Consider the following 72,089-nt stretch of genomic DNA (forward strand, 5'->3'; position numbering starts at 1 on the left):
ACTAATTAAATCCTTATTAAAACTGTCCACATAAAGTACCATTTAAATTAAAAACATTACAAGAGAGGGATCTGACAGTAGCATAGACATGGCATAATGGTTACAGTTTAGAAAACTTACATGTTATCAAATGACAGAATCCATTACAAACTCAAATCTTTACATGAGACTACATGAAGACTTTATGAAAGTGGAAATGTATGGATGCTTTTTCCTGTAGCAGGAATAACTGTTTACTGTTTAGGTGATATTCTGTAACTATAGGAGGTAAGTTTGAAAATAATGACTATTACCAATTCTAACATTAAATGCTGTCCAGATGCATCCATAATAGAACTGCACCTGTGCTACTTGTATAAAGAGCAATGACATTTTTCTCCTTTCTCAGTACTCATGTTTGAACTACTAAAACACTCCTAGCAGAGCACTTGGCATTTTTTCTATTCCCAAGTTTAAAATGGTAGCAGAAGTTACTCTTGTAGATGGCTGTTAGAGCCTCAGTGCATTAGTATGCTGAGACTGCCTCCTGTTCTCCCCCCTCCTGCAATACAGTTAAAGCCAAAACAAAAACCTGTAACATTTCTGGTATTACTGTACCTTCCCTAGCAATGTGCAACAGAATCACGTCATATACATTAGCCTTTAAAAGCAAAGCCCTGATTCAGGTTATAAAAATGTAATCTTTCACACTGCTCCCTCTTTGCAGGATAGCTTCTTCATGGTCTCATTGCCTTTGTGGTATGGACTGAGTTGATCATACTGATTTTAAACTGTTCCTTTTAGCTTTTACCCTCTACCCACAGGTCCTTGGCGTCTCTTCTCATTGGTTATTGCACCCTGGGGCTGCAGAAGAGGTGCCTGCCTGCTTCTGCTTCTTACGGCGTTTGTTCAGGAGGCGGTTGTTGGACGTTTTCAAGTCTTTGATTTTAACCTGATCATAGTCCACCCTCATGGTAGCCAAAGCGCTGGTCATCTCCTCCTGAAACCAAGGAAGCAATTTATTGAAAACCCTGAGGCAGAGAGTGCACAGCCACCCCACACTACTGCCAGGAGATGAATGTACAAAAAGGAACCTGCTGTTACACTACGTCCAGAAATAGCTGAGCCCTTTCTGCTGCACTGAACTATGACCAAAGGCTTCATTCTACTCATAGACTCATTCAGGAGGAACTATTCACACAGTGTTTCATATGTGAGCACGCAGGACCACACTCCGCTGGCATAAATTCCACCATGTCCCTATGCCCAGCGTTTCTTTCTGGCTGGCTCTGGGCCTTCACCAGCTACTGAGCCTGGGCTCCTTATACCAGAATCAGAGTGCTGCTTTCCTTGCTCTGTTACCAAACTAGGTTACCAGGAACTAGAATAAAGAGTCCACACAAAATTGTTTAAAAGTATGTGCTTCAAATTCACACGCTTCCTTAGTTTGAATTGTTGTTTAAGTGCAGGCAAATTTTAAACTTTTTAGTACGGCTTTGAACAAAAATCTGCTTAAGTAAATGAATGTCTATGCATTTAGTTCAGGAAAGGAAAAACAATTAAATATTATGGGAATGCTGGTGGCCCAAGGGAACACCTCTGGGGCCTATACAAAGCACAAGTATAAGAAGTTCTCAGAAACATGGAAATGAAGAAGGCTAAGTGAAACTATCTGTTTGATCTCTTTGACTCAGGAGGCAAAGGTTGCCTAAGTCCTATGAAATTTTACCATTTAACAGCTGAGACTATACATCCATAATTTAAATAAAACCAGTAATCAGTAAAATACACTACAGGAATGTTGCAATCATCAAAATGCCAAGCACTGTAAGTGCAAAAAATTCAGAATTAATTGTAAAAGCATGCCAACCTTATAAAGGCCAGCAGAAAGAGTTAAAGCTTGCGAACAACTTTTAGTCTGCCCTATAGTTTCTCTTTGCAGCAAGCATTCAACTTCCATCAGTACAAAGAGTAGGTGAGGCACCTGGTTAGATTAAGGGAAAGACAGATGTATTTTTATCTCCCCTCGCCAAATGTCACAACAAGACAAGGCTAAGGTTATTTAATGCTGTTTTACAATACAAGAACAGAGTAGAAAACCAGAATGCAGCTCAACCCTCCCACGCCATCCCCCTACATTTTCATCATATTCTTCAATTCACTGTAACAAACTTCAAGCTCCCTCAACTGTCTCTTCTCCTCTGTGGTTACATACAGTGGCTCAGCAGGTAGCATCATTAATAACTTTGATCATAAACATCTTCTTTGTTGGTATTTGGCACAGCTGTAAGGCTGTTGGATGAAGCTCAAATAGCATTCTTCTTTTTTAAACAGTTATCATACACACTACTCTTCTAACCAGGACTGTTTATGCTTCCCTTGTTTAACACGGTTGTATTCAAAATAGCCATAGTCTCCAAGGAAATAAGCATACACAAGGAAGCCAGCCCATCTAATCTCTTATCAGACTTGACTTCAAGAAATCTGAACTATGACTGACTCACTTTAACTTCATCCCAGTGGTCTTTATCCTCTTGCAGGACTCGTGCAGTATGAAGAGGAGTTGGTGGCACTGCCATTGATCTCTGAGAAAAGGGAAAAAAAACAAAAGAAGTGTTCTGCAAAATCACGTTTGGGAAGTGATTGCTTGCTCTTCCATGTGTATGGAGGGCATAAAAGTTTATCTAATGTCCTTCAGTGGTTCTTGTTATTCATGCTTTCAATCACTCCACAAGCTAATTCATGTGTAAGGTAGAAAAGGACTATAGTCCCCACATGAAAGTATCTTTGAAGAACAAAAGGAGAGAGAAATCAGTGCTGAGTTTGTTTCACTCTGCTCCCTTCTAGTCCAAGCAATAACACTGTGTTGGATAAATTTTTACGTACATTTTAGATTTTAACTGTCATTTCACTATCCATTAGTCAATGTTTTAGAATGGTTAATTTGACCTTTATCTTCTAGGATTTGTCATAGAAGTTTTCTTGTGCATATACATTAACTGAGATTACCAGTTTATCAGATCATAAGTGTGCCCCAAAGAGGAAATTATACTATTATTCAGAGTAAGGCACAGTTCAGAAGACAGTGCATCACTTGAGATGCTCTTCCACATAAAACTGAGATCTATGCTCACCTGCCGTGAAAGATCAGTAGATACTTTAAATTAGAATAAGGTACAATTTCTAAAGCACGAAGCACAGTTCTGTAGCTAAATTCAGCAAGAATCATAGTATTTCTTGCTAGTCCATAACCCAAACTATAAATTCATATTCTATCTCCCTTATGCTTTCTACTCAAACTTGCTGTCTACTGCTGTGGTGTCCTACACCAGATGCAGCTGCATGTCAACAAAGTTTAAGGAGATCCCTGTATATGTTGTTGTAAAATAAGTACTATATTGGAAGTAGCACTTATACTCCTACTCAGCACCACTGAGTAGTTACAGAAGTGGAAGCAGAAATCATGACTCCTGTATCCTCTGGAAAGGTACCCCAGCTGGCCAGGGTATAGTTTTATCAAGTACAGCTGGGAGGAGGGAAGTGGAAAACCAGCAGACTGGCATTAGTGGTGTCCCTGAGCAGGTGTTGAAGGTGCTCTCCTATCTGCTGTAAGCTGCTACTTGTTAAATAAATCTCATCTACAAGCTAACTAGAGAATTATGTGCTCCACCTAAACTGACAATTTTTGCATAGTCCACAATAGTAATTGTGCCATCCATCTAATAAGAAAAAAAGGGGGAAAAAAAAAAGGAGAGACAAACACCTTCCTCCACTGCTTGTGCAAGGCATCCCCGCTTACACGTTCCCACTTACGGATTTAGTAAAAGAAAAGGAAGAACGCAGACATTCACTATGTTGGTCTTTCTCTCTCCCTCCCCTCTGCCTCATGGGAACAATAGGTTCAGTGGAAAAAAATGCCAACCTGCAGCTCCTAGACCATTCTTCCAGGAAGGGTATTCTTGCATGGCTCTTTGGTGCAGCAGAGTCTATAGACCTTGTCTCTGATCTCCTCCTTATTAATTGGTTATATGCATATTTCAAGTAACATGTGTCGCTGTAGGTGGTAGCTTCCTTTGCTATTAGGCACCCATTCTGTCAAATTCATTGCCTGCTGACTTTTGGAACACCTCCTTCTTGGGTCTTCAAACACTTAAAGCTGGAGGTATTTATTCTGAACAGTGATTACATCTTTATTTGGTTAAAAAAGACTTAGAAACATTGTCTAGGTTCTGTTCCAGTTCTCCACAGTCTCTGTAACCTTAATTTCTCAGTTTTCACAACTCTAAATGAAGAAATCTATCAGGATCTTATATAGCTACATTTCTATATGATTCTAAGGGCTTTTAGATCTTCAAACAGGCATTATAGGAATGCTGACTATTAGTCATGCCTCTGTTTCTGCCCCTTCCTCTGAGGATCAGCATAGACAGAGAAAGCACTACGGGAGAATAGGGCATTCTACAGCAGAAGTGATTCTGTTCCTGGCCGATGATGTTTTGGGCAGCTAGAAATAAGACTGGTGTCCTTTTAGGCACAAATGTGAGAAGTATGATCTATTATTTTGAGTGACACCTACAGAGCAGAGATGATATCGTGAAACTCAGCCTGCTAACTCCCAGGATTCTTGTCTCTTCTTTGAAATAATTAATATTGTACTATTAAAGTCTTTTCTTCTTTTTCCCCCAAAAGTATTTTTTAAGGAAAAGTAAATTCAACCAAGTCATAGAATGAAACCTGAACTGGGACCATTAATAGCTCTGTGTACCACCCTATCTGGCAATCTCTTAGAGGGCACTAAGCGGAGACCCTTGCTCCTCCCCCGTGCATTTCCAAACTCTGCCAAGGATGAGAATTCCCACTAAGCACAGGACTCTGTTCACACTAACACAGCTATGCACAGTGGTGCCCAAGACCACTAATAATAGCTCTCTTTAAATCCTGCCCCAATGAAGTAAGTGCATACAGTTTATTTTTATATTTTTAAAGAGAGTAACACAAGCATATGCTGCAGAGTCAACAGTGACTGCTTGCTGACAGAAGATAAGAGATACATTCAGCTTTTGCTTCCAAGGACACCACTGTAGGTGTCTCTCTTTGTGTGTCCTCTGGTAACACCAAGAAGAATTGTGGTTCTACAGGCAGATGACCCTCGGTGGAGGGCACAGTAGGTTAATTAAGTTATTAACAGTAATCATCATCCTTCTCTTGCTGTGCTATGCGGAGCTACATGTTAAGTTCTGCATGTAAGAATTCATCTTGTTCCCTTGTAAAAAGAGATATGAAACTCACGTTAATCCAAGGGTGATTCATAAATTGAGAAACTGTCATCCTCTCTGTTGGGTCAGTCTTCAGCAAATGGCGAATCAGTTGTTTGGCTGAAAAACAGGATCAACATGGCATGTTGTAGTCTACTACTGTGTTCCCAAATAATCTCGAGAGCACAAAGACCTGCTGAATGAAGAAAGATTAATTTTGCAGAACTCAGAACACCTACCTATTGCTGTTACCATGTTAAGAAGCCACATACAGTCTGGTAGGTTATTATGCTTAAAGAGGCAGAAAATGAAAACATCCAAAACAAGAGTTAAGAAGGAAAGATGAAGGATTGGGGACTCCATCTATGCTATCTACATCACCAAATAAACTGTTTTGAAAGCGAGAACTTGAGAAAAAGAGAAACATAGGAACAGAAAGCTACCAAACTGCCTGTCTGGAAGATGGCGACAAGCTCGGCATTATGGGCTGAATAAATGCATAAGCTGATGTTTTGAGAAATGGTAGAAGACAAAAACTAGCACAGGCTGTGGGAGAAAAAAAAAAAAGACAATAAACTTTTCTTTGATAACTGAGAGGCGACTAAAAGGACAACAAAGTCAAAGAAATGGATTGTACAAACAGGCTTTGTAGCAGCTTTCTGTGAATATGGTATCTGCCACAGCAAGAGTACTAAGAAACTGAGATATGAGATGATGAGAGTCCGGACAAGAGTTTCATTAATGCAGGTGGACAGGCAGGAAACACTACATCCAAGGGACATTACTGAGAAAGACTTAAGCATAATTTCCTTGGGGGAACCTAGAAAAACTTGTGAATAAGAGTCCTCTTTTAGAAACATTGAATGCAAGATGACTAAATGCATGTAAGAAGCTGCCAGAAGTACAAATTGAGACTTCAGTTTGTCAGAGAGGCTGCAAAGGAGGTTTACAGAGATTACCTGGAGTCTAAAATGTACAAAGAAACAAACGGAGGGGACCACAAACAGAGCCCATTAAGATGATCACAGGAAGCTGGCAGGGAATTTAGAGGAAGCCTCCATAGATGATGCAATGAAGGAATGATTAGATAAAGAAAACCATGACAAGAACAACAGTATAAAGAAGGGCAAAAAGAAGCAGTCTGCTGAAGGTGCCTAGTCAGCCTAAAAATGTGCACATAAACTAGCTCATCTTAATAGGTTCAAAGGTAGAGGGCACCTGTCTTCATTCAGGGAAGCATACAGAAACCCTACAGATTTTCCAAGCGAACGTTCTCTCACCAAGCTCCCCTAGCATTTTAATAAATGCTGTAATATGAACAAGACCCAAGGCAGAAAAAATATTAAGCCAGCAACCCATAGGTAAAACATCTTCCTTTTTAATGTTCAGTAGTCCATGCTGCACACGCAGCCATGAGATCCAATGAGGGGTTAAAGTGCCACAGATGACAGTATTATCCAATGGTAATTTGTTATTGCTAAACAGAAGACAATAATAGGATGCTAGCAACAGCAATATAAAGGGCTTGTTAGAAAAAAAGATGTACCCAGAGGCTGCTAACCTTTCCCTCTAATATGATGGGTAGGTGAGACTTCCAGTTTATCAGAGTGTCAGAATAAGAGGGAATCAAAAACATCCACTTTCAGGACACTTGTTTGAGCCCATCGAGGTCACAGCTGACCAGCAGCAGCTTTTGGTCAATGACTTATACAAAATAAATTGTTGACCTTGATTTAAGTGGTGGCTGGCAAGTTCCCACATCACAAAAAGCTGGCATGAAAACTTGCCATCCTTGCTGGCTGTATCACCAAGAAGGGCAAAGACTGAATGAGTTCTTAAGACAGTTTGCCTTTCTTCCAACTCAGCCTGCATTGCAGCTGTCCTGGCAGTCTCCTTTCTCAGGATTAAAGACTTTTGTTTCTAGAGGGTTTAATCTCTGCATTCACTAGCGCTAGCTGGAATTTGAAAGAAAGTTTTCAGTAGTCATTTACTTTCCGTAGTACTTAGGTTGCTGGCTAGTGTCTGAGTTCCCAGTCGTTCTCTGTATCATGTTACAAAAAAATAATTTAAATTCTAAAAAAAAAGGGAAACAAAAACTGGAACAGGTTCTTAGAAATAGTCTCTTGTAAGCACTCTACCACTGCACACCATGCACATACTGATAGGTAGCAGTGAGCATTGTTACCTTCCTCTGATACTTCAGCCCACTCTGGATTGGGAAACCCATATTGCCCCATCCGAATTCTTCTCTTCATCCCTGGAGAAATGGCTTGACCAGTGTTTGAGTAGAATGGAGGGAACCCACACAGGCTGTAAGAGTGGATAAAAGAACTCTTATAAGTAGGGAAGTCCTTTCATCTCTTAAAAAGTCCCATACAAGCTTATACTCTTCTGCAGGTTATATGATCCTAGTGACTAATTACTTCTAAGTACAAATTTAATAAGATGTGTCCTTTTTCCATTCATCAAGCCTCTTTCCAAATACTTACAGAATATATGTGATGACACCCAATGACCACATGTCACATGATTTGTCATACTTCTCAGGACCAAGGACTTCTGGGGCTGAAGAAGATTAAAAAGAGAAATTAACAGAGTACCAGATACTTCCTTTCATCTCCATCATCTTAGAAGTAACAGCACACTTCAACAACAAATATTGGAGGCATTAAAAAAATGCAACTCACTGCAGGAACTGGGTAGTATTTTCTACTGGCAAGTTCCTAAACACACCTAATGTAGCTTTAAGAAGGACTAATGGAGCTGGCAAAATGCCCTACTCTTCACCTTAGTGTCTCTCTGCTCAAGAGAGTACTAAGATTACAGAAAAGCAGAAGGAGCTATAGCTAAATGTGTACAGGGAGACACTGCACTGAAAGAGGCAGGAGCATATGTTCCAGAAATCAGAACAGAAAGGACCTACTTGAGCTGTGATAAAATTTTGAACAGTACCTACGTGGACTGTGTTTAGCTCCAGCAACTACAGACCAATATATTTTTCTTTGGCCTCCAGACCATTATACTTTTTTTCACTAAGTTACAAAATTATAGAGAGATACATTTAGAAGGGTTTCTTTTTTTTTTTTTTTTCCTGGAGTAGGTGAACAGGCAGGGAGCTTGATTTTGTAAGGAAAATGATTCTCTAAACATACAGCAATCATGACAGTTTATAAAAAGGTGTTGAGAGGGGAAATGTCAGCCTGTTTGTATACAAAGGCATAAAAACATATATTTCTAAGTTCCTTAACATTTTATCACTAATCCCAGGTTAAAAAAATTTAGAAGAAAGCATCAGAAAAAAATATTGCTATCGTAATTCTCTGCTAACAATGAATAACAATACCTTTCAGTACAAAAAACTATAAAAACTTACATCATAGAAGAGAAATAATTCTTCCAAAAAATTAAGCCCTTTTTCCTCCAAAGAAATTCCAAGTGCAGACTGTCTCAGTCATACCATGTGGTAAATGATGATTAACTCAAAGACCAAAAGGGACATACTCTAAAATGAGTGCATAAAGGACAGTCTGCTGGTGGCATTCATCACACAGTGCTCTGTCTTTGGACAAAATGCAGGCAAAAATTCAGCTATGATCAATGCACTTTGGTCTTCTATTACTAATTCCTCCATTTGCCAGCTTTAAGAAGCCTTACAGCTGAGGGAATACTCGCCCTATTCTCTTTTATTGCATTACTTAAGCTAAGGGAAGTTTTGCAAGGAAACACCCAAATAACCATGAAGCTAAATTCAAATTATGGCTTTTATTGCATCATTCAGAAGAAACATCAGGATTGCTTCAAGCGTAATCAGAAGCAACACGTTCTCTCTCTTTGATCCTCATTTGCATCCCCTGTTAAGGCTGTTTCCTCTGCAACCAAGAAAGCAAGCAGGAGCACTGAACTGTGCTGGAACTAGACTAGGTTTGGGTTAGATGCCAGTTTAAATTCTGCAGGCTACCTCTCTGCATTACATCCACAATAGATTTCCCATACGCTCCTACAGTCCACAGGGCCACTATAAGGGGAAGGATGACAGACTGAAACACAAAAGAAATGCATCTCGGATAACTTACCCACATAATAAGGAGTGTAACAGGGGGTCTGCAGTGCATTTTGTACAGTGGTTTCTTTGGCAAAGCCGAAGTCTGTGAGTTTGAGTACAGTATCCTTCTCTTTAGATGTGTAAAGCAAGTTTTCAGGCTGAAAGGCCAGCAAGAGAAAGAATGAACTGGACAATGAAGAGATGTCTCTAATGAGCTGAAAGGTCAAACCATTCCCGCTTGCCTGGATCACCACCAGCATCTAGGTCATCCTACTTTTCTCACATCCCCACCATACCATGCAGAAAGTTCCCTCCCAACATGTAGCATTTTTGCTCAGACTGAGGATCAACATCCATCTCAACATGGTATTTAGGAGAGCAAATCACAAGACTCTCATCAGGTCCAATGGGCATCAGGTCTGGCTTCTTGAGCCTCTCTCTAGCTCACTGCACTTAACTAGGATTGTTCTGTCTGATCAACACCAGTTGATTTGACAGCGCTCTGTACTGCACTCAGGTACCTGAGGTAGAAGACAAGACAAGTCATCAGCCAAACTCTCTATAAGCAACTGATGTAACTCCATCAGAATTAACTGATATAGACACAGTCCCCTGCCTGCTCCTTGCCTCCTGAAACCTGAGTTAATTCCACTCTTGCTCCACACTCCATAAAGGCCCTCCAAAACCAGAAGTGGCAGAGAGGGAAGTACAAGCTCTTATGCACAAGAACATGATTAACAGCACATCTCTAGAATCTGCAATTGTTTGAACTTGTTTTTGAGTTTCTCAGTCATAAGGAAGCTATGTCCTCTCTCATGCTAGTGTTTAGGGACATACAGAAGAAGGAAGGGCTTGCAAGAAAACAGGATTTAGGATCTACTAAGCAATTTGAACCATTTCTATGTTAGTTCACTGAGTGTGTAGGGCATGTTTGGGGCTAAGCACTTCTGTTTCTGTGCTGGTGATAGGCAATGGCACATAGCTCCACAAAAGTGAATAGATTTTTAGTCTCTGAACTGTTCTCCATCCCTAAAGAACCCTCAAACATACCCCTCAGTGACACCAAGCAATAGCAGTTCTCCCTCCAGCTAAACACACAGAAGCATCTGTAGAAAATTCACAAACTCAAAACTGTGGAATCAATCAGATGCCTCAGTCCATCACTGTGACCTGCTCTCCAGCACATTCCACCACACTGCCATATCGCTGCACTAGAAATGCCTTCGTGCAGCTATCTTGTCTTTGCTTATGCTGTGCACTTTACAGAATGAAAACAAAATACAGTACTACAAACCCTGTCAAATCTCTACAACAAGATCTGGGTACAAACTTTAGCTAATAGAACACACTGTTTCACATGGCAGTAACTGAGATCTTCCCATTTTCCCAAATATTTACATATACAATTAAAGTGGGCTGGATGCATGGAATTGGTATTATTCTTCTCATGTATACTGTTTCTCTGGTTTCTGAAGGGTTTTTTGTTTGTTTTGCTGTTTTTTGGGGTTTTTTTAGGCAAGTATGATTCTGAAAACAACTAATAACTGGCCAAGACTGTACATAGCGGTTTAGCATCTAGTGTAAGTTCACTTCAGGCACTGTTATTGTCTTGTTAATTAACTGGATTGCAAGTTGGTAGTACCTCTTTAATTAACCATCTGACTATCACCAGGTTCTTTTGCATTCCGTATACAGCTGGAAGGTATTAGCACACATGAATATTCTGACCTTTGACTAGTAGCAAAGTAGTTGCTAACAGATCCCTTCTCACACTGGCAGAGGAATAGGGACGCTTTGACCGTCTGATTGTACTCCTAGTTCTATTTAAACCACCACTGCCCATTCCTTTTTCTGCCTTACGCTCTTTTCTCCCTGCCCACACACGTTCAGGCCTCACCTTGACGTCTCTATGGGCAATGTTCATTGAATGCAGATACTGGATGGCTGTTCCGATGTCTCTCATTATCTCAGAGGCCTCTATAAATACAATTTTAGAGAAAGGTCACATTAACATTCCCACTGTAACTCAGGGACATGCTTGGGAATACTTATGACTTACGAACAGCTTGCTGGAATACAGGGCTAACGTCAAGACTAGAAAACCTAAAATTAGCCCTAACAGCTGTGTTTTGGTTTTGCAGGCAACCATACCCCCCAATTCTCTGGCTGCTCAGCCCTCCTCCTGAGCAGGCACTGCAACTGAACGGTTGAGACTCCTGCTTTTTATGATTTTGTAAATTTGTGCTTTAATTTGCTCACCAGAAAAGCAGCAAGAGCAGAGCAGGTATGCAAGCAACATGCAAGACTGTGGAGAAAGGGGTCCCAACCAGGACATATCCCTGATTGTCCAGGACAGGTTGTCCTTGGTGTTCCAAGTCAGAAGTTTAACTTTCAGCTTCTAGTTCAGGGGTAATAGGAGGATCTAACAGATTTTCTAAAAATAGAGCAACATAACAATATAGTAATTTTAGGATAGGTCACATCTTCATTCCTCACTGTCTTTAGGAGTTTTTCCTCAGGAGAAACAAAATCAACAGTTCTATTCTGCAAAGCCCAAACCGCCACCTTTGAAATAATATGTTTCTAAAATTTAACATAACCCCAGTGGGAAATTCTAGTGGTTGGTGAGCTGCCTTGCAACAGCAGTACTCTTGAAGTCTGGAAGAGTTCAGTTACACAGGGGGAGGTTTCAGAGCAGGGAGGAGTGACATTCCCATTGTACCAAGTGAGCATTATATTACTTCTCCATTGGCAGGGAAACAGAATCAGCAACTTCAACCTGATGCTCTGTTTTCTGCACAGGTAGAAACCTCAGCTACAGTAGTGAGAGAGAAGGTAGAAATTCTTGTACTGTAACCTGGAATCCTTTTTCACATAGCTTGAGATTGAAATTACACAATCTCAGGCAAGGACAACCAGAAGGCAGAAACACTCATCTTCGGGGGAAAACCTCGCACAACCTCCTGCTTCCTGGCCCAGGCCAAAAACCCTGGCTCCTAATGGGAAGTTGTGGCTGATACATAAACAGCCAGTGAACCTGGGGAATTCAGTGAAACAGGGCTCATTTATCTCAGGAAAGAATGAAGGTGGTTTTTTTGCTTAACACTCCCAGACGATTTCTGAGTAAGTATTCAGAATGTTATACAATGGTATTTAATGTAGAAAAATCATGTTTTTAGCAGAGTGGAGTCACTAATGATCACAGAACCAGTCTCCCCCCCCTGGAATCTTGTATTTTAGGAACAAATAAAGTTCCTGAAAATGCTTGTTTTCCCTACACAAGTCTCATACCACTTAAAGGATTCATCCCAGGCTAGGAAACACAGGATCAAAAAAAGCCTGGCCTCTATACCAGACTTGCAAAGCAGTCACAGTAATTTACAAGCTCAGGTGTAAATTCTTTTTCTTCTAATCATTTTGTCACGATGCTAATTCCAAACACTAACATTTTTACTCCTGAGCAGAAACAAGGTTTTGTCTGTTGTGAAGGGGCAAGGAGAACCAGTCAAGCACACCTGTGGTACTCTGCAAATAATAAATAGCAAAGACAATAAAAATGGCAATACTATTCTATTACAAGCTCTGTCACTGACTCATACCGGGTCTTTAAACTTGCACATAGTCCCTATTACAGATGAGCAGGCTTGTTTACAGTGTGGCTAATAACACTTCCTTTCAAGTAGTACTTTAAAACTCTTGAATAAGAGATGTTTCATCAAATGTGATTTGCTCGTTATATTCATCACCTAACAGTATAGCTGTGCACAGTGATGTTGTTTGAGGGACAGCCAGAAGAGAAATCACAGTAGGAGCTGCACTGATCATGTTAGAGGTGGTCTGGCAGGAGACCAGGAACTAGAGTAACAGGCTGTGGTGGTTCAGAATGAAGAAGCTGAGCAGATTTGTATGAAGAATCTTCCTCTAAACCTTCCACATTGTGCCTGAACTTGGCCAATTCTGGTAATTCCTGATATTCAGGAACTTTTAAAAATAACTGTTTAATACAGACTTGGATAGAAAATTAAAAAAAATAATTATAAATTACAAACAAAAATCAAACCAAAGAAAAATTCCTGTGAGAGAACTAAGCAAGGGGACAGAGAAAGGGAGAAGCCATCTTTCACAAACTTTAAAATTAAACTTGTGATTTTTCACCTCTCTCAGTGAAAGCTTGATCTCCTCTCTCCTGGATCCTGCTAAACAGCTCTCCTCCCTCCATGCTGAAACAAAGAACACAAACGCCCCCCCCCTTTACATGAGCAGAAAACATCAAATTAACACCTGACTGTGCATCCATATAATCACACAGAACTATGGCAGGAACAGATTAGAAGATATTACAGGCCTCCTATGCCAATGCTTCCTAAACATCACACTCATTTGAATCAATGCACAAAGCCATTCTGATATGGAATAAACAGAAAAGAAAACAAAACGAAGGACTTTTGATGTTTTCAATTCAATGTGCCCTGTCACAAGGAACATGACACACACAGTAGGGAAGTCAGATACGCTGGCACTGGGAGGCTGACAGTAATTTTGGTTTACGTGAGGATTGGAGATGAAGAGAAGAGAAAGAAGGAAGCAGAGATACTGAAAAAGATTATTAATTTGTCCCCAATGAAGAAGACAGTAACTGTGGTATTACAGATCAAGGAGAGAATAGGAAAGTTAAGAGTCAAAATAGTAGCAAAAAGGATCATGTCAGATCATAGATTTACATCTGAAGTTGGAAGCCAATCACAATCAAAGTGCATCATATTTGTAGAGACATATCTTTCAAGATTGTATTAATTAGTCAATGCTTTAATGAGAACAATTGTCATGGAGTACAAGGAAAATTTGTTTTCTGGTTAAGGTTCCTCATTCCTCCCTCATACAAGATGGCTGGAGCTGCTACACATTTCCCTACCAGTTCCATAAAGACAACAAAAGGTTTGCTGTGCAAACTAAAATTGTGCTGCTAAGAAAGCTCACCTAACTCTCATCTAACCCAACACACTCTCCCACTCCCTCCACCCCCTCAAAGAGCAATGTTTGGTGGGGGAATGCTGCTGGTCCATACCATTCCATGACAATGAGAAGGCATCTCTTTCCATGATGTATATTCTCATAAACATCCAGAACATGGACAATGTGGGGACACCCTGATGCTCGCCAGTGATATTCTACTTCCTGACGGGCTTTTGGGTTGTCATACAGGAGCTGTAAAGAAATAGGAGAGAGCAATGTCAGTGAGCCAGCATAATTCTGCTTTAAATTGGCACCTACATGCATTTGAGCTCAAAGATGGCGGCAGAGGCTACTCTTAGCACTTTCTCCAGCCAAAGGATGCCAATCCATCACAAGACTTTCACCATCTCTGGGCTGTCCAACTTCCTAGATTGAGGAATACAGAAACAACTGGTCCCTTGGAACTGGAAGGACCTCGAGTGGCAGCCAGGAGAGATTTTTAACCTGAGATGGAGACAGACCCATCTTACTCACCTCTGGATGGAAAACAGCAATTTTTTTCCTACTTGTTTGCAGCACCTGCAAACAGAGGAGAATCCCTCTGCTAAGGACAATAACCCTCTTACCCGCCCCCCAGCTGCTGGGAGAAGAGACTTCTAGGTGCAATGCAAATCCTTAAAGGTCAGTGAGATTTAAAACAAGGACTTTCACACTGACTCTGAATGCGCTTCTTAAATGCTACACAAATTTCTGACCCCATCAGGGTCAGAAAGGGACCTCTGACTTTCTAGATGCTTGAGCTTCTTTCTCTGTCACATGCAAGGCCAGTTTATTTTAAAGGTGCTAATCTCTAGAAGGGAGGTAAGAGCTCATCTTTCCTGATCCTGCAACCTTGTACACAAGAAACGTGTCCCTTCCCATTTGAAGAACTGCTCTCTATCAGATTCTGCAACTGAGCTTTTGTGCAACAGGGACACAGTGCTGAATCATGCCTTCTCTTCTCTGCCTTGTCTGTCTAGACACCACTAACACTTTGTGACAGAGACTCTCTTTACTGCACATTTATATGGTTCCTACACAATACAGCTGTGATCTGAGTTTGATACTTTATGACCTGTAGTAATAATCATTGTAATGATGGAGCAGCAACAAAACTGATGCTATATAAAGCATTGTCAAATGCATTGAAGCAGAATAAAAAACAAGCAAAGAGGAATCACCTCTGATCTATTTGCCTTAGAAAAGGACTACAACAACTGTGGGGGAACTGTTTCCAAACAGGCAAACAAAAACTATCATTGCTGCACTATTAGGCCTTAGCCTGAAGCTCCTCTCACTCATATTTGCTATTAGGTCCCAGTCAAAACACAACTGCATGATAATTGCTGAAAACAAGTATTAGCATGTAACCTGTCATTAGGGACCTATGAATCAGCCCAGGAAAATGAGATTGCTTTTCCATCCAATTGCCAAGCTAAGGCACAAATGGTGTCACAGGCACCTCTCAATATAGGGAAATGCATGATTTAAAGGTCACAGGAAGGAAGTCGCAAATTCTGGTTTCTTTATTGACTCCAATACAAACAATTTGCATCACTGGGAAAAAAAAAAAGCTTATACTTCTTTGCTGCTTCAACGTCCCTTTCAGCAACACAGACACAGTAAACATGGCAGGAAAGGCCTGTAACACTTTATGAAACGCTGGGGAAGTGCTCGGGAACCACTGGACAGAAGGTAAGAGGGTTCTCTTCTTTTCCAGGCTGGGAACAGGAAAAGGGGGACAAGTATTCCTCTGCCAAGTGCACATTTCTGTATTTTTGTGAAGCACAGAGAGGTTGCAGAAGGGGACAAGCGGCCTCAGGAGGGCTGCTAGCTCCTCAGCTGAATGGGCAGCGAGCCTCACCACCACGACCACCCTCCAGGCTCCCTCACAGCTCTGCTCCAAAGGCTCCAGGCAGATTTTCAGTGGTGCAAGGAGCTGAAGAAGCTTTCTTGCTGAGTTCAATGCCCTTGCAATCCAACCTACTTCTTCCACAGCTGTCGTTCTGCACCCAGAGCACACCCTTTTGAGATCACTAACTATCCGCCTCTTCCTTCCTGCTCCAGCCTGGCTATGGCCTGATTTCCAACACAAATAACTTCCTAAAGAAAGCGATGGCTCCAATTTGGACAAAAAGCCCATTAGTGAGTCCAAGTGCAGTTGCTTTACTTCTTTCAGCCATCAGCCCATTCAGCAGCTTTTCCTTCACAGCCACTGTGTTCTAGCTCAGTAGGACTGTCTATCAGCATTTTCCCCTCTGCCCTTCTGAGTTTGGGCTGTTGCCTAGAGGTCTCTTTAAAAGTTCATTAAATTATGTGTGCAACAATAAAGCCCAAACACCCTCAGAACTAACCACGCCATTTAGAAAAGCATTACAGGGTTTACTGCTTGGATATTACTGGATTAATGCCACTTCTGAGCAGAATGCTTCAAAAACCTTCTTGCCTATCCTGTGCTACTAATTACACATAACCATTCTCTTCACTAATGTTAACTGCACTATAATCTGTGTATCTTGTGCTTGCACAGTGTGCAGAGATATTGTTTTTCATGTTTGTACCAAGTGCTTATGAAAATTGTTTCACAGAATTGAATTCTCACTCTCTAAAGACCTTTTACAAGGCATTTTGATGCACACAAGGATGCTGCAGTTTCTTTTCTCCACCCCTACAAGCAAGTTTCATATACTCCTTAGTGCCAAGCTTGAATGTACTCATGTCAAGATGACACCTGGAGAAGCAGAGAAAAGGAAATGCAAAAATAAAGAGCAGATACACATACCAAGCAACATCTGATATATCAACCAACTGTTAACCTTTGGATTTCTCCTTCTGAGCCTTAAAAATAAATTAAATCTTTTCCTTATGACTAAAACTGGAAGACCATAAGTATACCTTTTAAGACATCTTAGAGACGCAGGGATCTGTAAAATGAAAGCCAGGCGAGGTTGAAAGCACCGATTTCTACAAAATTTAGGTGATGGCTTAGAAACACAGACTGAAATTCTAGCTGTATGGTTAAATTTAACAAACTTGCAAAAAACATAAACGGACATTCTGCTACCTTCCTGAGCCTGAAGAGAGATTGTGCTTCTATTGCTGCAATAGGTTCGAGAAGACTATGACCAGGTTCCCCTGACATTCTACAGAAGTGCAGAGGTAGTTGTGAACAAACCCAGAGTTACAGATAAGTTTTCCAGCACTGCTAGTTCACGCTGGTTTGAGGAAAGAGCAGCTTTGTCAAACAGTATCAGCTCAAGGAGCCCCCAGTCATCCCCCCAGAGTTCCCACACAGTTCAGCTGGGTCACAGCTTGTCACGATGGGCAGGATCATGAACCAACCTAACTTCAAAACAAGACAAACCCAAGAAACATGCCCCTTCTCCCAATTTTTCATGAAGCCAGATCAGTGATCCAATGTACAATGCACAGCAGCCTTTTCATAACAGTGAGGGAATGCCTATGTGCATGGTCGTGCAAGACAGTTTGGAACAGGAGCTGCGCAGCAGAAAACTATTTTTCTGGAGCTCAGCGTTACCGAACCATTGCCTAAAAGAAGCAGATGAAGCAAGTATTAACAGTTATTCACAAGGAGATGACCAAAAACACAGGTGATGGAAGGCAAGAAAGTACAAGAGCTCTAGAGCCCTAATCCCTAGTGATTCACACAACTCTTCTTGATATCTGAAAAAGCTGGAGAGGGAAGGGAGCTGCGCCATGGGGTGTGCTCCGCCTGTTTCGGAGGAACAACAGGGCAGATACCAGCAGACACTCCAGGATGCCCTGCTAATTCAGGGCCTGGCGGTAGAGGGAGGCCTGAACTCTAAATTCTGGGGTAATGGCCTAACTCAGGTTAGCAAGCACCTGCAAAACAAATTCTAAACTGCAGCTTGGAAGGCCAGCTCTGTGAAATTTCTCCCTGTGCAGAATTTGTTGATAGAAAAAAAACGGAGACTAAAAAGTGACACAGTATCTTCTAATTGCTTTTCCATTGATTCAGTGTTGTGTAAGCAAGGAAGGACAGCAGGAACCCTCATACCTTAATAGTCTGATCTATACGGGAAATAGCCTTCTAAGGACTCCAGGGAGCAGCAAGTGATTTTCTGGACTGTGAAACTGTAACAGAGAGAGAGGATATTCATGGGCACAGGTACGAAACAGGCTGAGGACAGGAAGCAATGACTTTTTTGTGACTTTCTCTTTAATAGGCACTAGCAGACTACACAGATTACTAATACACCTACGATCTGTTCCCTACATAGGGGATTAAGACCCCCAGCACATATGCTTTTTTATTTATTTTAAACTTCCACAATTCCTCCTAGTTCCAAACAGTGTGGTGCTTGGGTTAGACCTGTTACAGGCTCAGTTCTCATCTATTGCACGTGCCACATTAAAGCAGCATCTGACACTGCAAGCATCTTTTACTTACTTGCACCAATTCCCAAATCTGAACTCTCCTTCCATAGACAATCAGTTTTATAATCTCCACACTATTTTCCCCACAGGAAGGCTTCCCATTATTAAAACAGAAATGGGACCAGCAGAAACTTTCAGTCCTAGGGGTCCTCCACATGCAATACTGGTATATAGGCACTTAAATATAGTTTTATTTCTTTTTCTAGCAGGGGAAAAAAAGTCTCGGCTCAGGCATAAGTAGGTAAATGTCTCACTTCTTTTGCTTTCTTCCCTCTTTGCATGTAGCTGTTACAAAAATGCTGAATCCTACAAATAAGCTTTGGAATCTAAATTCACGCTGATACACAGAAACTAACACCATTTGCTGCAGAGCAGCTCTTCCAGTCGTTCTTTATTCAAGAGGGGTTGATGGCAAAGGCTTGGATAATGTTTCTTTCATCTCCTCCCTCCCCATGCTACAAAAAGAAGAGGTGGAAAAAAGAAAAAAAGAGCTATCACTATGGCTTCGAACATTTTGTCTTTTATTACATCCTGATTATTTGCACTACATCTATTAGTTCAATGTTAACAATCTTTATCTGTTTCCAGATCTCTTCATAAGGGATAAAGCCATCCTTTGTGTTAGAATGCTAAAGGAATTGAAATTATCAACGTTTTCTTCTTCATGCATCAGCACTGCCCGTCAGTCAAGCTGCAGCAAGAAACATGTGTCTTTTTGCAATGGCAGCCAGCAAGTAGGGAAATCCACACACACAAATCTCAAAGAAAGCACTGAATTTTTTCATAGAATAAAAAATAGAACACGTTTCTCCTCAAATCATTTAGTACTGAAGCATCAGTCTATAGACAAGGGATAAAACCAGAGGAGGCACAGGTAGTTGGTCCTCACTAAATCTTTCACTTTTCTGCTTTTATTTCAAATCCAGCTTAGGCTATCAAAAATTAAATCTGCTTGGATGCTTCATTGAAACAAACTGTCATCCCGATTCCTGCAGAGCTGTCCAAGCTGCTACCACAGTTGGCATTAACTGCCATCTCCATCAGTGCTCAGGTAGACAGCCAGTCCCAGAGGTGGGCTTCTCCAAGTTAATAGGAGAGCACAGTCAAGTGGCACGATTTTGCAACACTCCCTGCCTGTGGTATCTAATTCTTTCACTCAGCCTACTGAGTGTCAGGGTTTTCCTGTCTGCACTGAGGGACCCTTCTCTATCCACCTCTTCTCTCCAGTCTTCCAATCTCTACTCGGCTTATCTTTTGAAATGGCAAAAGCTACAACAGATCTTTGGTATCTTGCCAGCGGTAAGCAAAAATGAAGAGGACTCAGAAAGGACTGCTTACATGTGGTGTCGAAGTCACACTCTGAAACCAATTTCCAGCTCACACACAAGGCTTCAAATTTCTTAAGCTCACATTTTAAGGGGAAAATAGGAGGAAAGAGTAGAATGGACAAAAATAAAAAGAACAGCTTAAGAGAGAGATGTGCTCTTTTGAGTTTGCTCACTGGACGTACAGCAAATCTGCTGAAGAATTTAGCTCTCCGAGCACTCCTGCTTCTCCATCCCCAGAGAGTGCACACCACATAAATATTATTTTTGCTCCAAGCCTCTCTCCTGCCGTGCATCAACTAGGTCTCTCAAAAATAACTTTGGTGTGGTTCTGCATTTTATTTATTGTAGCAGTATTCAAATCACCACCAGGCACTCAATATGACTCTACAACCTGAGGTAAATAAATGAGACATACCACTATTAATTCTCTAATTACACATGCATCTAGCCATTCACTCTGCAAAGGTCAACTGTCTTTGTTCATAAATGTTAGTGGAGATGGGGCAAATACAACTGAAACGGCAAAGCAGTAGGCCAGTATATATTTCAAAGGTATCCCCTTGCACACGTGAGGTTAGCATAAAAGGCAGGCACAAAAACGAGCAAAAAAATGCCCATGAAGAAAAGCTATTGTCTTGATAAATACTCTGATAATATTATATGTATCTATTTGAACTGCAGTGCCAAAAGTATGCGACTGTACATTCGCTACTATGGGGTATATATAGATTTAAATAAAAAGCACGCTATGCATTTTGCTACATCCAGAAGATTGCTTTGCATTTTAATACTGTGCTTGCTTTGCTGTGTGGATGGAAAAGTAATTCTTACTGGCACCTTAAGATTCCAGTTATACTCAGTTGTGACAGGATACAAACCAGCTACATGCAGCTTCTATTTTATTCAAAATATTCCAACTGTATTTTGAAAGGAAAATAAATCACCAACAGCTACTAACATGCTGTTACCAGACAAGCACATCCTCAAATGCTTGTTTATACAAGAAGGCCTAGAGATCATCTCCTCTGTCTACCTTCTTAAGACAACTTCTACTACAAAATGCTGCCATTTAGCCAAGCACTGACAACTGCATTCAATACCTCCAGTCAATATTCAGCACCTGGAGAGACCTGCTGCCCTTTCTGAAACCCAGACGCACTACAAAACATCCTTTCTTTCCTTGATTCTTTAATATGCATATTATGACCATCTGAGATGAAACAAAATTGGGAAGTTCTCTAGAGGTCTTTCCACCTTCATTTTAAAACCTCCCTTTCTCCAGGGATAGGCAGAAACACAGGATGAAAAGGCAAGCCACAGGATTTGTGTTCACACTCTTTCCATGTCTGATCTTTGGACTGTAGGACCTTGACATGGCTTTGCTCCCTGCTGAGATGCTCTTCACCACCAAAACCATTGTCTCCTTCCTCGGAGCAGGATTTTGACTATGGTGCCCACATGCACGCAGCACAGGACACGCGGCAGCTGTGGCACCTAAAATGCAGGATGTTCAGCCTGACGTGCCAATGTTGCTCTGCCTATAGTGTACTCAGGTTATCAGCATAATGCCAAATTTTCCAAAATGTCGCATGGCATAAACACCTACAATAAATTGGGATTGTGATTAAAATAAAGTAACCTGTAACTCTACCACTATTTTTACTCTTCCTAAATTTCTGAGTTGAGGAAAAGGAAATCTAAAATCCCAGCTGAAAATTATGACACATTTTACTTTATAGTTTCACTCTAGTGCCTGATATGAGGTTTGCTTTTGAAAGGGAAGAGAAAAAAAGAGGGAAAAAACCTCAACAAAAACTTCACTCCTGCCAGTTATGAGTTCATAAATTCTGATAACAAGGATTCAGGTGACTTGGCTTCAGTAATTCATATATCTCAATCCTTGGCTGGTCAAAAGTAACACAGCCTGCTTGTGAAACTTTGCTGTTTAAGAAAATTCCAGCAGTCCAAAATGCCATGGCACCTCCTCAGATCATGAGCCCATCAAACTTTACCTCTGCTTTGACTTCAGCTACTCACAGAATACTAAAACAAATCCAAGACTATAATCTTGATCTTCTAAGTATCTAACACCTTTATATGCTTGAATCAAAGCATATAAAAGATCACTTAAATCTTTGAGACATACACTGCAGCCAACAGTTTTGCTACTCTGCCATAGTGAAATTTCCCACAATGAGGATACATCTTGCCTGTACAGGAGTCAGAGCTGTCTTGGGGGCCAATCTGAGACTGAGACCACAGATTTCCACAAGAACTATGGCCATCACAAAAACCTCTCCCATTTGCTTTTTTAAGTGCCAGTTCTATTTCTTTACCTTTGCCCTTCCCCTGTGCAGTGACTGTGATGTAGCAATACCTCCAAAAAACATACTAGCACTTTTCATAGTCACAAAATGGGATGGAACGTGTGTCTGCCAGGATGTGACCCTCTCACACACTTCCCAATGTTGACAGCCACAGTTGCTACATTCCCTTTTAACCACCCCTAACTACTCCCCTCTCAATAATACGACTTTTTTGTTTTATATATATGTGTGTGTGTGTGTACATATATGTATATATAAAACAAACACAAAACCCCCCAACAACATACCTAATTACTCTAGTAGTAATAGCCACTCACTCTACACACATCTTCCACGGGAAGAAGGGGAAAGAGCAAACATAACAAATGTTGTTCAGAGTCCTTAATGCTCATTTCAGCGCTAACTGCCATGAAACCTACCTGTACAGACGTGTGGGACAGCAGGACAACGATACCAAGATTAGCGAGGCATGGCACACCTTTATTGGAGCACGATATGGCAGAAGGCACAGACCAGAAAAAAGAAGTACTGAGAAGATCTAACTCTGATGTGCCCTTTCCTACTCTTCGTGCAAATAAGCAGTATCAAAATTAACACAGAAGTGATAATACTGATCAAGGTAGAAGCAAAAATTAGCAACGTGTTTAATCTCATTAACTACAGATAACAGTAGCTCCAAGAGGAAGCCGTGCTGCCCCCCAGCCTTTCTCTATATTTCTTGCATGTGTGACTACAGTCATGAAGATTAAATCACCCAAGAACTCCCAGGAAGGCTTTGACATCCTTCCTCAGTACACAGAGGTTCTTCGGGGTACATGCTAGATTTGTGCTATAGGCACTTCCCATGCATCTGTCTTTTCACTCTGCTCTGCACCCCAGACCCACTTTTTGACAGTTAATACCTTAATGAGCTTCCCCCGGCAACTGCAGCTATGTTCTCCTCTACGGCCCCACCATTTGGCAGCAGAATTCAGAATGAAGATACCGTCCCCTCATACCACTGGCCGCACACCAAAACTGCCTTTTAGCTGACTTCCCCTCCCCTTCCACATGAATTTAAGATTGTCATCCATGCATGCAAAGCTTGGCAATATGCCACCCCAGGCCAGTTCTTTCTCACAGACTGCTGTTCTTCCTCTCCTTTCACATTTCCTTTCTGTACACCCACCTCTGTGCTTTCTGTCACATAACCTGCCAGGCCAAGCAGTGTCTGTCTCCTCTGCTGCACGATCTATTTCAAGTATTGCTAAATCATCCAAACGCAAGAACCCAGAAATAAACAAAGAACTCTCAAATCTTCCTTATCCCATTCCACAGGGCTCATCTACTTCTTTTAAGCATTACCTTAAGGGGAGACTTGCTAAATCCCAGACATCAGTGGCAGTGACAGCATCTGTGCCTCGCATCCCTCACAGAAGAGATACGGAGATTTCACCCAGTTCTCAGGAATCTAACTGGAGTGACTCTGGCCAGTGTAACGTCAAACACTCACCCCTGAAAGCTGTCACCTGTGGCAACTTGACTTGTCTTCAAAAATAAAACAAAGCCCTAAAATCTTCAGCAAGGACATCTGTAAGATTTCTCTAGTGCTTCAAATCACTGCTATATATGTTTTCACACTCACGTTTGTGCAAGCTCTGCTGTTGGCACTTTCAAGCAAAGATCTATATCTATTTCTAAGTCACAACTCAGTAGACAGCTCAGTGGTTGATGGTTTAAAGGTCCATCAGGCATGAAGATCCCTGGAATTGCTTACTGGGTACAGCAAAGATTTGACAGAGAACGGTGTGACTGTGAATGGAAACAAAACCATCCAGCGTTCAGCAGAGGCTAGAAATGCAAAGGAAGCCATTAAGAGAAAGAGGAAAGTAAACTGCTCTCCCAAGACTTCTTATGCTTATTTTGTCTGAATATATATTCTAAAGCCAAGTAAACTACTACATAGGAAAGGAAAGAAATAAACTGGGGGAAGGGGGAATTCAACAGATGGAGTCAACATAAGCAAGTGACAGTGCAGTAAAACTTATTTATGTTGAAATTCTCATTGATTCGTTTTGCTCAGTGCACTAGCTTAGCCACCCAGGGTTACAGCTCTGCTTCGCCAGAACGGCATCAGAATCTAGCAATCAAAACCATTACTTTTCTCCTGAGCCCCACAGCACACTCCTGGAGCAGCTGATGCCTTACAGCACTCACTACTTGATTAAGTGCTCTTTAATATCCAGGACGCTGGAAAACACACACTTCCTAGAACACAATTGGGAGCTGCCAGTTCATACACAGCCTAACAGCCCTTCCCAATTCCTTTCAGAAACCTTCAAGAAACACCATGCAAGCTGCCTTTAAGGAAGATCCCCTCACCACATAAATGCCCCATCCTTCTCAACTAAAACCCTCCTGAGCCACAGCTCCCCTTCTTCGTCCAAACCTGTTCAGTTATTTGCCCAGCCTACCCAGACTCCCACCCAGCCTGGCCGAGCACCAAACCCCTGGAGGCTCTCCTCCAACAGCGGTGAACTTCTGCTAGCCCCCGACAAGTCACTGCTCCCAGCTACTCCATGCAAGCAAACTTTATTTCCCCGAAGCTCCAGAGGGCATGGAACAGCTTCCCATTTTGCTGCCTACTTTATTTCAGTTTTTAGCCACCTAATCTCCCTCTAAAGATTTTCCCTATACCAGGATATGCTGTGGAGTGAGAGGTGGGAGCAGAGGGCTCCCTCCCCAACATCCATGCTCCATTTCTTTGACCAATGTTAGAGAGAACTGATTCACATTCCTTGCAATCAGATGACAGAAAGCAGTCAGACACCACAAAGGTAGAACAGAGCATCTTAAATAGAAGGGTGTTTTTTTGCCAAAATCAAGAGCAGTTCCTTTACATTCCTGAATAGATTTCCTCTCCACTACTGCGCCGTGTTGACTGCCTCATGACTACACATGCAAAAGGAAGAGGAGGAGGATCCCAAGAACATTTGGAAGTCTAATGTTTTGATGTCTCAGCTAAAGTGGCACAATGCTGAGGACTGCACAGGGGTCAGAAAAATGAGATGTAGCAAAAGCACTGCTGAACAAAAATAATTCCAGGAATGTCAATCCTCTTCATCCTTCCAAGCTGAAACATACCTCCATTTCCCTCTCTTAAGACACTGTCCTTTCCCCGCCTCTCCCTGCAGCAGTATCCGCTTGTGGTACACTGCAATGTTGGCTCATTTCCACAAGTCAGCATGTCTGAAAGAGAGAAGTCTGGGCTTGAGGAAGGGGGAGGAGGGAGTGAGAAAGCTGGGGCAATGGAGAAAAGGGACTCAGAAGATCTTTCTGGACTAAAGTCACCTGCCTCATTCCAACTAACATTAGTAGCACGGAAGCAGCTGCCCCACGAAAGTGTTAATGACTTCTGAGCTGATGATTTCACAGAAGCAATGTGCCATCCGGTATCATTCTCCTAGATGTGACACATCGGGGAATCAGGAAAACATACCCGCACTAAAGCCATGTTAACAGAGAAACAGATTGTCTGAGCTGTGCAGCTGCTTGTCTCTCAACAGAGCTGATTCAACACTTCACAGCAGTCAGTGGCAAGGGGAGAATGCTCTCAGCCATGATGCTCTTCCCATCACAGGGGAAGACAGATCCCCAGGTGGAGACAGGAAGGGTAAGGGGAATTTGCAGATTTTGAACACCATGCAGCACTCTATAAGACCTGGATGGTACCTGCTTAATATGCAGGATTTTGTCCAAGACCTGTCAGGTGGTGGTAATTTCAACTTTCTTGGGTTAGCCCTTCTCCTATCACCAAAAATGCTTGTGTATTTATTTATACATGGCCACATAACACTTTTTCAAGCAGTGGCTGCTTCAAAAACCTGTAGAAACCATCTCTTGGTTTGTCTTCACCATTTGATAATCATGTGTCATAAGACGAAGAAGGGGGTTATTTGTCACACTTGCGACCCTCCTGCCTCCCATTAGTTACTAATGGAAGTTATAAGGGCTGCTCACAACCAGCAAGAGACCAGCTCTGAAGAGCACCCAGCATCCATACCACTGCAAGCTTCTTGACTCTCATTGCTCTGTTTTGGGTGAGGGAGGAGAATCCCTGAAGGTCCGGTGAAAGAACATCAAGACAGTGATATATCATTCTCATCATAAAACTATGCAGTACAAGCTCAACCAGGTCAAATGCGATCACTTTCAAAGCATTTCTTAATACTAAATGATGATACCAACTACTGCAGAATCTGGAGACATTTTTCAAACCTTAAAGCATTAAACCTTGAAGCTCTTGAAGTCTTGGTTTCTTCTTAGCAGTTGAGTATTCTAAACTAAGAAGCTGTGATATTTTGAACGTGGGGGGGTGCTCTGCCAGAATTCATAATTATCCATCAGTAGCTGTATCTCCAACTGCAAGATTATAACTATTTTAGTCAAAACTGAAAGTTTCCTCATGAAAATATACCACAGATTGGTAGAAAAGCATTCTTAGGTCCTGGAAAGAACTGCCATTCAAAACGACCAAGCGACCCTGCATTTGCAGATCAGATAACCAACAGCTGATTTGCCAATTAAGTCTGGGTGCAGAAATCCACTTCCAGATCCTTGCTCTGTTTGAATTAGGTCAGGGTCTTCCACTTCCCTATGCGAGTCCTTACAGCTTCTACAAAGAACTCTTTGCTTGTCTACAGTGTGCTATGTCTCCCAGTTTCTACTACTGAAACACAAGTTAGCAAGGTAGGGACATAGCCCTGAATTTCTCAAGTCCCAGCTGAGTGGGAACCACCGTCTACTTTGGGTTGGGTAAGGCTATTCTCATTTCTCATGAGGAGTTTTAAAAGATCCTGGGTGTTTCTAAATGTGGGGAATACAAATTTTTGTGTTTGATAAAGTTTTCATGCAGTCAAAATACCATTTTCTGTTCAGTTTTAAGGGAGGTATTTCTAAAAACAGTTATCACAGAAGAAAGGAAAAGGTAAGACTTAGCAAGAAAACCTCCTCGGGGGTACATGCACTCATTACATGCAGCATGAGGAGGATTCAGAAGAGAGACCGAGAAAACAAGACATCCCCCTAAGACAAGTCTCATGACTGCTGGCAGAACTGGAGAGCTGCACACCAGGACTCTCGGAGGGTCTCTGGGGGATGCCATGCGATAGCTGCACTTAGTTTCTAGAACATACACTGACACAGCAAGCACTACTGGAAAAATACTATTGCTCATTTCCCAAAGGACTGTTACATAAATACCTATGCCTATTTCGCCCATTTATCCCTGTGAGCCTTAGCTGAAAAGACCACAAAAACTTGGGACTTAAAATATGAAAGTGAAGCCTTTTCATAACTCTGCAACATGCCTGCCAAGGCAGTTTCTAATAATGGGTGTCTCAGCCTCTGTGTCAGAAAGAAAAATTCTCTTGCATTTTGAGAAAGATGGAATAAGGCTTGGCTGCAGAAACATGACTGAAGTCTGGATGCTTACTCAAATGACGAAGCGCAGATTTTTTGTGACCCCAATTCTGGCTACACCACAATAGCACCAGAAAAAAAAAGGCAACCAACCTTATTGGTTGGTTCAGTATAGCTAAAGAGAGCCCATGCTCACCCACAAGTCACAAGTCTGATGAAACGTTACAAAGCACACAGCTTCAGATTTGAATAAAGCAATTATTTAGGGAAGCTAAACTAAAGTCAATCCAAGAATGTGCATCAAATGAAGTGAGCAACAGAGTTCACTATCTTGCTTTAGAGACACGTCTGGAAACTTGAAATTGTGACATTTAGCCACAACCTATAATCCCACCGCTTGGTCTGCCCAAAAGCCTGACTGCAACTTTTAAAGCTGCACAGCCTACATGTCTTTGGAAGTTTGTAAATAAATGCTACCCCCTTTGAGCTCTGTTCCCCTTGACAGTCCTGTAGGCCTTGGCCATGAATCCCCTGCTGTTTTGCAATACATGCAATAGCTTTGGTCCCTCCTAGATACAGCCACTCAGTTGCCTTACATACCTTGCAAAAGGTACAAAAACTAACAAATATCTGAAAGAAGCCAAAGAGAGAAAGATACTTAAATCCCAAGATCCAGCAGTGCTCTCTGGCACTTCAGAGGTGAACTTTAAAGGTTTCATTCTGCAAAGACACTACCAAATTTAAAGATTGCTGATTTATAAATAGTCTATAACGTTGCAGATTCTTGCAGTACTCCTCAGTCCAGATTTCATCTAGGCCACATCTGATAACATCACCTCCTTCGACTATGCAAACCTTCCAAAAAACATTTGCTGTTGCCTGTCTCAAAATTCAGGATGCCCAGTCAATAGTCACGTTCCTTTTTCTATCTTTGCCAATCTCCATGCTGTTAGCCTGTAGATAATGTTGCCACAGATTTCCTTATTATCAATAATCTACTGTGTTCAGTAGCTGTTTATTATTTATTGTACCTTTAGCTCAGACATCCTGTCTCCAAGTTTCTATTATTCAGGTAAAGTTAGCACAGAAGTTCACTGTGGTAGTCCTACCATTTAACACATGAAAGAAAGCAGACATCACATGCACAGTCCTGTGTCTTCCCTCCCTCTGTCCTAGCCCCTTGTCCAGCCTCCGTCTCTCCTGCAACACCCTAATATGGACTCTTTTCACTGCTCAGAACACACAGGGCTGGGGGTTTAAAAGCTCCAAGCAATGTTTGGATTTTTCAGATACATTAATATTCTTCTACATAGCTAAACTGTCAAAGCCATGCCAATAAAAATTAAAAGGGAAAACACAGTCTATATAGCTTATTTTCCCCACTGGGACCATTTGCAGTGTTTTTGTAACTGCTATGCACACCTAGAAGCTCCTGTAGAAGAAACTGCATGGCAGTTCAAAAACCTGAAGTTCTGATCCAGTCTAGGCACATGAGGTAATTTCTGTAAAACAAAGTGAAGAAGAAGAAATGAAAGCTGAATCCTCTTCTTTGCATAATCCTGACAAAAAAAAAAAAAAAAAAAGCAGTAAAGCAGGCAAGGCCCAGGTTGCAGTTTTCACTGAAAAAGCTTCAGTGAAAGAGAAGAATAGTGAAGCTTTATTGGAAATGATTGATAGTAGAAGTAAAAATAACCCTACCAGCAGTTGAATTTCTGAGAAGTGTTTATTGAAAGCTGTTGTGCAATAGTCTTTACATGTTGCAAGGACTGCAGGTTTTCTGCAGCTTATGGCCCTGGAATATGCCTGTAAGATTACACCATGGATTTTTCTGACAGAATAATGTACACACACATTGCCTGTATGAACTGCTATGGCATGGTTAAGAGGCTATGCTCTTGCCATTGAGAGACTGGACTCAGGAATCTCAGACCCTTTTCTAGGTCACAGACTTCTTTTGGGTCAAAAACTGTCTCTGGATATCACTCTCTTCACGTTTTACTGCAACGGGGTGCTTTCGGCACAAATTGTTTGAGAATCTCCAACACAGATGACAGAGGCTGTAATAAATCCTGATAACATAAGTTCTGCGCATACAGCGTAACTTAGCAATTTCATCACTCTGTTGTTTCTCTAAATGGTTTTCTCTGAACTATTTAATAACCCCTCAATAGACGCGTAATAAATAACACGTTGCAGATGAAATAAGAACCATTAGTCTATCTTGTTCTTGCTATCAACAGGCCTCTGTGATAATTAACAAAAACAAAATACAGATTTCATAATATGATTAAAACTGCCCTTTTAGACCTTCTAATATTAGTGAATTCCAGGATTAAGGTGCTTGAGTAACCTGAATATTGCTCCCTTTATATGTACGTATTCAACACAGTGTTATTATACACTATTCCTCCCTTTTCAACTTTGTCCTTACCGCAGCCAGGATACAACCTGAACCTGATCAGGATGCAAGTCAGGATGCAGAGTGACAGGACCTGCTATCTGTAGCCTCTCCCACCTCCTCGTCATTTTACATAGAAACTGGAAAGTGTAATATAAGAAAGAAGGGTCTTGTGGTTACCACAGCTGAATGCTACTCTCAAAAATCTGGATTCTACTTGTCCCTTTCTGATGATCTTACAGGTCTTTTCCAACCGTAGTGATTCTGTGATGTCTTACGCAATGCTCAGGAAGTCAACTGAGCCAAACAGGTACACACTAATTGCCTATACCTCATTTCTTAGAAGCCTGAACTGCAGCCTCATTTGCAGAAGTCCTGGGCACTCCCAGCTGTAACACAGCTTGGGTCTAAAAAGCTTGGCTTGACTTAAAAGTGCAATCTGCTACTCAGTACACTGAGGAGGAGTTGGGGGGGAGCGGTCCAAAAAACAAGCCACCGTCATCCAAGATATTTCAAATGGAGCTCCCAAAATTCAGTGGATACTTTTACTCTTAGAAGTCTACCCTATTCCTCTGCTACCCATATGTGAAGTAGGGACAATACAAACTTATCTTAAAGCAATGTTGTGAAAATAACAGTGATCCAGCCATTATAAGGAAAACATCACAAAGCACAACCAGGAGGAAATGAAAAAAAAAATCTGTTTTCAGAGTAGGTCTAAAATAATCTGAACTAAAGAAGCCTCATCCATATGCTGAAAAATGACAATCAAACCAAGTATTGAAAGCAATCATTTAACAATCTAATTATTTTGTCTGTGCACCAAAAAAGGCTGAAGTGTGGTAGAAAATAGAGTACAAGAATGTCGAAGTATATGCATAGCACGGATCCTGACATTTACTACAACTGAATGCTCACTTTCCCAACCCAAAACTGCTACTTTAGGAAGGAGTTTTGTGTATGTGAGAGAGATTGTCTAGTTTTTGTGGTTTGTTTTTTTTTTTAGCAACAGCAAAACAACCCTGAAAATAACAACTCTCCTTACGCATCTTCATACTGATATCCCTCATGACTTACCCGCAGAGCTAAAGCTCACATATCTACTGCACAGACCTCTGCCAGCTAGCTATAACAGTAGCTAATGACAATAACAGAATATAACAACTGTGGATAAACAAGAAGGTGTAAAACATTCTATACCAATGAGTTTACAGCTACTTGATGACTGGAGAGAAACCAGGAAACTACGAGATTCTGGGATGCAGTCCTGCCTGGAGGGGTGAGCACGACACTAGGCAGCTTTCTATTTAACTTCTGCAAAAAAAAAAAAATACACCACTAAATCACCCAACCCTCCTGCTGGTCCCATCTGCACCTCTGACCCCTTACCTTAATTCCACCATCCTCTCCTACCAAGCCTCATTACCCAACGAGCTCTTTTCCCACCCCTTAAATCCAGTACCAGAGGCCTTACTGGGTCAGCTGTTCCTTGGTGCCTGTGGTTTGTTTCTCTGCCTCCAAATCCCAGACTCCAGCTACTTTTCTTCCCCCTCCCCATTCTCCACCCCTTAGGTCCTTGTCTCTGCCTCTCAGGGCTCCTCACCCAAACTCAGCCTCGACCCTCTGCTCTCCATCCACCATCTTATTCCTCGCTCTTGTCTCTGCATCCTGGCTGCTCCTTCAGCAATGCCTCCTCAGCAGATCTCATTCTCTACCACCTCCAGGCCCCAGTTTCTCTGGTCCCCATTCTCTCTGCTGGTAGCCAGCAGATCTCTGTTCCTCTCTGCTTCTGGGGACAGTAGGAGAGTCAAAGGCCAGACTAGAGATTGCTTCTCTTAGTACCTGCATCCAGAGCTGGGATAGATTTCAGGAGCACAGGGATTCAATCTCTGGAAAATACCTGCTGCGCTGTAGTCTGTGGCACGCCCAGCGCAAATGCACCTTTGGAAAAGTCAACTGTTAAAACTGAACACATCTCTACTGACCATTAAAGATTCAGAATTTGGCTGAACTTGGGATGATTTTAAGAGTGACAGGGGCAAGACACTCCTAGAAGAAAATTCACCCCTCAATAAACTTCAAATCCAAGTAACAGACAAATCACTAGAAACTTAATTTCATGCAGGCAAAACATTTTTTTCCTCTAGTCTTATAACTGGTAATGGTTGCAAAATTTCTGTCAAAACAGCTCTTGCAAATCTATTTCTGTTCAGCACAGGAAATACCATCCTTCAAGTCTGTCAGAATATTGAGATGAGAGAGGCCATGTAGATTAAGGCAACCCTACCAGCAAGCTAAGCTATGAGTCCTGCCTACAAGCAAGTGCTTTGTCCAGCCCAATTCCGCATCTTTCCAGAGGCACAATAGAGTTCCCTGGTAAAAGCACTCATAGCACTGACCTCACAATATCATTTTTCCTGACATCTATTTTTTTCTTTTTACACGAGATTTATCACATTAGTCACAGTTCTGATGTATTCACCAAGATAAACCACTCTCTTAACTTAACAGATATTTTGCCTGAGCAAGGACAATGACTTTGGTGGTTATTTTTGCTTCTTTCCACAATGAACTCTGATACTGCCTGAGAAGCTAATTACATCAGAAAAGTCATCTGTATTTTATCTGAGCTGCCTTTTCCTGATGCTGTCTTCAAACCAGATATATTCAGCTTTCATCATTGCTCACGCTTGCAAACACCCATTATCCAGAACGATCTACTCTTGAACAATTCAGATAGTTGATGTTTCCTCGTCTTTCTTGATAGGCGGTATCTGTCACTTGATGCTGAAATGTGCAGGGTGCAGATGGTAGTTCCATCCACACATTAAGTAGGTCCAACACCAGCACCATTGTAGTGAATCAGATGAACCCTGATAGACCAAATATAACCGAGGGTCTCCATGTGCAGCTGCATAGAAAGTTCTTTAACTTTTTAAATGCTGCTGTGCTGTCATTAATTAATCCCCCAAAGGAATAAACTTGTACTCAAGTATCAGTCTGCATCATCCTCAATATTTTACTTCTGCCTATTTCTCCCATCCTCTGGAGAGCTACATGTCTTCCACTTTGTTTTGATTTTGTAACATTGTACTGATTACTTTACTTTGTTATTATTCTGTACCTTTTACTTCTGCTTGAAAATCATTTACAAAAACAGAGGACTCAATAACTTAACACAACCCTCAGCATCTTTTACTGTAACTTCATTTGCTTTGTTCAAATTTAGCCTCATTTTTCTAGGAAGACTAGGTGTAGTAAAGAACCAAAGACTTGAATAAAAGATTTTCCAACTTTATTAATGCCTGCTCAATCCAATAATCAAAACTAGGCATTACGTTTATTTCACCGTTATATTACACAAAATTGTGCCACTACATTGCTTTTAAAAAAATACCCAATTTTCTACCATTCTGATTTTGGTTTATTTTAATTAAAATCATAAAATCAATAATTCTTAGACTAATTTATCCAATTGCTCTCCCCTTTCAGCAATGGTCATTATCTCTATCTCTTTCAATCCCAGTATACTTATTAGTTGCTTTTATTTTCCTCAGTTCTACTGGGCAACACTAGTTCATTTGCATGCCTTATTTCTTTGTTGTACAAAGTCTATGGATAAGTAATTTGCTGCCTCCTATTCTCCCATTTCAAACTAACAGTAAACTGGGTGAAGTTAGAAGATATTTATTTCACGCTTCCTTACTTTTGGGGCAATTAACAACAAATTACATTTTAAGAATAGAAGAGAATTTTAAATAAACGTAGTCAAGCTAAAGAAGTCTGAGAGTATTTGGCCAAAGCCTATGCTAGGCTTTTTATAACACTTACATCTCTTGCTCCAGCAGAGAGACCCCAATTCAACAGCAACAAAAAGAAAGGGGAAGCAGGCTGATGTACAATGCGTAGAAGCAGCTCTTGGAGCAGCCAAGCTTCCTGGAAGGCAGTGCTAACAGTTGGCTCATGTTTTCAATCAGCTAGCTACAGACACTATATAAATTGTTAACTGCTAGCACAGAATGAGATGCTGTAACTTCAGGTTACAAGAGACTACAGTCTTTGATAGCTGTATTCCAATTTCAGGTTACAGCGCTCATGCTAAGAGCTTGAGTTGGGCACATCCTTATCATGTGGGGTCATCATCCCATATCAGCCTTATCAATTTACCTGCTCTCACCCTTGTACCTGGGACACCTCACCAGAGAAGCCATTTGGGAGGTGGTAAGGGAGATGCCATCCTGGAAGACTTATCTGACTATGTATTAAGGAAAACTCAGATTAGTAGAGAGCATGTACATTGGAAGAACAGATACACACATCCCAGAATACTCCCTCGTTCTCGTATAATCAAAGCCTGTCCTTTACAGGGAGTCATTCTGGGGCTTTGCTTGTGCTATTTACCCCAGAAGAGCTCTGTAGGTGGGCAGCCTTGCTGTGCAATGGAACACACACACTCGTAACACAGCCTAGCAGGAAGCGGGCACAGGTGACACTTCCCCAGTGCTCTCCAAGTCTTTTGAAATTGCATGTAAAAGTAACAACTGCAAGTAAAAAGTACTTTGGCCAAACAGAAGCAGCACTGGATAAACATGCCTCATAGCTCCTCCAAGTCTCCCATAGGAGGACTTAAATTGAACAAAATAACTAGGTAAGCTTTGGTATATTCTGCTGAGTAAAATCCTCATCTATGCAAATTTTTCTCCTCACACCTTTGGCAGATTTTAAGATGTAAATTATAATCCTGTGTGGATAGACAGGAAAATGTAAATGTTGAAATTGGAACACAGACCTTATGGGCCTGGTGTTAAATCACAGAAACTTGAGTTACTGTAGGGGCATCAGAAGCACAAATGCAGTACAGTTACGTTGAACTGCAGAAGTAGCATACCATCTATTTTGGGAGTACTTTTTCCTATATCCTTGATTTATATTATGCATGGAAGCCTGAGTATTTCCTGAAAATAGCAATGCTCACTGACTTCTATTTTCACAGTCAGTGAGAAAACAAATATAAGGCCAAAACTGAATTCCTAATTCAAGCCAAACTCCAACAGACTTTTCAGGAAAAAAAGCAGAAAGGAATCTAACATTTTTGATTTAGTTACTCATCCTACAAGTTTGATTTTGTTGTGTATTTGTGGTTGCTAACAAGCCTCTAGTGGGCTACAGTTCCCAGTAATTAATGTTTATTTGTTCCCCTTTTTCTAAATAATATAAATGTTGGCTCTCATGTTCTCACACAAAGATATACACAAACATGCCAAAAGGTCAAAGCAATGTATTTTATTTTGAGCTAACAAGCTCTATGATTTCAGAAAACAGTAAACATGCAAATAATATATCAGAGCTTACATTTTTATATAACTAGTTAAAAAAAAATAAAATTAGGAATCGTTAAAAACTAATGAATTGGGGAGCATATCAACTGTAAAGAAAAAGCAGAGTAGAGAGATAATACCCTTCTACCTGGCCTCAGAAGTTGTTCAAATGAAAATACTTGTTTTAGTTTTTAAGCAATTTTACTTTTTACTCCTTCAATGTATGCCTTATTAAATGAAAAATCAGATACTGAAAACTCCGAATTTAGTAGTTTGGAAAAAGATTAACAGCAACTTTAATCATACTTCAGAAGTACAGTTTCTATTTATTGAATGCTAAATGGATCTGAGAGAAGAAAAAGGGAAAAATTGCAAAGAGTGTTGTCTCACAGATTACTTTCCCCTCACATAATTTTTAATAATAAAATGGAAGTTTTAGGGTGGAAGGAAAAATTGACATTTACTAACATTTAGCAGTTAAAATGTAATCCTTCCAGAGAATGAATAGCAGAAAAAGGTGGGGGTGGAAGAGAAAGGAATCAGCTTCTGCCCTGATTACACAGAAGAAAAACGCTAAAAAACATGGAATAAACTGACTGAAAGCACAAAAGCACGAGTATTTGCAGATGAAGTTCTCCCAAGCATGGAAGAGGATGTCAAAGGTCCCAGGAATACTGATTTTGGGCTCCCTAGAAATATTCCCTACAAAACAAGCAGTCAGCTACAAACCATTAATGGTAATCAGTCATACTGAACTGGGAAAGAGATCATTGCTCCTAATGTCTCAGTGGCAGTAATTAGTGACCAATACACACTAACACACAGCTCAGAATCTGCATAGGATTCTATTTATTTATTTAGGAAAATGCTTTATAAATTTAATTAACCCATTTTTAAAAAACAAATAGAAATGAAGAAAATCCCCATGAGTTTTGTAACTACGTAGATGCAAGCTGAAATACAAAACATCAGCCGAGATTTCTGTATGATCATGCAATAAAACGTACATAGGAATCTAAAGATTGACTACAGTCAGAAGGTATAAGGTATTTAGATGAGTAACTTGCAGATTTAGATTAAATGTGGTATGAAAGTGTACATTATCTTTATTAAAGTAAATCTATTTTTTAAAGTTTAAGTATTATTTGAAGGCTTGAACAGACAGCTTAAGACAACTCAATGCAGCCTGATTTCTCAGTAGGGTCACCACATTAAAAAAAGTCATTCCTCCTTTGACTCGTTTCAAGTGAAGTAGTTGAAATTGAGGGAGCTCTACTCTGGTGAACTCTTATAAAAAACCTTATGTACTAGGGAGCTTTGAAAGATACCATCCTTCAGAGAAAATGAGGAACCCTTGGCTAATAAGAAGCAATCATAAAACAGAACCTTGGTTCATATTAATAATATATTAACAGTGCTAATCTCAACCAAAGAGAATAAGCATTTAATGCTCTTGTGCACAGGAAGTAGGGAGTAATGACATGCAGTTGTCTACCGGTAATACCCTAACACAGCAGGAAACCACGTGAAGATGGAACACATTGGTGTTACTCATTTTTAATATAAAACAGTGCAATGTTCCTCAGTGATGTAGGTGGTGTGCTGTGCACATGAGAGGTTGGTGACTAGCAATGATATTAACAATACCTTCCCCCACCAAATGATCCCTATTTTAACTTGCTCAAATGCAGGTCAGTAGATCAATTTAAAAAGACAGAAATGACCACTTTGGTCTGTCGAGTCAGAGCATCCTCAAGATGACTTGAGTTAGAAAACAGTTGTTCAGCACACAATACAAAGTCATTGCACACTGAATGGGCTGAGATGTTTGAGTTTGGAAGGTTTACATAAACAGAGAACACCAATCTCCTCATGACCTTTGACGCTTGGGATAGGTGGGAAAGATGACATGTGAGAAACACCACATTCAGCAGTGTCATGGATGCTTTCCCATCCTATCCTTAGAGGACTGCCACACACAGCCCTTTCTCACACCGACTCCACCCAGGCGCCAAGCTCAAACCATTCTCCTTCACCAGAACTGCCCTCCTGTGAAACATGCTCCTTTGCTTGTAGGATGCAGGCAAACTCGTGCTTTAGTTTTTAAATTAAAAAGTCCTACACAGTTATTAGCTCATATTGCCAAAAATCAAGACTGTCACAGATACCAAGAACCAGTTTGGGGTATTTTGATTTAATAAAAAATTGTTATTGCTGTGTTGGATGTTTTATTGAACCAACACTTGTGAGAACGTTCTCCGTATTTCCCCCATGAGACTTGGCTTTTGTGCACAAACACACAACATTGCAGTCATTCACCCTCCCTCACACCTCCACAACAGTGATTCAGACAGCAGAGAGGTGGGAAAGACTCAGAATTAATTGCTCTTGTATAAAGTCTTTTATCAATAATGTACACTCCTGTTTTTTCCTCCTCCCTTCTGCTGTAAGAGTTTAGTTTTTGCAGATCGAGTGTCATATCCTATTTTTCAACAGTAACAGGCATACGGCCCCAGCCCAAGTGAAAGCAGCCACACTCACCTGCCAAAATAGAGGTGTGCCTGGCAATCAGCATTTCTGAAATGCAACTGGAAGTAAAAGTCACTCTCACACTCCCTCCACCCTCAGGAGGCCTTTAATCACAACATCTCAGCAACAGAAAAAAGCTATTATACAGAGCTGAGAGACTGGAGGAAAATTCCACTTGATACCAATCCACCAGAACTGAGAATGTTTCTAAATCAATTGACCTTTCCTCATCCACCACTCTCACTTTGTCAGTCTGCTTCCCTGCACTCTGGTGCCGGAAATCCTGTGAGATGCTACTTTGCAGGTTTCCAAACATAAAGCAAATCAGCTGAAAAACCACTCAACTAAATCTGATAAACCTGGCAAAACACCTAATTCCAGTAGACAAGACACAACCTTCCAGAAATTTTGCCCTTTTTAAGAATGACTTGTGTACCATGAACTCCAATGCAGAGCCAGATACTTGTTAAGAAAGTGACAGAAATAAACAGTAAGAATACAACCAGCTATCAAAAAAAGCAGGCTGCAATTCTATTCTAAGTTGCAGATTCAAAGCTTAGTCTTTAAAAGTCATTAATAGGCATTCAAAAATTGAATTAAAACCGTACGTGTATTTGGGTACATGGTTTCCATCATGTATTTGAGTCAGTTTAAAGCATTAATTTCCCATTTCTCTGAAGTTTCATCTTCTGGTTTTAACTGTCTTCAGCCATTGCTTTTTACCATAATTTCTATTAAAGGTGAAACTAAGCAGCAGAAAGTGCCTGAAAAGAAATTTCAACAACATTACACTGTTTGCATTCCATGGGCCAGGTCTGGTAAAAGTGCTTTCCTGCCCTGCCCTTCATAAGAGGAGGAAAAAAAAAAAAAAGATCTAAATATGAATAGCCGTTGTGAAAAATCTATTTCACATTACGTTTACACCCTAGTTTATACAAGAACAACGTACCCAGGAAGACACACCCTTACATGAAACTATTATGCAAGTGATGGACGTCACCCAGAGCTACAGCCATCTGCAAAGCTGAGACCAAAGCTCCACCTTCCTCTCCTCGGACAGGAGGGCATTTTATTTTACACCTACAGCAGTAACACACTTAACAGAAGAGAAGCAATAAGATGTCTTCTGAAGCTCCAAGTTTCATGACTTATCCTGACAGTTTTGTAACTCTAAGTTGTAACAACAGGATCTAGAAGATCACGGCCAAATTTGTACAGTATATTAAAACTATGGGGTTTTTCTTCATATTTGCAACAGAGAAGTGCTGTTTTCTCTCAAGATCTTCACAGCATCACTACCACTCAGGTCCTGAGGCAATTAACTTCACAGGTTAACTATGTCTTAGAAAATACTTTTAAACAATGCAATTTTCCAAGGTCAATAGGAGCAAGGCTTAGTTCCTACCCTAAGGGGATGGGTGTCTCAGAAAACCCATCCAAGCAGGTTAAATCGGAGCAGGTTTCGCACTACTGGGCAAGGTAAAAGGACTGATCATTTTTCATGTTATCATTCATAAGCAGACGTTGAACATGGGTCAAAAAGAATAGTGGCTCTACTCTCCTTTATCACAAACTTACTGCTACAGGTTTTGCGTGTATGCAAGTGCTATTTTGTTCACAGAAAAACTCTTTAAAAAGCAGATGACAGAGCAACACCCTTCAGAACAGAGGGCCTGAAAGAACAGGAAGCTTCTAAGCATCAAGCAACCACCAAGCCCCGTCACCCTCCCAAGTGTCAAATTTTGACTGTTAAATTGATCGGAAAGGGAAGAGTAGAACAAAATGAAAGGCTTTTACTCTTCACAAAGACAATGGAGACGTTGTACTGTAGCGTGGCTGCAGCAAGGGCCTCTACCGTGGCAAGGCAGCTGAGCCAGAAAATGCAGCCCCCTCCCCTCCCTACCTTCGGGCACTGACATCTTTGGTGTTAACAACTCCGTCGCTGTGGAAACCAGACTGCTTTTGACAAAGCCACACTGACTAAAAGCAACATGTGGGAAAATGGAATAAGGCCCTGAGAAAAATTAATCCTTTGCAAGAAAAATAGATAAATACATTTTTGGATAAAAATGAAGCAAGTAAAGGATAGTATTTCTTGTTGTTAGAGCTACAGGCGAGGAGAACACTGGCAGCTACAGCAGTACCAAACAACAGGCCTTGTGGCACTGCAAATGGATTTTAAGGACTCTTCATCCCTGAAATATGCAGTAGATTTGGTGCTAAGGAGTACACAGGAGTCCCACGCAGAACACAGGTGTGCAAGGCAGCTGCTACCTATCCAGTTTTTAACTGCTCTCCTTTGAAAACAAGAACAAAAACCAAATCCACCCCTCAGTATAACAGAAACCAACAACTGCAGTTACAAATCACTACTCAAGTGCTTTCATAAGGGCTTACAGATGATTCACACCTAGGCAAACTCCTCAGCCCAGCCAAAATTTCACCACACAAGAAAGTTCAGGGGATGAAGAGCATGAGTCACTCCACACCCTGCCATTTCCAAACAGTTCATATAATTTAGAAGTGCCATCAAAAAAACAAAACAAAAAAAAGAAGTTTTTCTGAGTTTTCCCCTTACAATGGGCTTAATAAATCTGTCCTCAGCCCTAGCTGACTCAGATCCCAGGAGCTGCTTTAGGGCCTGTTACTTGGAATGCCAGCATACTTAAGAGAGTATTCAAGAAAAAAACCAAAACAAAACAATCCTGGGAAAAAGCCCATGGAGAAGAGCCAGAGTTTGAACTGGCAAGACTTAAGATCTGTGAACAGTGCAACTTTAATAAGATTGGCTCCTTAACAGGAACATCTAAAATTACTTGTAACGATGGCACATTCAGGGTGGTTTGTTTTGATTTTTTTAAGTAAGTTCAACAAGCAAACTTTTCTGGAGGAAAAGTTAATTTTATACAAATTTAGTATTTGCTTTTTCTCTTAAAAAAGGCCATGAAAGCTTCAGTGTAAAATGCCATATATTACAAAGAATCAGTAACTAGAAGGCCACGCATGATTTACATGCTGAACAAGAATTCTCTCCCCATTCATTCCTGAGGTATTAAAATGTTGGAGTGTTATAGCTTAATCTCATTTACAGAGCTTTGAATCATCTTAAGTACTTAGGAAATCTCTGTAAAATACCACAATCCAGGTGGTTTATAGACTCTAATCCCAACAAACCACACCACCAGCTTTCACTGGTGTTGATGGAAAGAAGTTCTCACGGTTTTCCAGTTAAGTAAACAGGTCACCTACTCTCCACCTCCACCACTGGCCACATCTCTGCCACTTTCCTTTTCATGAATGTCGTCACATCTTCCTACAGTGTGAGAGCCACAATGCAAACAGTTAAAACAACTCCACTGTACCCAAAGAAAGGAGGATAGCTATGCAGACAGCTATACTGTTGCTATTAGAGTATTACACACGATCCTCAAGTCTGGTGTTCTAAAGACGTATTTAACATGGAAAAATTCCATAACAACGAAACATATGCACATCGTATGAGAAATGGGAACTTTTTCAGGGTCAAGTAAATAGAAACTGCAAAAACATTTGGGGATGAAAATATTGCATATGATTATGTAAATAAATCAATGATTGTATCTTTTTTTTTAGAAAAAATAATCATTGTATACAGTCAAGAGATTAACAGAAAACAGTCTTTATGTGCAAGAGATTCATCTATTAACTTTCTCAAATTCAAATTGGCTCTTGCTCCCATGACAGTGACATCTTCCTTCTCTATGCTTCCCATAAATTTATCACAGCACGAAGATAATCTCTTCTTTCTGTTGAGACTTAACTGGCAGCAAGCTATCATGAGAAGTCATTTATTCTCAGACCAGGCTGCTCTTACAGAGGGTGCTACCACAAAGAGAGAAAAATATACTAAGGAAAAAAAGATGCATGTGAGCCATGACATTCAGGTGTGGCCTTGATTCTTCCCAAATTATAAAAGATGTTATCAGGTTTTTCCAGTCTGAGCATCTCTCTAGATGGTATTATCATAAGCAAATGAGGCTGAAGTACACTTGCCTTGTAAATGAACTTTAAAATTCTTGCTTATTGTTCCCTTGCACTAAAGCTGATTTGTAAAATCCAGTTAACTGTAATGAGACTCCCAGCTAGCACAAATCAGCAAGGTTTAAATGGAACAGGAGGATTTAGACTCTAAAGGGAGGAGGGAGAGACAAAGAGAAGGGTCTTCTAGTCCAAAGAGAGTGCCAAGTGATTAGTCATGTCTGACCAATACGCACACATGCTCTCCCTTTAAGCACCTTCCTCTCAGTTGAAATAAGACACATGTCTATAACACTTTCTCAGATCTTTGAACCTGGGTGAAGGCAGGGGAACACACCTTGATCTTCCCGAGCTTTGCTGCTACACAAGTCAGGGTATAACTTGTGCCAGCTTGCTAGCAGACTGGAAGAGAACACAGAAGGTGCAAAGTAGCATCAACATAGTTTGTTTTTTCAAGATGACTTAATGGTTTATAGCATTTGCCTTTCTGTTTGCACTTTATAGGCTTAATGAACTGCCATTGAACCTAGTAAGAATTTACTACACATGGTTTTATTATTTCAGACCAAGCCCATCTTTTCTCTTTTTTTTAGATTATTTGCTGTATTTCAAATAAGAAGACCAGTCAAGAATGTCAGAACTTCAAAGTAAATTGATAAAGTCCACCTTTTTTAAATTAACTAGTCCAACTGACACTCTGGAAGGTGCCATTCTGGCCCAAATACGTACAAAGTGCTGAAAGACTCTGTCTTGAATGAGTCACTGGTTTAAAAAACAATTCTTGTAGCAGTAGAAACGACCCACTTTTTAATCGACTGAATGTTATTTTAGGTGTTTTATGCATATTTACGTAATACTTAAGAAGATTGGCACTGAAGGATAAAATTCAAGGACCAGTCTCATGCTATCCATATTTTAGGTACTCCTCCATACACTGGGGGCTGCCATTTAACTAAAACTTTTCTGAACTCATACTCATTCTACACTGTATCTGGCTTTGATCTACAACACATAGCTCCTGGAGTTTATTACTCATACTCGGCTGTGTTACTGACATTGAATTTACTGTAGCATGAGATAAACCAGTATAAATAGGCTGCAGGAAACGTGGTAGGTGAGAGGGAACTATAGAATACTTCACTAGAAAGTGCTAATTTCCTCCTGAAACATGCAATCACCCCAGTAAAGCAAGAGCTCCTTCATCCTGCACAAAACCTAACCAACAATTACACTTGGTTCCCCTGAATTCCCACCACAGTTCTAGCTTAGTACAAAATTATTCTTCCTTATTCTAAAAATGTTGAAATGTTTCATTCCTGATCTGGCATAATGTTCTTCTCTTCTAAAAAAGCAATCTATAGCACCTAAGAAGCTTGTTAACATTTCGTATTCTACAATCAATCATCAGCCTAAAATAACCTTCACTTTCACTGTATGCATTGCCTTCTCCACCGGTGCATTCTTTTCCTTGATCGTCACCTTATTTCAGGCAATAAAAAGGGTATTTTACAAGTACCAGCTATTTAGATAACTTGCAAAACAAATACTTTGGACTGTACAGTTTCCCATTTGTGAGCAATCATGACCTGACTTCAGGGTATACTAACTGAAAACAGACTACCCAGCAATTAGCTTACGTGATGTAGTATTACTTAATGTAATCAGAAACATTAAAATTGGGTGAGAGGCAGAAACGTAGCTCAAGACTAAATGAAATTAAAGTGATGCAGAATGATTATCTTTCTTTACAGCGACCCCACTTTGGATAGCCGAATAATATTCTCTATATAGTCTTATGTGTGGTTTCCAAGAACTATTTTGGGAAAGAAATTTTGGAAGGGAAAAAAAAAAAAATCATTCTCCATTACCTGCTTTCCTTCTTTCTGAGCACAGAGTTATGCTAATACTCTTACGGATAACAGTAGAACCTCCTACTCTATGATTATCATTCACCAAAAGTTCCTTAAATCTAAAAGGCAAGGAGCGTGTTCATTTTCATGTTTGCTTTTTGCTTTATTTAACATTCCGGCTTTACCTCTTTGTCTTCAAATCAGCAAGTCACATACACTGTACTGTTGGCACTTAGCAGCACAGGACACTTTCAACGAGGCAGGGTCATAGCTTAACTCACTATTTATTCTAGAGGCTAAGACCTATGAATATACTCTGCCTTAACCTAGAAGTCTCAGATGATGGGAAGGCAGCCACAGTATACAGCGCATATGCATAGTGCTTAGGGGAGAAGCACTTTACAAGTGCTATACTGTTATTCAGGAGAGTTTTCATATCAGAAGTACCAATACACTCATAACCAATGTACTTTGTTTTCCTGAAGTTTCAACGGTCTTTGTTTTGCTGCTATGCCTGAATTGTCCTTCCTTTTCTTCTCCTGGAAAGAAGCAACATCTGTTTACTGAAGGTGAAGTTTGCCAACGACATGTAACTGTTTTTACATCCTGAATCATCCACCAAAATCCTGAAGCTGCAGATGCAGAGAAGTCCCAATACCCCAGCAGAACACACTCTAGCTCTCTTTTCTTGATCCTAACTCTAGCTGAGCCCTTTCTACCATCTTTCACAAAAATAGATTAGGTCATCAAATCCATCGAAATACTATTTTGACGCCACGTAGCAGGAATTTGTGCCAAAAGAAAAAGAAATGAGGGAAAAAGAAAGAAAAAACAAGGAACTGTACATTGGGGATTTTTTAATAGGAGGCAAGTCCCAGGAGTCCACATTTATCTTCACAGGTAGTCAGCTATTTTGGTCTCCTCCTCTCCCTGGGGAGGAGTGTGAAAAACTGCAGAGAACGCTCAGGCTGATGACAGTGTTAAAGGAGTGGAGGTTAAATTTTAGCCCCAAAAGGTAAAGTGAACAGAAGGGGGCAGGCTGGTGAAGAGATAAAAATAGAAGAGTGACTAGACTTCACTTGACTGCTATTTCTGGGTGAACTATGGGAAGAGATCTGAGAAGGTTTTCTATTTGCAAGGGGAGAGAGAGACTAAAACATAGTTGCCTTCTAGAAGGCCACAGTCCTGCACAGCAGTTTTGTTTATGCTTCTACTTTTCTAAATCCCTGCATTCTCACTATTTGGAAACAGTGCTGTTTAGCCAAAATGTCATTATGCGTCTAAGTGAGTATCCAGACTAGATTTTCTGGAGCAGGACAGCAATGCGTGTGGCATTTCAATCTAACAGAAACAAAGCTGACAGCACATTGTGAAGGCGTGTAGCAAATCACAATGCCAAGTAGAGCAAACTAAGCCACATAATACTTTCGGAAAATAACCAAAGCCCTGCAGTATCTCTGAGAGGATGTCTTGTGTTTTCCCACTCTAAAAATGATTAGTGAAATTCTAACTAGTTCCAATTATGGACACAGACTAAATAAGACAACAGGGACCTCCCAATTACAGTATGGAGTGCTTGACTGACACATGGCACTGGGGATGAATGTTTTTGCCTGTTCGAGCCCTTTCCTCTTGAGTACCTCAGTTAAAATTCCTTCCATTGAGTAATTTCTATCCAGATCCTGGCTGTGCTGGCTTTGTTCCCATATAAAAGAAAACCTGCAGGCAGAAAGCAGTGCCATCTGCCAAGTCAGAAGCTGCTTTAATGGGCAAGTTTGGTGTGAAGGGGAACAGACTATTACGCTTCATCTTCAGCAGCAGGAGTGATGTTTTTCCTTTCCCAGGAGTAGGTTACAGTGAGCACACTCACGCTTGAAGTATCTGTCCACAAATACAAGTAGATCTCAATGGATACTGCACAAGTCACCTCCAGAAAAAAAAAAAAATTCCATCCAGCATCCCTTTTTTCCTACTCAACTTGCAATTCAATCTTTAAATTTCTCTTTACCTGTCAGACCAGTTGTTTTTTTCCTGTGACAGCTTCAGCTGCCTCCATTTTCCATTCCTGTAAGTGAATGATAACCCCACCACCACACCGAGGAAGTATGAGCAGTGGCAAGGCAGAAACACCAAGGCCTTATTGTCCCTACAAAGAATTCTGCACTGAAGCTGTTTCTGAACATTTTTGTTTCAAGTTTCTTGTCCCTTTTCCATAACTGTCTTGACTGGATGGTTTGCTCTGAAGTCCCATCTAGAACAGGTTTGGGACTTGTGTGGCCCAGTTCAGGTTTCACGAGAAACAACGGAAAAAACTTCCTCTGAATATTTTCATCCTTGCAAATACCTTCAGGGCTAGGAAAAGATCTTTCTATTCTTGCCAATTAACCAAGCACAGTTTTATCCTTCCTTGTTGGGTAATCTCCTCATTAGACCATCTTTGGAGAGAATAGCAGATTCTCTCTGGGCTGCTGGCAGTTTTACTTAATTGCATATTTAACTTTTTATTCAGCACTTAAACTCATAACAATGAGAAATGCAAGCAGCAAACTATTATCTGTCATTTAAACTCCCTAGAGAACTCATAAACATCTTAATATTTCTGTCCCTTTCAGAAGAAAAGTGCACACATTCCAAAGCTGGGGGGCGGGGGGATGACAAACACATATGTAACGTCATTTCAGTGATGTATTAGCCATTACTGACAAAACTCCAGTTTGGGAAGGGGGGTGGTGCTTTACTCCTTAATATATTTTAAAAGCTCTGAAAAAAAATCAGCTGACTCAATCACTGCTAAACAGAAACTGGTATTAGAGGATTTACTATAGGTTCCTCCTCCCCATCAGGCAGAGGATGTTCTGTCAGGGCACAGCAACTTTACCTCTCTTCTCCCTTTCCCCAGCTCTGAGCGCTGAATTAAAAAAATATTTTACACATGCTAGTATCCATAGGAATGTATTTCCTATTTGATTCCAGAGCTACAGGATTTGTTCTGGAACACACTTGTTGCCACTGGATTGTGCTCTGGAATGGCAACTTCTGTTTTAAAATGCTTCCAGCCCTTATGACTGCAAAACCTTTGAAGTATGAATGGTATACAATCAGCAACAAAGCTGCTGAACTCTTCAGAAACAGCAGAACAGCTTCAGTATTAACTATTATCCTCCATCACAGTATGCCAAGTATAGAAATAAATGTTGATAGCACTTCAGAAGGATCTGATTAATGGATCACCTCGGAGTTGTAAAAACCTGACACTCCCCTATACAGGCCAGTACTTCCAGTCCGTTTGCCAAAACCTCCAGTTTCCCCACGATAAACTTCTGTGAGTCAGCCACGTGAAGCTAATACAAAAACCAGTGTAATAAAGAAATCAGTGTTGGAAACATGTAAATTAATCAGCATGTTATTGTACTATAAGCTTTTCTAGTTCATCTATTAAAAATCTTTTCAATACACAAAGCTACCAGATATTTCCAGTCTGTTCTATCAAAGTGCAAAGGCTTTGCTGGGGATAGCAGTTCTAGTTTGGCAAGACCATATCCAGACCGTGGTGGCAGACCTTCCGGCTGACCACTAGCAGATTTGTCCTGCTGTCAGCAAACACAGAGCATGAGGTTTAAGAAAAGGAAGGGTACCTGAAAGCCTTCTAGACATCCCAACTAATCAGATTAACACCAGCAAGGGCTCAGTAACTTTATTAAGTAATTCTCATGACACTTACTTCAGACGGTTTTCAGTCTTACCATCCTGGTTCTCATTTGAGCTGCTTTTTTTCTAACAATGTGGTTTAAAAGCATCAGGGAAATCTTCAAGTTCAAAAGGTGCAGAGCAGAAGACAGGTAAGCTTTATGTTCTCTAATGAATGGTTATTGCTCCACTTGTTGAAGTGGTATTTATCACCATAAATATCTACTAAACTTACTTGCTAGTGCTGGTATAATCAGTGCTTTCCCAGGTAATACCCTTCTGTAAATGAATCACAAGAATAAAGAGGAGAAGTAGTGAGTAAACAACTAGAAATGCCCCTTAAGGGAAGTCTTCAAAGGGAAGAAAGCCTGAAGACCAATGAACATTTAAATACTTCCCAGTTTAGGCCTATTTCATTGCACAAGATCCAAAGTAGTTTCCTTCCCAAGGATTGCATAATATATGTTCATTCAAAATCTAGCAAGCTTTCTCACAGAACACACCAAGACACTGCTCTCTCCCCCGCCTTTTTGTCTTTTAAATATGAACATGAGAATTTCACAGCTGATAACATTCTTCTGGAAACTCACGCAGAATATTCTGGAAAAGACTCAAGTTTGGACTACAATGCTGTAAGTAATACCAACATCTCCACATATTCAAATTCTTCGTGTAGCACTCTTTGTGAAATGTAAGCACAGAACAAGTAGCTTTTACAGGGCTTTGGAAGTGAACTCTAGCCTCCAAACCATAAAAAAGGAGAAAAAGAAAAAACCTACATACCTTCAAAGCACATTTCTGGCCTGTCTCCTTGTTGAAACACTCCAGTACTTTGCCATTGATTCCTAACCCTAGCACCCGTTTGGAGAGTTTGTAGTCGTCCGTAACTGCATGTTTTTTTATCTCTAGTTTGATATGGGCTGCTCCCCCAGGCAAGGATTTCACGCTGTTCTTGCTATCCACGTGACTCTCGGGCTGGGATTCCTGTTCACCTTCACTTTGTTCCATATCAGGGAAGAGCCTGAGATGACAGAGATACCCGACAGGGAATCTGTTGGGTATCCTCAGCAGAGTCCCTCCTCTTAGGCAATCAAACCCAGTGCTTCAAACAGTCCATTTGCTCGCCATTTAGTCCTGAGTAAAAATGTAAACGAGTATTAGTAATTCATGTGACCTAACTGTTCTCTCACCTAACCACTTTTCTCTCTTCCTTACCAAGATGACCAGCCACTAGAGAGACCAACAGCAGAGGTTCACCTCAGGAAAGCACACTTTGTTTAGCTTTACCGACCAGTCACCCCAGTTCCAATATACACAGCTATCAGCCTGCGGTTATAGATTACTGCTTCTACTGCAACAAGTGCCTGCGCCAAGTCTTCGACTAAAGTCTTACTCAGCTAAGCTCTGTACAACAGAACAGAGATAGCCTCTGCTTCGAGGAGCTTATAAACCTGCATCAACAACTTGTTGCCTCAATGTTTTACGTAGAGATCTCCACAATGGTCCCCTGCCTCACCCCGACACTTCAAGTTATGCAAGAGAACCACAAATACCTGGATTAAACCCCAGAGGGGCACTGCCTGGGCAAACACAGGACCTGATGCTGGGCCAGGGCTTACCAAATTGCCCCGGTCCACAGAGTGAGGGGCAGGTGCAGCATTACTGAGGGGACCATCAAACCACCCAAAAACTCGGGTATGCGGATATGCAACGGCGTGGCTCCCAAAGCCAAGGCGCTGCCTGACCCCGCTGGGGCCCAGAGGGCCTCTGGCCTCTCAGGAGCGCAGCCCCGGAGGAGGTGCCGGTGCCAGGACCTCCGAGCGGCAGAGCCACGAGCAGGCGAAGCACCGCGGGGAGGCTGAGGGCCGCTCCTCACGGCGGGGGGGTGGGCTGCCGGGCCCGAGAACTGCCCCGCCGGCAGCCGCCCGGGGCGAGGGAGCAGTCCCCTCAGTGAGGGGCAGCGGGGCGGCGCCCTCAGCCCCCCACACTGCGAGGCGGAGGGCGGGAAAGCGCCGAGGCGGGAAAACCCTGAGGTGAAGCGAGGCGAGGCGGGCCCCACGGCGCGCAGGGGTCGACGGCGGCGGGGGGAGACCGCCGCGGTGGTAGCGGAGGGCTCCACCGCCGGGCCCCGCCGGAGGACGGTTACCTGCCTGTGGCGGCGCGGCGCGGCCCCAGCCGAGGCTTCCCGGTGCGGAGTCCCGGAAGGCGGGGTCTGCCTGGGCCCGCCCCGACGCCCTGGGCAGGTGCGCGCCGCCTCCCCCCCCCCCCCGCGCTGAGGGGAGGCCGCCCGCGGCGGGGCCCGAACCGGCCCGACCCCGGGGGAACCTGCCGGTTCCCCCGGGGTCGGGCCGGACCGGGTCCCGCGTGGGCCGAAGGGGGGGCGGGAGGCCCCGGTCGGAGCTGCCTCATCCCCCGCGTGGGGCAGAGCGGGCGGTGCCGGGCGGCAGGTTCCCCGGGGAAGGACGAGCGGGTGGTGGGGAACATCCCCTGCGCAGGGCGGCGTTTTTAAGGCACCGGCCACGTTATTAATTTCTTGGGGCAAACGGCCCTGGTAGGGGGGGAGTGCTGAGGGACGAGGCTGCCGCGGCGGCTCCGGGCTTGTGCCGCAGCGCGCCCGCGCGGTGGCGGGGCGGGGAGGCGCGGCCGGGCCGGGAGCACCGCCGGCCCCTTCCCCCGATCGCTCGTTTTAGGACACGTTCACTCTAAAACCTGTTTTAAACAGTAAGGCTATTGCTACGGGGCACAGCATTGAGGCTGGATACTGGACAGACTGTGACCCTAAAGGATCATTAGGTACTACGGTTACCAAAATAGTCGGCGCTGATATTAAAGGCGACCTTTTCCGCCAAATAAGCAGTCGGTATTTCTTTGCGCTTTCGTATGCACAGTCAGGATATTAAAAGTGATGGTTCCCACAGCAACTGTCGCTCATCGCTGGTTCACAGTGTGTAGTTACAGGGATGCGAAATGCTGAGTTTTTCCTACATGTGAAGATGAGTCATGCATTGGAATGGAGCTGTATTTGTATCACTGGAAAGAGCTTAAAGTTCACATGCTTTACAAGTTAAAAATACATTTGTCATTTTACATAACATAATGGCATCCGGAGTTCTAGCGGTTAGGAAAATAATTAAAAGGGCTAATGAGTCCTTTCTCCAAGGGATAAAAAGTAGTTCAACTTAGCGGGTTGCAGATCTGCAGTATACCGCCATGTGATGTGACGCTACAGTTATTCTGCCTCAGGTTTCCCTTCCAGGCTTTCAGCAGTTCAGCTACTGAAGGGCCTGATCCCCTGATTCACTTCACCTATTCTGGGCTAATCAAATCCCAGAGGAAAACAGCTATTTCCAACCTTTCCTTCTCAGCATTGGCTTCCAGCCGCCTTTGGCTTTGCACCACCTCCCACTGTGGCAATCTCTGGGAAACGTCTACGTAACTGTAAGCTCCCAGGTTGCAAACCTTCAATAACACTGTTCTGTAGTCAGCAGCTTGCTCTTATTTTCCTTCCCACGGCTTCTGCCTGTATTTGCCATTTTATTTGTCCTAGATGGTAATTTCCTTCTCTGCAACAGGTAACTATAGTCTTCTTCCCAGCTCACAGTCACCAGGGGCCAGACCCTTCAGAAAACTTCCAAATCTCTCAGCTCTCTCTTGTATTTTATAATTTGGGAAATATATTCGTTCACACCTATTTGTAGCTCCCATTGCCAGCCCCACTTCTGATCTTTCCATGTAACTCTTACACAAAAGTCTATGGCTGACCAAAGCAAGCAGTGTTACTGCGGCTAGCACATTAAAGCTAGCAGAAGGCAATTTATGGCCCTATTCCGGGAAATATTAAACATTGCAAAAATTCCAAACAGATGTCTACTTAAGGAGTTGCTATTTTTTACAGAGTGTGTCAGAAGCAAGGAATTTCATTAAGAAATTGTGACTCTTTCTAACTATTACAAGGATAAGCTTCTACAAAATAAGCTTTGCATGGAAGGAAAGGAGGAAAGATGAGGGAATAAGACAGGATTCTTCTGTGTGAAGTTAGTTGGTTCTACACATCTCAGTTACAAACAGTCTCCCACCGAGAAGAGTTCAACTGGTAGGGTACAAAACACATTTTTCAAGTTCAGTGCTTGAAATGATACCTCACTGAAAGCTATGCTAGTTTGGTTTCACTACTCGATATTGTCTAGATGCGCTTTTAGCAAAGTTCACTGTTTTACCAGCAACCAGTAGTAAGTTTAAACAGGGCAAAGACCTTAAAAATCCAATGTGAATCATGGTTAATAAGGCCTTACACCAACCCTCTGCTAATTTCACCCACCATAAACTCCAGAAAAGCCTTTCCAGCACCAGCTCAAGTATCAAATAGCCTCACTGTACGCAAGGATGACCACAGCTGCGGAACAAAAAGCAAATATATTCCCTTGCTCTGTGTTCATTTTTTGTCTCAGATAGGCTGTCTGAGCACAAAGCATATCTCTACCCCAGGCAAAACACGAATATCATGTGCAGAAAATCTTTAAAACCAGTGACAAAGACAGTATTTCTCAATATCTGTCTTTGCAACAGTATTTTCACAAGTAACAAGGTGGCAATCCGATACTGTAAATAACAGCCAAAAGTATCCCGTGCTCTTGTACTAAACTTCTAAATCTCTTCCACTGGACATCTCTCCTGATTTTGCTCAGCTGAGGCTTTTTATTTAATGTTATTCTCACCATGCTGGGCAGCCCCAAAGCAGTCTGGTTTGGGTGCTGTACTAGTGAAATGACTCTGCTCTGGTGGCCTGGTGTGGTGTCTTCGGTGACTGTACCTGCAAACCCGTGTTGGGTACCCACTCTGAAGTTCCCACACTTGTAAATCCTGGCCTTTGCAATCCACACGCAGTTTGTACAGGGCCGAGACCATTCATTTGTGCAATAACCTTCTCTTAAGCTGCTTAAGGTTTTATAATTTCTCTGACAAGCTCTGGGGGAAGGATGACCCTGCTGGGTCCAGGCACACATCTTGGAGTTAACAACTGGGTTAACCACTTAACCCCAACACCTCTGACATCCTAAAGGCAAGCAAGCGCAGTGCGGTCACCTTGGCTGGAGCTGTCCTCCTCTCTGGCTCTGGGAGCATTTCTCACAATGTCCGCTTTCAAATACCAGTTTTAGATCTCCCTGGGAATTACATCTCATACGATCAAAAACTTACACTGCGGATCCTACAGCTTCTCTTCATGCTCGTGGCAGGTTGAGCCACATTAGCATCCTTTGGAGATACTGATGGAGGACACACTGACAGGCCCACTGCAGCTCATTGTGCCGGGGGACATTTTTCATTGACAAAGACGTTTTTATTTATTTATTGATGTTTGCTTTTTGAAGTTTAAAAAACCCCATTACTATTACAGGATAAGAGCCCACTACGGCAAAAGTTCTTTCATCCTCACAAAAATCCCTAAAACTGTAAATTAAATATTAATCCTGTTTTTACCAAAAATCCTCAACAGAAACAACACAAAACAACTCATTTCAAGAGAGAATTTAGTAGCTCAGCTATGCCTGCCTTGCCCAAAACCAGAAGAGTAGCTTATAGGATAAAATAACCAAACAATAAGGCCCTGATCTTGCAATAAGCTTTGGGGCAGCAGCCCTGTTTCTCTAAGCTGGTGTGTTACCCCTGTGAAACTTCGTATCTTAGCCAGCACGCGCTTTGGATACGCTGTTCCTGATTTTATCATGTCCTGGATATCACAGATACCTGTGAGCAGAGAGCACTGCTGTTTAAATACAGAAGGTTAATTTTGGCTGTCCCACTGGGTATTTTCACTGCCTTTTTGCCATGCTGTTGCAATTCAGTAACAGTAATATCTGGGATCAAAGACAATTCAGACTTTCAAATTATCTCATTTCTTAACAAAAATGAAACGAAATATCTGAGTTTGCTCTCATCTGGAGAGTTAGGAAAGCTGATGTCATCAAATGCTCTTTGAGGAGCGGCATATTTTGGAGGAGTGATACTTACCTGAATGCTACAGTTACCTGAGTTTATTTATAGACAAAAGTGATTTGCACAGAGGTTAGTCCTTTGATAGCACTGTCTTGGGGAAATCAATATCAGCTACAATAAAGAAAATATCACCATCAGCTGAAAATACAGTGACTTGTTTTTCTGAGCCATTGCTTCCTCTGAGTAACAGCTATGTATTTTTTCTGGTGTTATGAGAAACCGACTTTCTGCGATGCATTATAGAGATGTCACCAAAGAGAAAATCCTCTGTATTGTCAGGTTGAAGTGAGGACACAGCTTTGTCTGATTGGGCGGTTGCAACAACCTTATTAAATCTCTCAGGAAGTTCTTCAGAAACTGCATCTGTGATATTAAAAGAAGAAAGGGCAGCTCTGCAGAACAATGCAGGAGAAGAAAAGAAGCTTCTTGTGGGATCTTTACTCTGTCATGTACACAGTGGTCTGAAACAGACTATATATATGTTTTTCAGTTCTGCTCTGGAGGTGTCTGTCTCAGACTTATCAAAAAGAAAAAAAAAAAGAAAAAAAAAAGAAGAAAGAAAAGCCCAACAACAAGCCAGAAACTTAAATCATTTCTATTACCCATACAACTAGGAAAGCTCATCAGCATAGCTCTTTTCTCTCCACTGCTGAGGTAAAAACAGGTTTATGGAGCTCTTTCATAGGCAATGATGTTTACCAGATGCTTTGTCATCACCAAACTAGAACAACTTCTCCTTTATTCTCAACACCCTCTGCCCTGTCCTGGGATTATAACATGGCTTCTGGGAGGAATTACAAATTCTAGCTATGAACCAGCTGCTAGTGAAGGAAAGGGAAGTCTCAAGAGTACCAGTCTCACAATCTGGAGAGTGTGTCCTAATACCTGACTTAGTTCCTCAAGATTACTTCCTCCCTGTTAGCACATACTCAGCAGGTATTTTTCTACAGAAATACAGAAAAGGGTAGGACAGTTGCTTTTATATTCCTGGACTCAGACAGCTTATTACAGATGCCTTGTCTTGGTCATTGAGAAGGGTTTCAGAGGTTCCATCCCTGCTCCTTCACTAAGGGTTGCTGTCCGGGGATCTTAGAGCAAGAGGAGCTCTGGGACACAGCTTATTTAGAGAGGAAGTCAGAGAGATACCGGTTGGACGTTTCCATTTCAGCAGAGAGAAAAAAAAAGACAGGGTTTTTCATAGAAGTATCATAAATCAAAAGCATCATAAATCTTCCAGTCTGTCTACAGAAGATGGTGCTTCATTTTATGCTGCAGTGGAGCACAAGAAATTAATCTCTCTCTTTCATTGAAAGAGATCCTGCAACTAATGGGTACAGCAACATTGTCTGACAGTCCTGGGGTGGCCCTGCAGGTCACTCAGGAATACAATTTTTGCAGAAACACAGCATTTGATACAAGCAGAAAAGTTCCTAACAGATGCCACACTACAATTGTCTTCTAGGTCACCACATGCCAGGGAGCCTAGGGACAACAAATACTGCGAGTTCCTTACAGTAACACCAAGGTATTTTTTTGTAGCCTGAAATGAAGCCCGTTGCTGTCCTGCATATCCTACTTCTGCATGGAGCCAGTGCGGATGTCCCTGCATCCATGGCACAGCTCACCCACACCCTGGAGACTCCTCCATTGCTCCACACCAGGTTGGGAAATCAAAACCACAACAGTAAGTTCATCGCCTTCTTGTGTGTTGTTGATTACAGAAATTGGTGTGCCCTACTCAAGTAACAAGATGGCCCATCTAAATAAGGAATAGATGCTTATTACTGTTAGTGTTTGTTTCATCGCATGCTATTCCTTATGTTACAACAGAGAGTAAGGGTCAGAGAAGGCCTTACGGCCACACAGCAGCCAGAGGGGTAACTTTCTTTCAGTCTTTCATATACAAGCTTATAGTGAAGGTAAATCTCATCCCCGGACACACAGACCTCTCTCAAGAGTTATGATTTTGGATATCATTTTACATTTGCACCAACTCTACAAGTAGATTACGGAAACGTCCAACTGTACAGCTGAAGCACTGTAACTTACCCTGAGTGCAAAGGGGACTCTGGCCACATGTCTTCTCAAAGACACATTTATCAGTAGATGGTGCTGTTGTGTTGGTGAACCTCCCTAAGGGACTAACTGGCTCGTGATTTCTGCATTTTCTTACCTCCCTGACTTTATTGTGAGCTTTCTTTGGTACCTTCAATAACTAAAGCCTATCACCCCACAATACCGCTCAACAATATTTCTTGTAACTGCCTCTGCAATGTCCTAATTCTTCAACACTGAACCCTGGAGTGCCATTTATATCAGTATAATCTGGGTTTAAACAACTCATTTGTTTGAATGGCAGCAATTTATATTGACTGTGCACAGGTAACTAACTGCAGAAGGCCTGGGGTGTTGGCAAATTGGGCACACTGTTCTCTTCCCTACTTAAGGCATTACCATATGCTTGAGGAATACCAATGAGGGGCAAAACGTTCAGGTAGAGTGAAGTACTACTGAACACTCCTGACTTAAAACCAATCACTAATTTTGTAGATAAAATAGCCCAGGCATTAGCCTGAATATTTTTTGAGATGGGGCCCTAGAAGAGTTTCCAATGAAAATGAAAGCTCCGTTCATTAATACTCATATATGTTAGATACTTCAGTTTAATGGTCATCTTTCATGGTCCTGTAGGACTCATGAAAAGAGTGGCATGGATCTAGTGACTGCAGGTGGAAAACCACTGCATCAGAATGCAATGCATACTGAGTAACACAGTGTCTGCGCTGGTGTGAACACCTATGCTGCTTCCACCAAGCAGAAATACAGATCTGCCAACTGAGACCCGTTTCTGCATGTGATGTTTCCACCATACAGTTCTTAGCATTGCTTTCCTGCTCCGGAGCTACAAATGGCTACTCAAACAACCGCACAGAGCCTGCACACAACGACTTTTCCAGAAGATCACTAGATGGAGCCCAATTCCAAGTAAAAAATACATGTAAAGATAGCTTCTCAATGCCTGTGCTGGGCTGCAGCACTCTTGCCTTACAGCACACTACAGCTATGATCTCAGTGTCCCCTCCAAGGCTGAAGATGAAATAACCTTCTGAACGTGCAGGTTAACTACAGTTTGCAGGAGACAGCAGCCGCTTCCTACCCTCTAGTCCAGCTCTGTTCAAATTCATTGTGCTGCTGCATCACCAACATAGTACGAGGTTTTAAATAATGCTGAATTTAGATCTGAAGGAGCACATGCATGCAGGCGTCCCCCGCAACCCTGTGCCAGAACTGCAAAGGTGAGCCTTCGAATATCTGTTGACTGTTGTGCTTGCCATGCACAGAAAGGGTGAGGATTGGAATTCCTCTCTCCCCTGCTATCCCCTTGCCTCTCCTGTGCATTTACACGTATTCAGATGAAGTGTCAGCTGAAGTCCATCTTAGTATCAGAAGCGAGCTGGTTAAGGGGTGCACGCATGATGACATTCCCATCCCTCTGGATACTTAGAAGGCCCTCAGCACCTCTCCTTGAATAGCTCAGTATTATTAGCAGCCGTCATTACTGCACTGTCCCTGATGCAGTAAAGACAAGGAATGGAAGCATGCAGGCTGCTAAATGAAACAGCTGCTAAATGAAACAGCAGGGAGTTAAAGGCTGAGTCAGCTGTACATAGGCTCCCTGCTCTCAGGCTCATGTCCTGCCCATGAGAACATCCTTCTAACCTTATCATCACCTTCCCCTCCCCTCATGGCCCCATCCACTTTGGTTCTGAACAGCACAATGTTCAGTAAATATTCGATCTACTTCAATGGAGATGACTGACAGCCCCCTCTCATGTTCTCTCTTATCTATGATATGTGAAGAGGTAGCAACTCATGGCAGGAAAAGAATGATCAAGCTTTTGTTATAAAGTGTTTAAAAATAAAAGGTTCAATAATCCTAAAAGTAACTGAAATATTTCCTCCCGGGTCACCCAATTTTGACTTGTCAATGATCTATAAATGCAGGACAAAATGGTGGCGGTGCAACCTTCTCCAGGAGACTTTGCCGAGCCAAAATCCAAACCCACAGGGGCTTCCCAGAAGACCAAGACACGGGGCCACCCTATGCGGCACGACAACCGTACCTTCGCTGTCCAGACTACACGACACTACAGCACACCGCCCTCCCACCAACTGCGTTTCAATGGAAGGCGACCCGTTCCCGGCTCGTGCGGGCAGGCAAGACCCCAGGGGAGCTGGCGGGGGGCGGCGGGGAAGGGGGGGCGGCGGAGGGGGCGGCTGCCGCTGCCTCGGCCTTCTGGCACCCCAGGGAAACGCCGGGCCTCCGGGTGCCCCAACCCCACAGCCTGCCGCCTCCCGCGAGGCAGGCAGACGCCGCCGGCTCGGGGAGAAGGCCGAAACGCGGGAGAGGGCGTTAGAACTAACTTTTAGAAATTACGAACGGAGTAACTACGAAGACATAGAAGTAAATGGAGATGCGTGAAAGTAAATACGAATACGGACAGGAACGCTACAACCGACTTGCAGGGCGACGCAGGGAGTTCCGCCTACGCCCAGGCGGGCGCCGGCGGGAGATCCCCGCCCCGCGGACCGCGCGCTGCCGCCGCTCCCCCACCGCGCTCCGCCCGGGACGGGCGGCCCCGCGCATGCGGCGGGCGGGGGCTGCGGCGGCGCTCATTGGCGGGCGGGCGGCGGCGCCCATTGGCGGGCGGGCGGCGGCGGCGGCGCCCATTGGCGGGCGGGCGGCGGCGGCAGCACCCATTGGCAGCGGCCGCCGCGGCGGCCCCGCGTTCCTGGAAAGTTCTTGGAAATGGATCAAAGGCGTTTCCGCGAACACGCGCGGCGGCGGCTCCGCACGGCCGGCAGCGCTGCGCAGCCTGCCCTGCCCTGCCCTCCCGGGAGGGCTCCGCTCCCCTCCCCTCCCCCGGCGAGCGGTGCTGACATCAAGGCGGCCGTTATGGACACAGCTATTTATACCTTCTCTCTCTCGCTCTCTCTTTTTTTCCCCCCGCGTGGCTGATATCGGAAGAGTGATGTGAACACAATACGATTCCAGGAATCCCTCACTTCCTGGAACAGATTAAAAGGGGCAAACAAAAGATTACTTAGTAGGTCGGGTTTTTTTCTCAGAGCTTCATTACTTCTGGAGTCAGTGAAAAAGCAGGTTGCTGCTCTGCCGGCTCTCTTCCCCCAAGCACTGGGGAGATATTATTTATTGCTACCTATTTATTATTGTTTCAGAGTGCTCTGAACATTTTTTCTAAAATACTGCTCTGAAGGAAGATTACTTCCTCTTTAAATATACATAATTTTCCTTTTCGCTGGTTATTTTAAAAACTTTTTTGTTGTTCTTTTCTGAAAAGCAGAAGAATACCTTATTTTCTAAAGCACTGAGCGCATACACGTTTTCCTGGCCAAAGTTGCTAAACGATCCGCAAAGACTTTCTCGGACAGCCTGATTCGCCTTCTGCTCAGCTTTTTCTGTGTCTGAAACACAACCTACTGCGGAAGGGGTTTGCTGGGACTCTCCAGCCTTCTCTTACCGTGAACCCCTAACTAGAGGCTGGAACTAGCTTGCTCCTTCTGGGAAGCAAAGAAAAAGGAGACAAGAAGAAAAAGGGAAGAGGAGAAAGCATTTTCCATCTTCTTGAGGACTTAATGCTTTTCCCTTGGTCCAGGAGTGACATGATCCTCTGTGTTCAGGGGTAAGATACTTTGCAGCCTTCTTTTAAAAGCTGTGGTTTGATAATTCCAATTAGTAAGATTCCCTGCGACAGTTTTTCAGCTCGTGTGAGTTGCCGTGTGTGATTGTAATGGAACGGGAATGACTTACGCTGGCTGAGTGCTAAGTTGCGCGTGTGTGTCCTACGTGTCTGCTTTTTAGATTCCACGGCCAAAATCACAGGATCCTAAAGTATTCCTGATTTCCCTGTTCTCTATTGCGGAAAAACTACATGGTATTCAAGCCTTTGGGGGAGTAAAAATTAGTGGAAACTTGGAGTGTGTTATTCAGTGGTGTGTGTGCGGCACCAGCGGGGACACAACCTGAGACCGTACGTGTTCTCTAATGTCCCAGTGGAAACAAACTGCTTACAGGGGAAAAACTCCCTAGGAGTTCAGATGTTTTTGTCTATTTCTAAGTAAATATTTATGCTAAACACATGATTTCCTCTTTCTATTGCTTTTATGGGTAAGACGAAATGTATGTACATATATACAGACTTACCCATACACAGCATTCTGTAGAATGAAGGCCATAGGGGGCACGTACATAGTTACACCACCTTTATTCAGTAAAACAGGTAACAGCCAAGTCCCTTTTCCGGTACCAGCGTCTGGTACCGGTGTGTTGGCATTTCAGTGCCTGTATGATCAGCTCAGGACATCAACATGCATGAATACCTGGTCTGCAGGAATCATCCAGCTTTTTTACACGTGCTGCATATTTGGAAAGTGTCAGCATTTGTTTCAGCTGTAGCTGTCATGTCAGTATTACCCATCCCTCCTGCCCTCAGCGGGTTTTCCTCAGAGGCAATGCATTTACCTTGTCTGCTTTAAAAGACTAAACCACGGCGATTTTTCTGTCATTTCCCCCCCCAATCTGTTCCACAGACAAGCAGAGCTCATGCTTACCAATACTTTCCTACTACTCAAGTGGGTTTGTTTTCGCTCTTATTTTCAGTCTACTGCTGACTGTTCCTACAGCCACGGCAAAGGGAATTCATTTTTCAACTTAGGTTCTGTGAAACCCTTATCTGAAGCATTTCTCCAGGGTTAACACACCAGAGCTACTGTTTCCCTTCACCCACTGAAAACTGGTTATGTAGCCAGATGTGTAGATGGTTGTCTCTTAACATCTTTTTTTATGACCATTTATTGCTCAGTTTTCATCCTCCTCTAGGATTTCATATATCCTGGACTCCAGGTTCCATACTCTCTCTCCTATTCAGACCAAGCTCCTACGGGAGTCTCGGGACGTGGCTGATGAGAGCAGCTCGACACACTTTTTCTTGTGCTATTTGTACTGTGTTACAAAGTTTAGCTTATCAGCAAAGTAACTGCAAAGCTAACACTAAATGGTATCAGACGTATCTGATTCTCTTGAACTTTCTTGGCCTTTTGAAATGCTAATTGCCAAAGCACAGGGAAGTTCACTTGCCGTTTCCCTCAAGACTCCACACAGGCTATCAGCTAGATATGCCAAATTTTATATATTTGTTTTCTTCCTCATCGCAGCTGTTGTATTAACAGTTTACTCTGTTCAGTCCTGATCCTCCACATGTCTCTCCTCTACTTTCTTTCTTACAAACACTAATTATTTTTGAATGTTTACTTTGCCCCATTAAAGGGATGATTTTTTTATGTCAGCATACCTTTTTCAACATTTCCTTACCCCAGCAAACTCTTCTTATCCCTCTTGCAAATGTACTTGCATTAACAGTTGTACTCTGCCATTACCCACTGATCCCTCTGCTCTCCCTTTCCTGTGCTTGGAGCTGCTCTGTTCAGTCACAGCAGTAGCTGTTTTTTCTTCAGCCTATGTAGAAAGTTGTTCAGGACAGCAGCACCTCCTGGTCTATGAGAATTTCTAATCCCCCTCCTCTGTTCCACTGTGCTCCTTTGAGACTACAGCTGCACTAGGCCTTTTTGTAGGGGGAGCAAGGGGCATACGGCAGGTACAGAGAAGGAAAATAGGAAGAGTATAAGCATGGCCCTTCTCTGGCTGCGGTGGAACAATCTCCGCAGTGACTGCATGGGGTTTGGGCTCCTTTAGCTTCAGGTGGCAGAAAGTGTAAGGCAGCAGAGAGCAAGCACAGTGGGAAACCTCTTCTCAAGCACATGGGCTCTGCTGCAGAGACAACCACAGTGGCTCTATAAAAGAAACCTACTGACAAATTCACACAGTTGATGCGTCTTTTGGAGGACCGAACTGTGAACTGGTGCTGTCCTTGAAATGAACCACTTTCTGTAATGAAATGGGAGTATATTTCCCTGCGTAGCTTTGCTATCTCTCCCGTCCTTCCCAGTCTCTCAGCCAATTCCTAATTTCCTCTCCAAAGTAGGTATATAAAAAGAAAAAAAATGTAGTTCCATGCTAGGAACAAGAAAAGTTTTCTTCGTGTTCAAAACCTTTCCCAAAGGGTAGGCCAGGAAAATTTTCCAGGAGAAAGTAAGTTCAGAGAGATTTGGAACTTGGACTGCAGCATTCAAGTTCAGGGAAGTGAGTGGGCAGTAAGTGCTGCAGAACTGATTTTACTTAACTGTGGTCACAGTCATTTTCAGCTCAGTGAACAGTTGGTCTAAGAATGCACCTGGGAGAGAATGTTCTGTCAACACTCCTGTATAACACCCTCTTTGCACAGCACAAATTATTGAATTAGGTTCAGTATACGGAAGGATCTGATTTATAGTCCTCCTTGCTCAAGCAGGGGGGGAGATGGAGAATCAGGAATCTCCTTTCCCCAAGAAGGCAGGTAGCTAGACATTTGTGAAGACCATCACATTTAGAGTGAGACATCTAAATGTCTCTGAAAATGCAGCCCTCAGCACCTACAAATGGAGCTCAGGTGGGACTTAAAAGAGAACTCAGAGGTTTACCAACAGCAATCTCCAGGTATAAGAGTATATTCAGATCCGCTGTTCTGTGAAAGCCACTGAAAACGCAGTCCCTGTGATCAAGGGTGCCTGGTGAAGATAAGGGCCAGCAATCACATTTAGTCAGTTTGGCTTCCTACCCATTAATAGAACTTAAGAAACGAGGATCAAATGCTATGAATGCCAAGTAGGTATCCTGCTTCTGAAATGTGATTTGACATACAGAAAAAGGAAGAACGTTCTTTTCTAATTACCAACAGAATGGTGGGGTTTTGCTATGTATTGCATGGGCAAAGAAGCGCCTCTCCGTAGATTCAATTCTACCAGTGGTTTTACAAAAACCTTACTCCAAACCTATGCGGTTTTATTAGAAATGCAGAATCACGGAACTGATCATGGCTCTCGCTCACAAATCATTGTGAGGCTGTTTTCAGGTTATCTCTAATCTACTTTTCCCCAAATCCCTTCTTCCTGCTCCCCATCCCACACCTGGGACTCAGCAGTCTGAGAAGGTGGAGTGCAGCTATGATCAGGTGAAGATCAGTTTACATCACATTTATGTATGTACCTGAAGTGTCACTGTTCGCGTAAAGCACAGAGAAGGAGAAAGATCGTAAGGGAAGTGCTTATGACTTTAGAGTCTCCTTCCGCTTCTCTTTTCAGTGATGTGGGAGGAGGTGGCTGCTGCCCTTGTAATCACCATTGGCTCCAATGGTTCTGTGACAGTCTCACGTTGAGGACTGTGTTGTATTTCTCGGGAAACGGAGCCATCTTTTATGTTGAGTGTCTAAAAGAATGTCTCAAGCAAGCGAGTGCATGTGGGGGATATAACACAGGACACACAGCAGTACAGGGCATGCAAGGACAAAGAGCCTAGAAGAAAAGACGTAAACTTAATGCTTTTGCTCAGGAGCTTGCCCGGGAATGAAGACTTCCCTGGCCTCCAATATCCACCCTCCCATTGGAGCTCTGCCTTCCTTTAGGAATCTCCAAGGAGCACCCACGGCACATGAGAGCTCCAGGCTTTGTGAAACTGCTCTTAGATGCTGAATGGCTACACTAACGTTCTCCTTAGGCCACAGAGGGATTAATGTTCATAGCAGCCCAGTCACGGCAGAACCTCCTACCGCTGTAATCCTGCAGGGATTAGAGTCGCACTGAGATCTCCGTGGTGCCGTTGAATGCTAGGGTTTGTGTAGTGCACAGGCTTGGCTAAAATAAGAATTCCCATTATTCTACTACAAGATCAGCTCACCCTGAGTTCTAACAGACACATTTAGGATCAGGTCAACCTTGAGCAGAAAACGGGTAGGACAAAAGCCAAGTTATTTCCCATCCTGCTTCTAATTATATTACAGTAAATGACTAACAAACCCACTGGCAGAAAAAGAAATGCTCCAATGTTGTAATGATGTAAATGAAGCTGTAATGCTGCTATGAACCTTATTGCCTCTGAAACTACATATTAAAAGGCAACATCGGAAAATACCAGGTTTCAAATCAACCTAAATTGCAAGATAGACCACCTTTTACAAGGCAAAAGAGGCCAACTCCCTTTCCCTGTTTCTAAGGGTTCACCTTTAGCTGTGTAATTTTTCCCACCTTGCCTCTCTGTTTGAAACAATCATATTGAGGATCTGTTTATAAAACATAACATGTTGTAGTACAATGTGGCATGCACTGAATAGACACTGCAACCTATTTCAAGGCAATGAAAAATAGCAGAGTATGCCCTTCATTTCAGACCTCATCCTTTGCTGGCGGAGGAAAAGATCAGGAGACTGTCACTCAGGGGCATTGCGGTGGATTTGTCAGAACCGATCATGCAGCCTCTCCCAGTTACAGCCTTCCAGGAGGAGTCCGTGCCTGCCTTTGCAGCACCAGTTCCAGACAGCAACCCACCTCAGACACGAGACCCTGAAGAAGACCTTCTCTGCATTGCAAAAACCTTCTCCTATCTGCGAGAATCTGGTAAGGCTCGACTCACAAAGTCAAGGGGTCAGAAGGCTACAGGGAGCAGGGAGCCAACTCTGCAATCTGAGCCCCAGGAGGAATCTCCTGATCCCACTTCAGATAGGAACCTGGTTCTGTCACAGCCATGGCTGACTCTTGTGGATGCAGCAATTGTATTTTCAGTCTCTACAAACTTGTATCATAAAGTAATTTATTACTAGCATAAGCAAAAGCTTTGTCTTTTATAACTGAATTAGGAGAAAGAACTGCAAAAAGGCCCCTCTTTCTCTGTAAACTGCAGTAGCTGCAGAAGTAGTCATCCCCATCCCAAGAACCAGCACAGCAATGACAAGCATAGGTAGGAAACCCTGGTTACTTCCCAAGCCCTGATCTCAGTAGGTTTCGAGGCTTCTCTAAATACACTGCCAGTCCTTTAATATGTTCTTTCCCTAACAAGTTCTTTCTGGGTTGCTTTTCCAGGTTGGTACTGGGGATCTATCACTGCCAGCGAGGCCAAGCAGCATCTCCAAAAGATGCCTGAGGGCACCTTCCTGGTACGGGACAGCACCCACCCCAGCTACCTGTTCACACTCTCTGTCAAGACAAATCGAGGTCCCACCAACGTGCGCATTGAATACACTGACAGCAAGTTCCGGCTAGACTCAAACTACTTGTCCAAACCTCGCATCCTGGCCTTCCCAGATGTGGTCAGTCTTATCCAGCATTATGTCATGTCCTGCACAATGGAAAGCAAGAATGAGGCTCCTTACCCGCCTCCGTCTCCTCTACCTCCCATGCAAAAAGAGATGGCAGCAGCTGCAGTACACTTGAAACTCATCCGGCCGCTCAGCCGCAAAGACAACATCCCCAGTCTACAGCACCTGTGCCGGCTACAGATTAACAAGTCTACAGCCGACGTGGACCAGCTCCCTCTACCTAGGCGGATGGGGGAGTATTTGAAGCAATACCCTTTCCAACTCTGAAGCATGGCCATTATATCTCAGGGATGACAGACAGGGACAGAAATAAGAGAACTTTGTGTCTTTGTCCGGCTGAGGCACGGCATCAGGTGGGCACAGTAAAGACCTGATTATCAGCAGAGACTGCATCCATCTTTCCTCTCCCCTTCTCTCTAAATCCATTCCAGCACCAGGGAGGAGTTGGTTGTTTCAGTGAACAACGGGACACAATCTGAGCTCTGAACCTCAGGCCGCGCCGATAGTGGCTGTGAGAAAGTGCTGTAGGCATGTGCACACTACTTGAATTTCAGAGTTGCTGTGACACCGGAAATGTTAACGTTGTTATTTTCGCTATTTATTTCCATGGCAGTTTCTCTCCTCATGGTATTTTAAAAGCACCTTTTACTTTATTGTTTTTTGTTTCTTTTTCTTTTGTGGAATTAGAGATAGAATAAAGGCTCCCAGCCAACTGGCAGCCAAAAATCTGTGGGAATTTGGATTTGGATTCATATCCAAACAGTACCTGTTTGAGCCTGTTCCCTGTAACAGGTCGCAGGACTCCTCATCCAAGCTCCCCCAGACTTCTGGGGTATGCGGGACTCAGATGATTGTAATCTAGACCCACCTCTACAGAGGTAAAGAATATTTTTTTCCTTCCTTAGCTACAGGGGGCTGGGTATTGTAACCTCAAAGCACATTGGCAGCAGCTTGTGCATCTCCCAGAGATGCATGCTGCATCACAGGTTGATGACAGGAGACTTCTTCGAGGAAGGCCTTCTTCCTTGAGAGCTCTAAGCAGAGATTCCGGATATTGAGCTTGGGCCAGGGAGCACTCATCCCATTTTTTTTCATCTTCTCCATCTCCAAAGGAAGTTTGTGACAAAACATTTAGAAACAAGTAATCTGAAACCCAATTTTCTTGTTTGCAGGCAGAGGGATTTGGTTTCAGAGCGCTCTGCATTTGGCTTGTGTTTTGAAAGTGTTGTTCCCTGACATTGCCCTTGCCTTGTGAGACATGGGGCAAGAAGGGGGTCTCCTTGACCAGGGATTCAGAGACAGCTCTGCTGAGCTGCACCAGTGGCGCACACAGTTTCAGGATATTTATTTATTTATTTCTGAGTGGTAACAAGTTAGAAGCACCTCAGTAGAAAGAGCTGTCCTTCCTCTCTGCTAACACAATGCCAAACTGCCAGTTGCTCTGCTTCTGCCAGCATTATTCACAAGCCACGAGGCTTCAACCAGAGCTAGGCTCTAGCACACACTGGAAACCACAGTTCAACTTTTCTGTTTGCCAAGGTCCAGACCTCTCCTCTCCCTTTCTCCGACGTGCACGTTTGTTATCCTTAATCAGATTTTTTGCTCTGGGTTTATTTCTTGCACCCCATCCCTTTCGCACCCCTGCAAATGAAACACAAAGGCTCTCCCTTCCTCTTTTGCGGATAGGAGGGATAAACAGCAGATAGGATCTGCCCAAAAGCAAGCATAGACAAGGAAGTTGCCCCTTCCTCTTCATTGCCATGATCCCATCACCCTCCCAGCCTGTAGGAGCCAGTCCATGCCACTGAGTGAGAGTAGAGAAGGGAACAGACAGGTCTAGAGAAATTATCTTTTGACTTCTTTTGCCCCTAAGATCCCATGACTTGATCAAGTAGGAACCTATGTTAAGGATTCCTTGTTCATCCCCCTTGGGACTGTCTCTCTAAGGCTCTGTAAATTAGAAGAGACAAATCCCAGCTATACCTGAGGGTTGAGAGAGGAGGTGGAAAAGGATGGGATGGTGACCCAGAAGACAAGCTTAAAAAAATGGGTGGACTTTCTTCCACCCTGACTTAAAGCTGCCCAGAGGGACAAGATGGCCTGATGTGCTTAGTCAGTGTCCTTTTTATTTTTTTTTCTCCACATTTATACAAGTTTGTGCTCTTGCAAGCTTTGTTTTTGATACTTTGATGATTGACAGCATGCACGTGTGATGTCAGGTTTGCTTTTTATTATGTCCTTCCCCCTTGCCCCGTATGGCAGCAACCATGGGAAGGTACTGAATGAGAATGAAAACTTAGAAGGCAAAACAAAAAAGAAAACTTTTTTTTTTTTTAAAAATAATATAAACCATAAACCACTGAAAAGGCTTCCTTTTATCCAAACACCTCTGTCTGCCTGAGGACACTGGGAACAAGGAAACCACAGCTCGTCAAGGAGCAGCAGTGATCTCAGGAAGCCCACATGGCTCAGCCACAGGCTTGGTATCCACAGCGTGTGAAAAATCAGTTTGAGAAATGTACGGCGGGAAAGGGCAAGCTGTTCAGCTCTCTGAAACTTGCCTCCTACTAATCTTTACTCTGTTGGGGGTAATAAGGAAACCAAGCTTGCAGGTTTGACCTCATTGCCCCAAGACAGCCTAGCTAAAATGGCAGAAGCATGTAACGAGAATGAATGCCTGGTGAATCCCCCAGCAGGACGATGCAGTGGCTAAGCTGAAGGCTGTAAGCTCATATGGGCAGGGACCATCTCTGTTATACGTTTGTTCCGCATCTAGCACAATAGGGTTCTCTAGGTGCTACTGCAATACAAAGAATAAACAATACAGTTACTCCAAAAAATCAGTTTCTTCTATCTTGAGACAGTTTGTTAAAAATCGTTTGACTTGGATTTTAAATAAACATTTTAAATATATTTTAAAGCCACTCGATGTAGAAGTCTTTGATAAAATCCAGATGGATTAATTCATTTGCTACGCACAGAAATCCTCCCCAAGATGATCAGACAAACTCTTGACCATTTCTATTTCAAACAAGACACAAAAAACTTTAAAACAAAAAAGAAAAGCCCTTTAGATACTGGGACAGTTAACACCAAAATCATCATCAGTGTGGATCTGGTTTCTACTGCGCACCCAGATGAGGAGCAGCAGACCCCAAGTCCCCAGTTACCAAGGGCTGAAGGAACGCTCTTTAATGATGTAGAAAAACACAGGAATGATTTTTGTATTGCTTCTGTGTGCCATAGAAAACCATTACAATCTAGGGGAAAGGAGATGGAACGTAACTGGAAGTTTGGCAACTTGTTTACAGCAGGCTTCAAGTTGGCCCCAAAGAAAAATTCTGCTCATGGTAGTGTTGAAAGACAAGTTCATGAAAGGCAGACCATGCTTCGGATGGGAGAGTCACAGCATCAGCTTTTTCCCCATGGTCTGCTGCCACTGGGCCTCAGTCTCCCCGTATTTGCAGTCCGGCCCAGCACCCTTTCCCCTTCTCATCACCTCACGCGCCAGACAGAGCAGGCAGGGAAACCACCAGGGAGCTGGATCTGCCCTATGGTGTCAGCGGGAGAGAGAGGCCACCTCATCTGTCCTGCCTCTGGGAAATGCAGGGAATACACTGAGGCAACCCCACTACTGGCAGACGACTCCACTGTGGTCCCTTCGCACTCACTTCCCAGGGGAGATGCTCATGCCACAGTCCCCCCATCCTGCCTGAAGCAAGGCATGGCGTGCTCTCAACCACTGGAAACAATAAAATATGCTCAGAAAAAAACAGAAGTTCAACTAGTTCCTCTCCAGCATTCTCCCTTTCTAAATCCACTGGCTTCAAAGTTCAAAATCCTGCTTTAAAGCATTCCTAAAGCACGCGCTGTCCTTTCTATGCCAGTCATAGGGCTGGCACTCACTAGCAAACATTGTTTCCACAACCTCATCAACGTGAGTCCGTGGGTAGATTTCCGTTGCACACCAACCAGGAAACGTTGGCAACGGAATAATCTCCTCAAGTTTAAGTTGTTAAAAACAATCACATCCCTCTTGGTTTTATGGGAAATGTGGAAAGTGAGCTGGACGGGGTAGAAACAAAACACAATCAAAGTAAGTGGAAAAATGAAAACAAAAGGAAGGAAAAGCTGCATCCATCTTTAAAAGGGAACTTTGAAAACACTGGAAAATATTGAAAAGAAGGATGCAGCATTTCTGACACATTATTAAGCAATTTCTTAATTTCTTAGCTGAGCTAAACTCTTCCCCTAGCTACATATATAAAACCCTGCGTCCCCCTTTCCGCAGATTGAAGGCAGAAACGATTGGCATGAGTCAAGCCAATACATAACTGCAGTCACACATGGGTTTACTGCATCAGCTGTTATCTTAACGACTCCCACTGCCGCATCTTCAGCACATTTTGTTAAAGCAAACAGGTTCATGTTCTGAGAACTCCTGCGCCAAACCTCCGCGCAGACTGAACTGATTTTTACAATGGAGTTCCACATCGCTGGAAACAGGAGCACTGATGGAAATGCAGACTGACCTTTATAATAACTGAAGTACAGCTGCAACACCTCTCCCGGCGACACCTGTATAGTTTGCTGAGCCAACGCAGGACAATTTGGTTGGACTCTCTCTTGCTTTGCAGTTTCTGACTACAGATAAGACACCTGGATGGGGAGCCCTCACCGAGAGTCTGAAAAGCAGATTGATAGGATAGGGAATAGAAATCCCAGTCCATGACGGAAACCACGCTACCATGGCTCACTGCCACGGCAGAAATACCCTGCAGTTTGTCAGGCACATATGGTATCATTTTCTGACTTAAATAATCAGCCTTCTGAAACAGCAACACATGCAAGGGAAAAATAACCCGTTTACGTGCACATGTTCCTGTCCTCTCAAACTTAACTGAAATCTGATTCCTTTCCCCAGATACTCTCAAGTGCACAACTTTCCTTAGGCCAAGCCAGATGAACCAGCAAGAAATTAAGTGAATCAGCAGAGTGAATTTAATTCTGTTACGACAGACATGGTGAGGTGTTTCAAGCAATCAACCTATTACATGGCATTTCTAGTCCAAATTCCATTGTCAGTCTTAACTGCTATCTATGAAATCAAGAAAATTAAAATCAAAAGTAACTGGGCACCATATGTACGGCTCTTCTGCTCTCCTGAATCACGTTCTCATGCTCAAATCCGTCAGAAGCCAAATATCACGGTCCTTTCCTGTGTCTCCCTTATGATTGCTGAAACACTTGCAACCCTCACAGAAATGCACTATCCTCTTCCCCACCCCTGAACTCATCAGCAGTCCAAAGGTCTGGAGGTGGGGGTAAAGCAATATCCAGTAAAGATGTGCCAGAGCAACTTTGGATGCCAAGTAACATCTTCCAACTCAGCTCCTGGCAGCATTGTCACAACATCTACGTCTCATTTTCAGTGAACCCCACCTATCATTCACAGGAGAAAATGAAAGAAAAAAACACCAGACCAGGCAGCTCCTTATGAAACAAACCAGCCAAAGGTAAAAATGGGGTATTATTTACAGAGATCTGCCCTGTCCTTGGGCAGAAATGTTCACCCTTTTGCCTTTTTCTGTTCACAGCAACCTAGCACTGAATTTTTAAGAGGGAGTACAAGGGAACCCAGTCCTGCCAGTATTGCCTAACGGCACGATAGCAAGGAGAGGGCTATGCAGTTGCTAAGTGCGTTGATAACACGTTCAGACTCAGATTAATTTCTTTTGAGACATGCCTATTTTCTGCCCACACCCAGTCCTGCCTATTTACTGTTTTTTATAATCACGGGTGCCAGAATGTCAGGGAATAGGAATGCATGGAGGCATGGTTTTATCTGGAGGCTAATGCTGCCTCATGTGAACTCTATTTTGATCTTCCACTTACAATTCCTGAGAAACACGACGATTGTGTGGCTTCTGCTGCACAAACAAGTAAGGCAAGTGGCCCTCGGGAGCAGGCACAGTGCTGCAACATCAATCAGACATCCATCATGACCTCTGCTATACATCAAAAAACAAGTTTAAAGAAGAATGACAAAGTGGGCCTGGGAATAAAACTAGATCAGAGTCTTTCAGTATTCACATCACGTAGACTGATGAGTGTACACAAACATACTCTTCCAAATTTTAGCAAGAACTAGTGTTTTTTTACGAGAAAAAAGATTATATTGTTCAGAGGAAAATGCTACTGGTAGACAAAATGTAGACCAGACAGAAGAAAAATAATTTTAACGGCTTCACTTTTAGCCCGGGCATTAAACTTCAAAAGGAAACTATCAAAAGTAAGTAAAATACAATTTGGGTTTTACATAATAACATAACAATTAATCTTAACATAATAATTTAGAGGGCTTTTTGGCTTGGGAAAGGGGAGGGAATACAACAAAGCTTCAGAACTTTAGCTAATATTCACTGAAGATGAGACTCGATGAAAACGGAAATTTTACTGCAAATCATTGGTGGCTTAGTCCTTGCAATTTCCTTTTGATCAGCTGTGGTAGTGGTCACAGCTGGAGACAGGTTGTTGGCTAGATGGCCCACAGGTCAGCTCCACATAGAGCTGGTCTTGCATTCTTGCAAAATAGTCATTTGAATAACTGAAATATAGAAAAGACCGGACCCCAGAGAAAGCAGCCTGCCCAGCAGAGGAAAGTATTCAGTCAGAACTGCTCCCAGGCTGACATACCAAGTTAGATTTGCAGAAAAGGGTTTCCTTTTGCGAATAGGAACTACTCTCACCTGTTTGCTCCTCCTCCTCAGACCTTACTGGCAAGGGTTTTCTCCTGAATGCCATTACTTCCTAAATGCCGTGTAACTGCACTTTGCAGCAGCTCAGGTTTGAGTTGCAAAAATGAATACAATGTCAGTTTTTGTAAAAATAACTATTTTAAGAGAGCACTCTTATCTAGGCAGGAAAAGCATTCACTCTAATGTACCCTCATGCGACTACGGTGACAATAAAAACTTGAAATAATACTGGCTACTGCAGCATTAGATTGTCCAAACATACAATCAGAGACTGGGTATTTCTCAAAAACCTATGATATAAATATGCCAGATGGAAAGACAAAGGAAGAGCTGGTCAACCAAAAATCAGTGGCAGAGCTCAGCCAGGACTCCAGTTTCTTGGACTCCAGCCTGGCAGTCTGCGTAACTCCATCATGTGATCGCCTTGATCTGGAAGATACGCTGCAACTTTTCCAACTGCAGCTGTTGGATGAGCGCTGCTCTTACTGAAACAGCCCTGCCTGTGAAACCTGTAAATCAAAACGGGCCAAAT

At 42.6% G+C, this 72,089-nt stretch overlaps 2 protein-coding genes across 2 annotated transcripts; one reads left to right on the top strand and one right to left on the bottom strand.

Moving 5' to 3' along the window:
- Positions 1-810: 810 nt before the first annotated feature.
- On the bottom strand, positions 811-48,549 carry MAPKAPK3 (MAPK activated protein kinase 3). Its single transcript, XM_009811595.2, has 10 exons — positions 48,325-48,549; positions 14,342-14,481; positions 13,432-13,496; positions 11,174-11,253; positions 9,308-9,434; positions 7,724-7,799; positions 7,420-7,544; positions 5,269-5,354; positions 2,484-2,564; positions 811-979 (listed from the first exon to the last, which is right to left on the bottom strand). The coding sequence occupies exons 1-10, from the start codon at positions 48,547-48,549 to the stop codon at positions 821-823; spliced, it is 1,164 nt and encodes a 387-aa protein (XP_009809897.1). The 3' UTR covers positions 811-820.
- Positions 48,550-58,564: 10,015 nt separating this feature from the next.
- Positions 58,565-67,715, top strand: CISH (cytokine inducible SH2 containing protein). The gene is made up of 3 exons (XM_009819015.2): positions 58,565-59,240; positions 63,875-64,101; positions 64,564-67,715. The coding sequence occupies exons 1-3, from the start codon at positions 59,194-59,196 to the stop codon at positions 65,064-65,066; spliced, it is 777 nt and encodes a 258-aa protein (XP_009817317.1). The 5' UTR covers positions 58,565-59,193; the 3' UTR covers positions 65,067-67,715.
- The last annotated feature ends 4,374 nt before the right edge of the window (positions 67,716-72,089 follow it).

This window comes from Gavia stellata, chromosome 12, assembly GCF_030936135.1.
Source record: "Gavia stellata isolate bGavSte3 chromosome 12, bGavSte3.hap2, whole genome shotgun sequence".
Lineage (NCBI taxonomy): Eukaryota > Metazoa > Chordata > Aves > Gaviiformes > Gaviidae > Gavia > Gavia stellata.

Coding starts and splice junctions, on each gene's coding strand:
- CISH (XM_009819015.2), top strand. CDS start 59,194: ATGCTTTTCCCTTGGTCCAGGAGTGACATGATCCTCTGTGTTCAGGG. Junction 59,241..63,874: donor ATGATCCTCTGTGTTCAGGG/GTAAGATACTTT, acceptor CCTTCATTTCAG/ACCTCATCCTTTGCTGGCGG. Junction 64,102..64,563: donor CTCCTATCTGCGAGAATCTG/GTAAGGCTCGAC, acceptor TTGCTTTTCCAG/GTTGGTACTGGGGATCTATC.
- MAPKAPK3 (XM_009811595.2), bottom strand. CDS start 48,549: ATGGAACAAAGTGAAGGTGAACAGGAATCCCAGCCCGAGAGTCACGTG. Junction 13,497..14,341: donor CTTCTCATTGTCATGGAATG/GTATGGACCAGC, acceptor TCTTTGTTTCAG/CATGGAGGGAGGAGAGCTGT. Junction 980..2,483: donor ACCACTGGGATGAAGTTAAA/GTGAGTCAGTCA, acceptor CCTTGGTTTCAG/GAGGAGATGACCAGCGCTTT.